The sequence below is a fragment of the Neopelma chrysocephalum genome, unplaced genomic scaffold (assembly GCF_003984885.1).
Source record: "Neopelma chrysocephalum unplaced genomic scaffold, ASM398488v2 Primary Assembly neopelma1_286, whole genome shotgun sequence".
Lineage (NCBI taxonomy): Eukaryota > Metazoa > Chordata > Aves > Passeriformes > Pipridae > Neopelma > Neopelma chrysocephalum.
The window spans coordinates 721,849-784,613 of record NW_020897948.1 but is presented as its reverse complement, the minus strand read 5'-3'; the positions used below and the strand labels follow the sequence as shown (position 1 = coordinate 784,613).

The following is a 62,765-nucleotide window of genomic DNA, read 5'->3' as shown; positions in this document are numbered from 1 at the left end:
AAGTGGGAATTTCTATGTGGATAACTTAGGTGTGTTTGAGGCTTGTTCTGGAGTTATTGTCTTGCTTTTGAGAGAAGTCCTGAGGATCTCAGCAGTCAAATTCTTTTGGAAGAAAAACTAATATCTCAGCTGAGACATGTCCATTACAGCTGGGCTTGAGTCGTGGGCTTTCAACAAACCTCATGAAACTTTAACAAACAGATGTTTCATTAAACCTGCTGTCAGAGTACATCAGGATATCACTGCAAAAGGTAATACATGTTATAACAAGCTGTAATTTTCTCCTTGTGGAAAACATTTGGCTTTAGATGTTTTATGCTTGAGGGCTACAGGAGTGCAGTACTGTGTCAGCATGAGTGAATGAAACCTGCCTTCCTGGAGACTAACATGTTTTGTTTTCTTGGTGTTTGGGAAATCATTAACGCTGCACAAGTCTTTCTGTAACAGGGCTGTTTTTATGGATCCCTTGGGATCTGCTAAGGTGTGTGCTCAGTCTCCAGGTCTCTTACTGTAAGTCAGGTAACTTACTGTAATGAAAGTTGGAGTTAATGAACCAGTATTGATTGGGTGCTTTCCTTTAGCAAATTTGGTCTCATCCCAAGTGTGCAGTGGGAATGGAGACAGCAGCAGTTAATTGTTTTTCTTCCCATAGCCCAGGCTGACCATCCTCAGTTTCTTACTGGATCTTGCTCAGGCAGCTGGTCCCTCCCAGTCCCTCTTCTCTGGAGCAGTTGGGTGTCCACAGAGCATCTCACGCCCTCCTCCTGTAACGAGGGCCAGTCAGAAGGGAGAACTGGAGGAACAAAAGCCCCTCTGTTCCTTGCACCAAGGAGTTCAGATGATTTTTCTTCCCTCCATTTCCCCACCCATCAGCCAAATGGCCCCCTCACCCTGCTGTGCTAAGGTGTGGGTGCTCTGCGTGGGGACTGGCTGCTGCACCTCAGAGGCCTCCTTAAAAACAGCTTTTACAAGGCCTGGCCTTTCCTATCTTGGCATGGCTTTGGAACTAACCAGCCAGTTTGTTATGTGACTCAGTTTTAGGCCATCTAAAATAATCTGTGGAACATTGTTTCATAAAAAGGGTGAAAAAATGGAACTAATGGAGTATCTGCTGTAGAATGTGAAAAGCTTTTTTAGTTTTGGATTACACAATGAATTATATTAAAATTTCCTGTTTCAGATTTTGGTTTTGCTCATCAACTTGATGTCGGGTCACGGTGTTTGGACAGGTGCATATAGCTGGAAACAGGTCACTGCTTGTGATTTAGCCACTCAGGTCTTCAACTTGGTGCTATGCTTCTTGAATTACAGTGATTATTTAGAAATACAAGAAGATACTAGAGGTTGAAAGGTGTTAGATGACTATTAAAAGTGCAAAGCATATATGATCTCATTTAATGTAAATCCTCTTTCCTTCCCTCCAAGTTGCTGGGTTGGCAGAAGTGCAAAGGCTATGGCACAATAGGACTTTTAAAGCAATTTTGCTGTGTTGTCTGGATAGAAGATGGCAAATTTCTGCTTTGTCTTTCTGAGTCGTCCCTCTTCTGCTTCCCCTGTTTGTTTTTGGGCAGTCCTCTTCCCCACTGATGAGCAGGCAGGCACGTAAGCAGAAAATGTGCTTGCACACCAGCCCTGGGCTGTCCCTATAGATCCCGTTGATTTGAGGGGCGGGGCTTTGTCGCTGGAGCCATTGGCTTTACTGCTGCGTTTTTATTACCCGGGGAGGCTTGAGTGCATCTTGAGGAGCCCGTGAACAGGAGCAGGTTCCGGGGATGGGTTCCCCTGCACTAACAGTGTCTGTCTGAGGTGGTCGTGTGGGCTCGGAACGTGCTTTTGGAATGAGCTTAACCTGAGCCGGTTTAGGCGCCTGCTTAGGATGAGCTGAGGGGCATTCTGGTTGTGCTGCCTTCTCTTTTCTGAAGATTAATTTAATCTAGATGTGTTTGTCTTAAGAAAAAAATACATTATTCTAGATAAAACTTGCCCTGTTTCATATAATAAAATGTTATTTCCAGGCAAAGGGAGTATTCCATTTTCTGTCTATAACGAAAGGCTGATTTTTTGAGATCCTCAGTTTTGCTGTTAAAATCCAAACATAGTAACATGTGCTTTTTACATTACTAAGGAGAGAGTTTGATTTGGTACAAAACTGCATATTAAAAACGGAGGTATTCACCATTATATTTGGTATTTTTGTTGTTTTGCATCATTGTCTGATGAAATGTGGTGGTTTTCTTTCAGGATTGCATTTTTGGGAGTTGCTGTTTAACCATGTTTGCCAGTCTGGAATTACCTGAAGACCTGTTTCACACCACAAAATACTAAAGTTGTGGAATTTGTTTTGGTAGGTAAAGTAAGCATATGATGCATCTAAATACTTCTTGTCCTTATACATTCTCCCTTACCTGTGCCACTGGTGGGCCCTTGTCTTCACTGCAGGGCTGAGCTGGGGTTAGGGACATTTGCCATCAGGTTTGTGGCTGTTTCCAGACCTTCCTCCCAAAGAGAACAATTGAGGTGCATTTGTGGTGCTATCCCTCTTTATTACCAAAGTTTGAAATTCCAAATTACTGGAACTACCCCTGGTTAAGTTGTTTCAGAGGAAATTTTACTGCATGTTTAATTATTTTTATTAGTTTATTTTTAGGTATTCTTTCATGTTACACCAGTGATTCTTAGCCTTATTTAATCTCCTTGTGTGACAAAATGACATTTGCCTAGAATTTGTTTAAAAGTCTTTTTTTTTTGTTTAGAAGTCTATCTTTGCCAGAAATGATGTCATTTTAATCTTTGTGTCGTGGAAGGGTTGTGGGTATCTAGGTTTATTACTTGTTCAGATTTAACAATTTAACAGATCACTATGCTGGCAACAAATGAAACAATTGTAGGAGGATAATGTGAACAAATCTCCAATAGAAACAGTGTTATGATCAGTGTTTCTGGGTCTTATAGGTACTTTAAATGTAGCCTGTGTGACTGTGTGTAAGTACATGTTATGGGTTGAAAGCCATCCTCTCAGCAGTATTCTGGCAATGCTGAACCTCCTCTGCCTCCATCATGAAAACCTCTACATATTTTCCCACTGGCACCTAAAACAGAGGAACCAGAAAACATCCAAGTGTATTATCCAAGTCATGCTGTTTTCCTGATTTTTTTTTTCTAATAAGTTCCTTGAAAACCCTTTTCCAGGGAAGGCAGAAGTAAGGAAGGTTCTGTATCCTTCAGAGATTTTGTTGCTACTGCTGTCCAAGACTTTTTCTTCTCACTGTCAGTTCTGGGTTCCCCAAGGGATTTAACTGTAACCTCATTTCTTCCTCTTCCTTGTTGCAGCTTTAAATAATGGTCATTGTGGGGATGAGGACTCTGTTCAGTGCTAACTTGTGCCATCTGCTATTGAAGGGCTTTAGTCCACCCTTCTTTCTGCTCTCACCCTTCCCAATATCTTGTGTAATTTGGAAGAGTACTGTAGAGTAGGATTTTAGTACTTTTTATTTAATTGGGCTCCCTGCATATTTTTTTTGAGAGAGTGCATGTTCTGATATGATATCAGTTGTGAAAGTGTTTATTTTGAATACATATAAACAGCTTGTAAATCAATAGACTGTGGGACAGGTGATCTAAGAAAGCATTAGTTTGGTTTGTGTGCTTTGTGTCATGTAATATGTAGGAGAAATCAAGGCAAGAGATTTCAAGTTCTGTTTAAGAGACAAATTGACATAAGTTTGGGTCATTTGAGTGAATCTTGGGATGAGAATACCAATATATCAGTTGGGTTTTTTTTTCCTTTGTGTTTTTTTCACCCTAGAGACCAGCACTTCCATCTGGTGGTGCTGGCACTCCAGAGCCTCCTGGCTTTCCAGTGCTCAGCTGCTCCCCAGTTAGTGACAACTGCCTGTTTCAGATTTTGCTCTAATCCCATCTCTCCCGGGGACTGGATGGGATTTTCCGAGCCTTGCCCAGCCGTGTGGTGCTGGGATTGTTGTGCAGGTGGCCTGTTGATGTCAGGCTGGTGGTGGGGGACAAACTGCCTTCGGGGCTTCCCGTGGTGAGCGTGGGACCCAGCTGTCCATCAGCCCAGGATTTGACTGTGACATCTTTCTATCCTACAGGAATTCTTCCTCTAGAGAGTCTCCGTTTTGCAGGTTTTAGTGGGTCAATTGTTTTATCTATATGCTGAGTGTACCTGGGAGCTCCAGGCTCTAGCAGCCCAAGCTGTGCTCTGCACCCTCAGGTGGGGCACTCTGGTCTTCATGGGCCACCCCCTACCCCCAAACGATACTACAGGTGGACTTTGGCCATTTGTCTGTTATTTGGCTACTTATCCCCACCTCTCTTACTTCAGTTAGGTATTTTTAATAGTTAGGCTGTACTGAATAAGACCAACTTCATAATAAATGTCATAACACTTGTTATGCTGCAGTAGCTGGTCCCAGACCAGGTTCCTGAGTAGATGGTTGCCGTGTGGTAGCACTGGACTTGCTCTGAGTTTCTAGAAACAATTGTATAATGAGAAATGCTGATTTGGAAACTCTGAGGGGCCAGGTGCAAGGACAGGAAGGAGGCCATGTGTGCTCTTTGAAGGGAGGATGATGGTCAGAGACTTTTTTGTGCTGCCATGTAAGCATGAATGCATGAGTTCCTGAAGTGTGCCGTGGTTCTGCAGATCAGTTCAGGTGTGATTCTTACTCATCAGAATGACCAGAGTTTTACCTGGGTGTGCTCATGCTGAAAGCTTTTTGTATTTATGTGGAAAAGTGTTGAGGGAAGGTACACGCTAATTATGATCACGTACAGGCTCAGGATTTATGGAGGTCAACCCTATAACCAGGAGATTACAGAATTTGTTAGGACAAGGGATGCAGCTGGAATTTATTTGCCCCGAGATGGATGACGTGCCGTGTGCTGCCTGAAGACGTTGAAAATCATTGCTTTCTCCTGTCATACTTGAGATAAATGATACCTCAATATAGGAACGGACTAAATTGCATGTGTTTGAGAGGAAGAGAGGGCAGATGGATGTAGCAGAGATCCTGAGGAGCATAATGTGAAGAAAAAATGCAAAAGGAGCTATAGCTACTTGTTCTGATCCAGAAGGTAAAATTTAAAGCTCAGTCTTCGTCTGTTTCCTTAACTCACGATATCCTTGCAGTCCTGTGATTCTCTGAGTCAATGAAACAAAGCCTGTGGTCCTTTGGGATTTAGCAAACTCTATTCTAATAGTGTTTATGAAGGGCCATAATTTCAATAAGTTGTGTCAGATTTTGGTACGTTGAGATGAGGTTGATGAAATCTGGTCTAAGCTGCAGCATTTTCATGGATTCTGTAAAACCATGATTTAAACAGTCTGGGAGTCTTCTGCTCTTTCACAGAGAAGATGGAGGCTTCAGGCACTTCCATTCAAAAAAAGATTGGAAATGTTTATGCTCTTGTAGATAAACTCTTATTTCTTTGGTGTTAGGGATTGTCAGATGTACTCATGTTTCTTGCTGCAGGTGCAACACCCCATCACCTCCAAGTAGGTGTGCTTTTTCAACACATAAGAGCCTGTATATTGAGCTTAGATTTCTCTTCCTGAAAAACTTACTCAAGATTTTCAGATAAGTAATGTTCTATGCACTTTTCTTAAAAACACAGTGCTTGTATTTCACAGGATGCATTCCTTGCACAGAATGGCTGTGCTTGATCATTAAAAGTCTGCTTGTGTAGGATTCCCAGCTCCTCTCTCCCTGGAGTCAGTGGATGTGGAATGAAAGATGTAGAAGTGCTCTTCTGCTTGGTGCAAAGCCTACTTGGATAAGGAAGTTTCCTGTTCAAGAAATTATGTGTGAAAATCAATTGAAACAGCTTTTCACAGATTCCTATTAATTGTGATTCTCATTTTCTGAGCACCTGACATGAAACTGAGGGTTTGACTTAATGGAGGTGGCAGACACTCAGAGCTGTAATTTAGATACAGAGCTGACAGCAAGGAGTCTGAGAGAAAAAAAAAACATTTGCCTGATAATGAATTTTTTTAAATTTATGTCTCTCTTGCCTATCTTTAAAATTTCCATAAGAATAATTGTGTATGAAAGCAGTATGAAAATAGATCAGTGACTGTGAAACATTTTAGCTTAATTTCTGTTACAAGATTGCAAAAGAACTTGTGAGACAAAATTAGCTGTATTTTTAATCTGAGGTTTGAGTCCTGTGAGGATGAGGGCTGGTGCTGCAGGATGAGAGGGTAACTCTGTGTGAAATAGGGGATTATTCCTTAGTCCTGTTGGCCCGTCTGGTGTGAGGGAGGGTTGCAAGGGAGAAAAAAACACATGTTTTGTAAAATCACAGTGAGTGTGTGCATAGAAACCTGACCAAAAGATGAGGGGATTTTGTAACTTCCAAGTCCTTGATTTTTCCTTTGTAATATTTTCCCTTCAGCCATATTATGTGTGTGTGCCAACAGAACAGTGCTGAATCTGAGCTTGTCTAACATTGTTAGATTTTTTTTATTAGAAAAGGCTGTCAGTAGTATCTACATCTCACCTTTAATCTCCAAGTTGTGGTTTTAATTTGCTTTGGGAACTTGAACCTCTGCCAAAACCCCAGTCTGTATCCTATTCAAGGGTATGTTGTTCCAGACTAAACCTCGTGGGTGGGTTGTGCTGAATACCCACAGCTTTGGAATGATGAGGTCTTGACAGTCCTGGCTGGTGAATGAGTTCGGTTTTGGCAGTGGTGGTCAGGAACAGGTCTGTTTTTTGGGTTTGGCATCAGCTTTGACTGTTGGTGTAGATGGTTTGAATCTCTTAGCAGTACCTGCAGAGTGTTGAGTGTTAGAGCAGATGTCTCACCTGGGAAAGGAAGTGCCATAGCCATTAGAATGGCCTGTGATGGAATGAGAGAATGTGTATCTTAACTAAACATTAGTGGTGTCCACTGTAGGTTTAGGGATAACTTACCATAATTGTACTTCTGTACACGTAACAGCTTAGGTTACTGTCATAATGTCAAAACTTATTGCCAAGTCTAGACATTTTATAAAGTAAAAACCATCAGGTGTGGGACTTGACTTACTGAATTCATTCTTATCCAAGCCTGATATGGTGGCATGGGGAGAGTTGTATGCTGCCACAGGGGGAGCAGATTTCAGGTTGTAATGTGCAAAAGCAGCTGAAAATACCTAAATCTTTACAAACTTTTAGAAAGTAGGCATAGTATGCCTGAGATTTCTCTGAGTGTGAGTGAAGTGTTTGTCAAATGCTACATTTCTCCTGGTAAAATGTGCTGGGACTGTCCTGCAAACTTCACACTTATTGCACCTTCAATCTCTAAAACTAAATTCGGTGGTTCTTCCTATCTTTTTGTAATTAAACTATTGCTGTGAGTCTTACCATTCCCTGGAAGTTGGGCACTGCAGCATTGGTACTGGGTGCTTGCTTGTCCCCTCTATGAAATGGGGAGGAATGTAATTCATTTTCCTCTGATTTTTTTTCCTTTACCCTCCTTTCTACCTGACTGTCATTTAGATCAACTGGAATACTTCTCAAGTCACGTGCAGCAGGATTCTGTCAGGAAACACTTCCCTTTGTTCTTGTGGAGGAACAGTTTGGATGCTGCCATGGCCACCATTTTCAACCTCGCTCAGTTTGTCTCAGAGAGCCCAGCATGGGGTCACCCGGTAGGTTTTTCTCTCAGTGATTGTGTGTGCCATTGAAAGCAGTTGTTAATGTCTTTACATGATTATTATTATACTTATTATAATTCTTTTTTTCCCTTCCAAGCATCATGTTGACAACTGACAGGCTCCCATTGTTGGAACAATGGTTTTGGATGATCTGCCTAACTTAAAAGATACATATGCCTCCTTGTACTCCTCAGCTATGGAAGACTTAGAGGTGGATTTTGATTCAGGACTGGAGGAAGATGAACTGAAACAGGAGGCTGCTCCTGGGGATTCCACGATCTTTGTAGCTTTTAAAGGAAATATAGGTGACAGAGACTTTGAGCAGAAACTGGATACCATACTGGAGAATGTGCCCGGCCTTTTACACATGGGTAATGTACCTTCTTATCATTTTTTAGCTGTCCCCAAAATACTTATTTATGTCGTCATGGTGCTTGCACAAATAAATAGATTATATTGGGTTTGAGTTACTTAGTTTGTAATGAGATTTGTTGGGATTATTCTTGGTGAATTTGGGAGTTTTCTTCTCAGAAACGCAGACTACAAGTGTCTGCAGCTGTTTTGTTCAAAACTCGTCTGGTTAGCGAGTTCATTCATTCCTCTTCAGTTCCTGTGTTTTACTTGGGTTTTTTCTCTTTCATTTCCCTCCATTACACATGGCTGTGTTATATGAAAGGGAAACCAGACTTGTCCACACAGGAGATGTGTTTTGCTGCCCAAACCACCCAATTTAAACCCCTGCAGTTCATCTGAGAATGAGTTCACTCTCAGGTACTGTTGGTTGAGGACATAAGTGCCCTTTTGCTGCTACCCTGACCTACCCTGCGTGATTGATTTTTTCCTGATGGGGGACATGCAATGCTCTCACATACCCCTGTGTGCCCCCCAGCTCTGCAATCAGCTACTTAGCAAGTTAGTGATAACAGGCTTTTTGGGACATCTTTTACCAGCACATCTAGATCTGGCAAAAGACATTCGTCCACTGTCGAACATCTTTGCAAAGGGCCGTAAGCTGATTACTGATAGCTGCTCATTTAGGTAGTCTTGTGTTGTTTTCAACAATACCAAATACCTTTTCAGAAAAATAACCCATTACTTCTGAATAACCAAACTCCATTTCTTTGTCACTTTGTTCTTTCCTTTCCATTTTGTCCATGTAGTCAGCTGGCGTCAGTTGTTGGGTCCTTGCTGTTGTTGCTCAGGAAGATAGAAAAGCTGGGATAACACAAAAATACTATGAAGAAATACCACTGGTTTGAGCTGTATCTTTCAAGCAGTTGAAGTAGATATAAGCTAACAGATAGCTACTGGTGTGAAGGGATGTGTGTTAATACTGTAGATGAATTGTGTAGTTTCTGAATGGAAATGACTTTAATCGGGAGCTGTGCGGAGTCCTGTTGTTATATAGACCATCTTGCGCTGAGTTTGTTATGAATATTAGTGCCAGGATTAATAAACATGAGTCAGACCTCAGCTGAGAAAGCAAATTTTTAAAATCAATGTCAAATTAATTTGAAAATTACCCATGTGACAAGTTATTTAAACTGATTCAGAGCAAAATAGGATATTCTGAATGTGGAGTTAGTAAATAACGTGGGGATAGTCTAGGCAGATGCAGTGTTTCAAAACTGAGAAACTAGGGTGCAAATACAAAGAAATACCAAAACTGATAATGCAATTTTTGTGTGTAAAATATTGGAACATTAATAACAGTAAATATAGGATTGTTCAAACCTCCACAAAAGGGGATTTTAAAACTCCTCCTGTCATGTTTCCAGCAAAAACCACGTTTATAGGTAGAACAAGGATGAATTTAATAATTCCATTACTGTAGCAGCAGGAAGGCTTGGTGAATTAGTGAAGATCAAGAGATTTCTAAATAGGAATGAGGTATTGGCATTCTTAACTGACATGTTCTTTAGAATCTAAAGGTTAGCAAACTTTTAGTAAATCTGGTGTGGAAAATCTGATTTTACAAACTTTTAGTAAATCTGATGTTACAGTGGAAGAACTGGCTGATGAAAATTTGGCCAATGCTTTTGGTTTTCAGAAAGCTTGAAGCTGGAAGTTTATAATCCTTTATTAGGAGTATGTTTTAATTTTCCTTAAATGCATTTTGTAGCAATCATTTAGGTAGGTATCACTTTGGATAATACATCCAACATGACTGCCCAACCTTTTTGCTGTTACTTTGAAAACTACTGATCTATGTAGAAACACTCATATGTAGAACAGGTTTTCAGAAAACCTGCAACTACATATTTTGCATGACTTTAATATGCTTTTTGGCAGTGAATTTAACATACTCAGAAAACTGAATAATATAGTAGAAAATAATGAAATATTGCTAGGACTCTGTTGGCACTGGTCTTGTAAAAAATAAAAAAGATGGTTGCACAAGCATTTGTAGAGCAAATATTTCAAGGATTTCATTCCTGTAGTCAGTTTTTTCCCGCATCCATTTGGTTCACGAACAGATTTTCTGTATCACTGGGCTGGAGCCTCTCTGCTCTGGAGCCAGGCTGGGAGAGCTGGGGGGGTTCACCAGGGGAAAGGAAGGCTCCAGGAGACCTTAGAGCCCCTTCCAGTGACTAAAGGGACTCCAGGAGAGCTGGAGAGGGACTTGGGACAAGGGCCTGGAGGGACAGGACAAGGGGGAATGGCTTCCCACTGCCAGAGGGCAGGGATAGATGGGATATTGGTAAGGAATTCTTGGCTGTGAGGGTGGCGAGGCCCTGGCACAGGTTGCCCAGAGAAGCTGTGGCTGCCCCTGGATCCCTGGAAGTGTCCAAGGCCAGGTTGGATGGGGCTTGGAGCAACCTGGGATAGTGGAAGGTGTCCCTGCCCGTGGCAGGTGATGGGACAAGATGAGCTTTAAGGTCCCTTCCAACCCAAACCTAATACATGTAATTATATGAAATCTGTTTTAGTGGATATTTTCTTATCTTTCCAAACTAGTTTATCCACAAAATATTTCAATTTTTGAGTAATACTACCAAGTGATTATGTTGGCTATTGCATTATTTGGTTAGTTTTTTTATTGCTAATATTTGGAAAATCCCTGAAGTGGTTTGTCAGCATTGGTCGTGTTTTTCTGTGCAGGAGAAATCTCCTCTACCTGAGACTAACCACTAGCAATTTTCAAAGCCAGTGTTTCAGTTTTTTCATCTCTTTTAGCCAAGTTATTTCATCATACATATTTGAAAACTGCCTTTGCACTGACTCTGACTGTTTTTCTGTTAAGAATCCAACAAGTTAAAAGTGCAAAAAATAGAACCTTGGAACAGCGTCCGTGTCACCTTCAATATTCCCCGGGAAGCTGCCGAGCGGCTGCGGATCCTGGCTCAGAATAACAACCAACAGCTTCGAGACCTGGGCATTCTCTCAGTTCAGATTGAAGGTATTTCACACGAATTTGCTTCCAAAGATAAAATTTAAGTAGACTCAACAAGCTATTTTGCATACTTGGTTAATGTTGCAAAACTTCCAAGTTCCCACTTTAGTGTCAGTGAAAAGATAGCTCAAGACTTCTATTTTTTCAAGAAAAAAATTTAATAATAATAAAAATGGAAGCTGAGAATCCTCTGGGCATCAGGAAACCGCCTGAAAAATGGTTTTTTGAGTGTTGGGTAGCAAAATGTGCACTGATTTTCTTTCCCTGTCGTTTCATATGAGGTTTTCTTTAAAACGAGTTTTCAGTGGATTTCACAGTTAAAATATCCATTCTGGACAATTGTCCAAGAGCACCCTCAGAATGAAACCAAGGACAGGTGGTGCTTGTCATGGCATTTGTTCTTCTTAAAACTGAAATCCAGAAGGGTAGTGTGATGTGTGTCCTAACATATAGGTGAAGTCTGTTCTTCCTTCCTTGGCATTTTTTAAATGTCCTTCTGCAAATGTCTGTTATTCTGCTTTTCTGTCTCCTTCTGCTCACCCAACCTGCGTGTTACTTTTAGGGGAAGGTGCCATCAACTTGGCTCTGGCCCAGAGCAGAAGCCAGGATGTCCGGATCAACGGGCCGCTGGGAGCAAGCAACGCCGTGCGGATGGAAACCGGCTTTCCCATGCAAGGGGGGCAAGGTAAAACCCCTCAGGGTTTATCTGTGGAGCTTTAGACACTTAGGAATTTGTTACTGAGCTAATCATGACATTTCCCTGGCTATAGCAACTGTTGTTTGCGGAATTCTACTTGCCATTTTAATTAATGTGTGTTCGTGCTTTGTGCTGTCGAACCATGTCCTGCATTATGTAAACTAAATTGTTGGCTGCATTTTGTCCCACAAATATTGGAGTGATTTTGGTGGGGGAAACTGGTTTGTTTTGGGGTTGGTTTTTGGGTTTTTTTATGGTTTGGTGGTTTGGAGTTTTCTTGGTTTGGTTGGTTGGTCGTTTTGTTTGTTACATAAGACCTGTTAAAGCAGACGAGTCTAGTGTAGAGAATTCACTTGGAAATGGGCACAAAGTCTCACTGTTCTGTTTGGCTCCCTTCATGGAAACGAGCACAAGCATTTATTCAATGTACAATAATAAATCCATTAGAATTATGGGAAGGCCAGGACACTGTCATTGCTACTCTCTCTTTATTTTCTGATAAACTTTCAAGATCTAGTCATAGAGAAGGAATTTTTGTGAAGAGATGTAGTTTCATTAAACTCTACATTTTATAGCATTGTATATGCATAAGGAATTTTTAACTACAAAATTCAGATTTTACGAAGAGTTTTTACAAAGAAGCTACTGTATAATTTATTTTAGTAGCTGAATCATAAAGCTAATTAGTTAATATTTTAGTTAATAGGATTTAAAGCAATTTAAAAAAAAACAGGAGCATTTTTGGTCAGTTTATGTAAAATGCATTTGTGGCTGTTGATGAGAAGGCATGGAAGGACATTGCAACTCTGTAGAAACCTGATTAAATGGTAATGAAATTATTGTGCTTAACAAAGAATGTAAAACATTTAAAGAAGGGCTCTACTCTCTACTGTGTCAATCATGACCTTCATTTACTGTCTGCAGGCCAAACAGTGTAAATATAACAGCAATAACAGGGCAACAGTATCAATAATTTTATAAAATAACAGTCTGTGGAAGTGAAACATTGAATTTTTTTCTCTCTTGCAACATCTCAGTTACTTTCTAGTTTCAGATTTTGCAAAAATCTGAGTTACATCTATAACTTTGATACGGTCTTGTGACTTGATGACTTCAGTGGCAAGTCAAGCTCAGGTTATTTCAGTAGTGTTTCCTTTTATATCTTTTTTAAAGGTTTGGTGTTAAAGCTTCAGTATGACCTGAACTTGTTTGTTTGATATCAAGGAATCTGAGCTTTTAGACAGAGGTGTGTCCTCAGGTTATTTCAGGCAAACAATTCTTGAAGTCTAAATGTTTTATTGATGAATATATTTTTTTTTTTTGGTTAAAAGAAAAAATCTAAAATTCTCTTCTATGTAAAAACTGCAAGACTTGATAATTTCTATGTTTATTTTTTAAGGTTTAATAAGAATGAGCAATGCTACAGCTGTCATGATGTCCCAGGCTGGAAATGTGCCCTCCTCTATGGTGGCAAGTGGTGCTAGTGCTGAGCTGCAGCCACGAACACCTCGGCCTTCCTCACAGCCAGGTGGTAAAACTTAGTTACAGTACTGACCTGAAAATGTTCTTGTATTTTTATTCTTCAGCACACAGACTTGAGCATGTACCCATGTGAGCACTCCAGAATTGTCCTGGGGCATTTTCCCTGCCCTTCTGGGAGCTACTTTCTGAGGAACCCTCTCTGCCCCTATTAATTTGTTAAAACTTTTCAAATAATTTGGATGCCTAGTAAGTCACCAGCTTGCTTGGTATTTTGTGTTGAGCAGTGGCAGTGGTATTTTTCCAGTTGAACTGTTGTGACTGAGCTTTATCTTTAGCTAAAGGTAAGAGAAGGATTGGTTCAATGAGGCAGGAATGTTTCTGGTAAGAAGCAAATGCCCCAGACTGAGCACAAATGCTTTTCAGGAGGGGTAGGTAGACTAGAAGTTTTAGGATTGGGGATCTGGAGGGTGTGAATATTTAGGGTTTGTTCTTCACAATTCTGATAGTTCAGCTTATTTGTATTTTAGGACTACAGAAAAAAGGTGCGGGTTATTACTTGTCCCTCCATAAAATGGTGGCAGTCCTTGTCAAGTTCTGTAGAGTTTTTTGTTATTTATTCTTACAGATAGCATAAATGTTTTAAGTATTCTGTGAATATTAGTGTATGATAGTACTTATTTTTTTAACTGTTAGGAATAGCCCTAACAAGTGAATTATACGTACAAACTGGAGGATGAGAGGCTGGAGAGCTGCCCTGGGGAAGGGGATCAGGTGGTTTGGGCTGAGGGCAACTGGAACAGGAGCCAGCAGTGCCCTGGCAGCCCCAAGGGCCAGCCCTGTCCTGGGGAGCATCAGGCCCAGCATCGCTGGCTGGATGAGGGGGGTCTGTCCCACTCTACTCTGCTCTGGGGCAGCCTCCCCTCAAGTCCTGAGGGCAGTTTGGGCACCTCAGCACATGAAGAACATCAGAGGGCTCGAGTGTGTCCAGAGGAGGGGGACCAGGATAGGGAAAGGGTTTGAGGGCAGGACTTAGGAGGAGCAGCTGAGGCCACTCGGCCCACTGAGCTCAGAGAAGCCAAGGGGTGACCCCATCACAGTCTGCACCTTCCTCACAGGGGGCAGCGCAGGCAGGGGCTGATCTCCTCTCTCTGGGGGACCAGTGATGGGACACAAGGAGGTGGAACGCAGGTGCATCACAGGAAGTTCAGATGGGATATTAGGAAAAGGTTCCTCACCCAGAGAGTGGTTGGTCCCTGGAACAGGCTCACCAGGGAAGTGGTCACGGCAGCAGGGTTGCCAGAGCTCAGGGAGTGTCTGGACAATGCTCTTAGTCCTGTGGTTAATTCTAGGTGGTCCTACCAGGAGTGGGGAGTTGGACTCGGTGTCCTTATGAGTCCTTTCCAGCCTGAGATATTCTGTGATTCTATAGTTCTAAGTGTGTAGAAGGCTCACGTAAAACTGTAGCAACAAGCACCGTGGAACTGTCGAGCTGTATTTTAGACAGTATAAGTTGATAAGACTTGGCTTCCCAGGACTCCCAGACATTTTAAAAACTTCTAAAGCATTGTCTGTTGGAGAAATTGGAAACTGGAGTGTGACATTTTATGCGGAGTAAGCAAATGGAAGCAAGCAATTTATCCTTTCTTGTTTTGGGATGGGTTTTGTCTACAGTAGGTTATTTTTTTTTTGCTTTTCTTTGCTATTTTAATAGATGCAATGGACCCACTCTTATCTGGGCTAAATATCCAGCAGCAAAATCATCCATCGGGATCTTTAGCTCCCCAGCTCCATTCAATGCAGTCAGTTCCTGTAAACAGGCAGATGAACTCAGCCAACTTTCAGCAGCTACAGCAGCAGCAGTTGCAGAATCGTCCTCCCCAGCCACATCAGCAGCCTCAGCAGGGTATTCGACCTTCATTCACTTCACCAGCACAGGTTCCAGTTCCCCCTGGCTGGAACCAGCTTCCTTCTGGAGCACTTCAGCCTCCTCCAACCCAGGGAGCATTGGGTACATTGACAGTAAACCAGGGTTGGAAAAAGGCCCCATTGCCTGGACAAATGCAGCAGCAACTTCAAGCAAGACCATCTCTAGCAACAGTACAAACTCCTACTCATCCTCCACCTCCATATCCTTTTGGAAGCCAGCAAGCTTCCCAGGCTCACTCAAACTTTCCCCAGATGAGCAATCCTGGCCAGTTTACTGCTCCTCAAATGAAAAGCCTTCAGGGAGGGCCCTCACGGGTTCCTACGCCACTACAACAACCCCACCTGACCAACAAGTCTCCTGCTTCCTCTCCCTCCTCCTTCCAGCAGGGATCTCCTGCCTCATCTCCAACCGTTAACCAGACGCAGCAGCAGCTGGGACCAAGGCCTCCCCAGAGTAGCACACTTCCCCAGGGATTCCAGCAGCCTGTCAGTTCTCCTAGTCGTAATGCTATGGTGCAACAGGGGAATGTACCCCCCAACTTCATGGTGATGCAGCAGCAAAACCAAGGTCCACAAGGTTTACACCCTGGTTTAGGAGGTAAGAAGTACTCAGACTTGTATTTTACAAAGAAAAGAAAAGAAAAATAAAATGTCTAGCACAAAGGTTGCTGTTAGTTCTGAAAAGGTCCTGTACAAGACAGAATATAGGCACAGATGGAGTATGAAGTGGGTATGGGTGAATTAGCATCAGTATCACTTGGGTTCTCCTCCCTGTCTGTGTCCTGCAGTGTCACAGTGCTGACCTAGGGATAGGCTCTGGGCCTCTGCAGAGTGGAGTTGCTGTGTACAGTTGTTACTGGTCATTACTGACAGTCATCCTCTTGACAGTTCTTCTGTTGCCTTTAAGCAAGCTTAGGATGTTTCAGAGATGGTGGAGGGGTTTTGTTTTGTTTTGGGGTTGTTCTTTTTTGGGGCAAGGGGAAGGATTTTTTTGAGAGAGAGTGTAATGGAATCAAACAAACGTTTTCTTTCTCTCTTCAGCTTCCTCTGTCACCATTTACATTTTCTACTACAGAAATGAGGTGTTGTTTTGCATCTTCCTTTCTAAGCTGTGGATGTCTCTTCTTGACCCTGTCTTTATTTGTCAACAGTTTCTTCCCATTTAAAGAGGAAAGAGCTATTACTGCCATACTGTTATACTCTCTGCTCTGAAATTAAGAGGTTAAAGGATGTTTTAACTTCTCCTTTGGCTGCGTTGTCTTTAGTTTTCTCTTCAAACCAACACACTCGCATCTTTTCCTTACTAATTCTAAAGTTCTTCTCTAACAGTGAAGGAATTTCTTTGGTCAGTCCCAAGATCTCTTTTGTGGTTTTTTCCCCTTCAACCTCTTGTAGTTCTGTGCAGACTTGTCGTGCTTCTCTCTGCTCACTCATTTGTTCACCTTTCTCTTGGATGTCTGCTCCCCAGCCCCACACACAAGCTCTTGCTTAAGCCATTGAAATAATTTCTTTGTGTACTTATTCTTTGTCCACCTACGCATACATAAATATATTCTAGTGTCTTGCATTCTCATGCTGTATGTCTGAAATCTGCCCCAAACCTGTAAGGAACACTTGTTTCTTGGTGTGCTGATCAGGACAAGCTTCTTATTTGCACTCTTTGTACCATGGGTCTCGTTTGAGTTCAGGTGAATTGTCTCAGTTTCAAGGTTCTTCTTTTAGGATCTGCCAGTGCCCTGTACTTTGTGTTTCTTATCTTGTCTCCATCTGGAAGAAGTTATTAATTGTTTATTATTGTCATATTTCCCTACAGTTTTGCCTCACCAGCCATATATCCCCATCAGGAATCACAGCCGTGACCTCTAGGCAATAAAATCTTTGCATTCTCCTTCCTTCCTAAGTAAACCTACTACAAACACAACCCTACTTTTTTGAGTTAAAAATGACACTGCAAATAAACTATTAAAATACGTTATATGGCCTCACTGTAGATCTTATTGCTTAAATTAGCAATCCTGCTGTGAGCTGTACCCTCAGCTGATATAAAAAGACAGGATTCTTTGGTTTCAACAAAGCTGTGTTGCTCCCACTTGCTGAGATTTTTGCCTCACTTCTGTGCATGCTCATTCTCTGCTGCAAGTTATATGTTAATTAAGTTGTAATTATGGATCTATCTGTTTTTAAGCCATCTTGCATTATGTTAACTAAGTTGTAATTACAGATTTTTTCCTGCTTGCATTTAAAGGTTTGGTGTAGGTGAATGCATTCAAACACTTTCCATTTCACACAGTTAATTTAGCAAATCAGACTTTATATCAGATTTTGAATAGACCAGGCTAACACTTTCTTTTTTTCTCAGTTCAAGTGTTCCTATGTGCAAAACTTCCCTAAAAGTTGAGCAGAACTAAAACTAGAGTCCAGTGATGTGGTGTTTCAAGAAGTCTATGTTCCATATTTGCACATATATCTTGTTGTTTGACCTGTAGACTTGATCACCTTGAAATATTAATTACAAACCTAAGACCAGATTAATTAACACAAGCAGCACAATTAAGTGTGCGAGAAAGCTGTGACTGTGGAAGGAACCAAAGTCACATTCTGGCCCTGGGTCGGAAGAATAAGGAGAGGGGCAGGGCTGGTTCTAAGCCTCAGGTGTTGTCTGTTTGACAGTGAGGTAAAAAGAACTGGTTCTGTGAAATCTATCCATGCTGCTGCTGATGCTGGCAGGTAGAGGGAAGGTTTTCTCTCTGTCCGAGAGCAGCAGTGATGTTTTGCTGTGCCAGAGACGGGCCTGACAGAACTCCTTGCTCTTGCAGCAGGAATAGCAGGGTTACTTGAATGAGCAGCACGTCTGGACGTGCTGAACCTGGAGGTTCCTCAGCCACTCTGGGATGAGAAGATCTTTTGAGTGTGTGTGCACACAGCAGCACTGATAAGGAATGTGTGCCTGGAGTGCTGCTGTCAGAGCTGTTGAGAGGAGCACACCACTGTAACAAAAATGCTGGTTGTTTGTGTATATGGAGTAAGTTAAAAGCCTACTAAGAGTTGAGATGAAGTGCAGCAGAAACCAGTACAACTACATTACTTTAATTTCTAGTTTCTAAAAGTCAAACATGGACTTTTCACCTCCTCTATGTGGTAAGTTTTGTACTTAAATTACAGATTGAAATGAGTCATAGTAATTTGTTAGGCAGGATTATTGCACAGATAATAACTATAAATGTCTTCAGTGGGTTTTGTATATTGGCAAAAAACGCTTTCTGCCTAAACCTGTAACGTGACAGCACAGACTCAAAGGTATTCTCCAATTATAGATTTTCTCTTTTTTTATTTCTTCCTGTTTTCCACATTTACTAATAAGAAAATTCTCCTGTTCAGGAATGCCCAAGCGCCTCCCGCCAGGGTTCCCTGCAGGCCAGGCTAACCAGAACTTCCTGCAAGGGCAGGTGCCTTCCACAGCTCCAGGAACACCAGGGAACAGTGGAGCACCACAGCTGCAAACCAGCCAGAACGTGCAGCACACAGGTCTGACTGCAATGGGTGTTCCTCAGCTTTTTCCTTCCAGAGCACGGGATGCCTTTACCTGTGTTACACAGACCCCAGACCATAACTCTTGCCATTAACAGGGAGTTGCTGACTGGGGCTGCAGCAGCATTCTGTGGGTATTGCTGGATGAGGAAAAGCAAAGCATGAGGCTGCTGTATTTTCTCAAACAACCCAACTATTACTGATGAGGACTGTGGTCCTGGGCTCCAGAAGTAGCTGTTAAGAAATTGAATGAAAGGAGCAGATTTGAAGGCAAGGGGTAATAAAGATTCAACACAAAAGGAATTTCTTGTCCAGAAAAAAAAAAGGAAAATTATCTTAGGAGCACAATAACAAAATAATCTTGTTCTGCTTTGAAAAAGTTATTTATTAGTTCCTTAGTAAGCTTTGGAAGTCTGCCTACAGTGTGAAAATGAAATGTTTAGTTCACAAGTGTCTCTATTTAACAATTCAGTTATTAGTCTTTTGTCTGGATTATGGAAACCCTGATAATGTAATTTCATCAGTATTCCATGTGCATTTATTCTTTAACCCATTATAAAGTAACCTCAAGGTTTGAAGCTTATTTTGGTTAGGAATTACTCTACTGACATTATGGAAGATTTTCAAACTTAGGTACAGATAACAACTGAAATTAAGTTTCTATTCTGCCTCCTGCAGTGGGGTACAGGGGAAGTACTAGTCCAAGTTCTTATTTTGAGATGTATGATCTTCTGTTTTGGCAACTAACATGTATCTATAGCATCAAATATCACATTCCAGAACTGCAAATATGTGAGATATTTCAGTTCCTTGGAAAATGGAGGAAAACAATTCTGGAGTAATTACTCAACATCAAAAGGTGTGAAACCTCTTACGCCAGTTAGTCTCTTACTCGTGTTTTGTTTTTATTTTCCTAAGGTGGCCAAGGATCTGGACCTCCTCAAACTCAGATGCAAGCAGCACATGGCCCACCAAATATGATGCAGACCAATCTAATGGGACTTCATGGAAATATGAACAACCAGCAGGCTGGTGCTACTGGGGTGCCACAGGTTAACATGGGCAACATGCAGGGACAGCCTCAGCAAGGACCACAGTCCCAGCTTATGGGGATGCATCAGCAAATTGTGTCCTCTCAAGGACAGATGGTGAACATTCAGGCTCAGGGATCACTGAACCCTCAAAACCAGATGATACTTTCGCGAACTCAGCTCATGCCACAAGGCCAAATGATGGTGACACCACAAAACCAAAATCTTGGTCCCTCTCCCCAAAGGATGACCCCACCTAAACAGATGATTCCCCAGCAGGGACAGCAGATGATGTCCACGCACAGTCAGATGATGGGACCTCAGGGCCAGGTCTTGCTACAGCAAAACTCGATGATGGAACAGATGATGACCACTCAGATGCAAGGAAATAAACAGCCTTTTAGTACTCAGAACCAGTCCAATGTTATGACGGGGCCAGCTCAACTGATGAGAGGACCAACGCCAAACATGCAAGGAAACATGGTGCAGTTCACTGGGCAGATGATGGCACAGCAAGGCCCCGTGAATGGGAATCCTTCTCAGGTGATGGGAATTCAAGGACAAGTTTTAAGACCCACTGGACCTGGTCCTCACATATCTCAGCAGCTTGGGGACACTACTCCTACAACAAACAACGATGTGAACTTGACACAGATGTTACCTGAGGTTCCTGTGCAGCAGCCAAACATGGTGCCTTCTCATATGCAAGGAATGCAAGGAAACAATGCTTCAGGGAGTCATTTCTCTGGCCATGGGCTGCCTTTCAATCCAGGGTTTAGTGGAACGCCAAATGGGAATCAGGTTTCCTGTGGGCAGAATCCTGTGTTTCCTGTCAATAAAGATGTGACACTCACAAGTCCACTCTTGGTTAACCTTCTCCAAAGCGATATATCAGCAGGACACTTTGGTGTGAACAACAAACAAAATAATCAGAATCCCAACAAGCCAAAGAAGAAAAAGCCTCCAAGGAAGAAGAAAAATAATCAACAGCTAGAACAAACAACGTAGGTTTAACATTACAGTGTTTTTTATAAGGGGCGTGGGGAAGCTCCACAGGCACCTTATCAATATTTTATCAGCAAGTTACGGGTGAGAAAGGACCTGTATTAATTCATGTTGTAGCAGTTCCTTGCAACAGTTACTCTCAAGAGTCTGTCATTGGAATGTTTGTTCAAGATTAAAAATAACATGCAAATATCCAAACTCATTTATAAACCCAATTATACCAGCATTGTTCCTTACCTTTACTAGGTGAAGGAAGTTTAGCATGTGGCCCATGGTGCCACAGCCCTTGGAAGAGGAGGCTGCCTTTTTTGAGCAGTCTGACAGCCACAATCAAAGAAGTACTTTCAGAAGAATTAGAAGCCTCCATAAACGTGTAGTAGAGATTTTTGGGGGTTATTTCCTGAATTATATACATATCCTGACACATTTCCACCTGGAATTGAGCTGGACTTCTCTCTTAGTTGAAGCTGCAGCTAGAATTTAGAGGGAGGAACTTGGTACTTTCTGGGTATGAGGTTAACGAGTCCAAGCACTGCTGGTCTTCCTGGCCTAGGAGAGATTAGGAAGGAAAAAAACCCCACAACTCTTGAGTGGGAGGAGGCAAATGGATAATATTGGAAGATAATGAATGAATGTGCCTGTTTAGTGGACATACAAGATTGCAGAATCTCTTCTTTCCCTTTTGGCCATTACATTCTTCCTTGGCCAGCTGTCCTGTAACCGTTTGCCATTGACAGTCTGCTAACACCAGCACAGGGTAATTCCTGTTGCTGTCCCATTATTCATCTTAAATGGTGAAGGCAGATACACTATATCTAATTATCCTGATGCTGCAGATGAGCCCCAGGGGCACTGACAGGAATCCACCTGATGGAACTTCTGGGGATTGTTTTCGGTTTGCTTTAGGAAAAATGGAAAAATTTAGCACATAAAATTATAACTCAGGAATATCCAAATATCAAAATTAAATTCTTAAAACCAAACAAAAAGGTAGCAGTGGCACATTAAGCTCCTAATGTGGCTCTGGTTCCACCAGTCCCACTCCTTTGAGTGATTGTTATGTCTCTAGGCTGAAGTTTGTGCTGCCTTTCCCAGGGACGTGTACAGTTCAGTGCAAAGAGAAGATGGCATCAAGTACTGAGCAACTGCTTAATATTTTAATTTTTCCCTTAGTTATTCAGTGCGTAGCCCCAACCTGCATTTTCTGCACAGTGTCAAGATTCCTTCATGAAGATGGAATTAATAATCTCATGAACATTTTAATTCTGGACTGAAACAACTCACATCATCTATAGCAAGTGATCTTTTGTGGCAATCATTAATTGGCTTAACTAGTACAAAAATAAAACGCAGAAATGCTGTAAGGTAAAGCAAAGCATGCTAATTTAATAGGCTGTGAAAAAAGCTTTCCAGGTACCTGCCGTGTAGTTGTTTACAGGCATGGTATGAGGAGGACACAGTCTGTGGCCAGCTGTGGAAACCTGGGTAAATTAACTTGGCCAGAACCAAGGGGCCAGCGTGTGGCTGGTCTGCAGCTTCAGGGTGACTTGGAAACCATATCACAGACACGAGCTCCTCCAGCCCAAAGAGATTCCAATAAAATAATAGTAACCACTGCTTAGCAAGCACCTTGCCATGGAAGTGACAGAGGAAGCAAAGGAGTTGGCATTGTCTTCTGAAAAGAAAATCCATTAATCATTAAAAAAACCCTTGTTAGGATTTTGTTTTCATTGGCCTTACTGATGACCACCCAGCCTCAGTGTGGCCTGGGAATATCAGTAAATGGATCTATAAAATTCTCTCCTCTGAGCTTACACAGCCCCACAAGACTATTTGCTTATTAAAAAGTTTTCTCAGTAGGAGAAGCCTAAATTGCAGCTTTTCTATTGAACTATGACAACTCAATTCTAGCTCTTAAATAAGGCTCTGAATCAGATTTCAGTGTAATTAACAAAGGAAATACCACTTGGTACCTACTCTATTACCTAAATTTTCATTTTATGTTCTCTGCCATTGCAGAATGTTGTTCTGATATGGATTAGCATTTTGGTTCTAAATGGACTATATCCTTGCAGAAGCATTAAGAAGGGAGCTGTTCTCACACATGTTTCTGAGATTAATCTCCAGCAAAAGGAGTGTGACTGCAGTGGAAGCTGGCTGCAATACCTTCCTGCTTCCCTTGCTCTTGGCTTCCCTTGCATTGTTAGGCAAGCTCAGCATTTTCCTGCCTTGGAATTGCTGATTCTTTTAAATCTGATTTGGATCACCTTCTTTGTCATCAGAAGCAAATATGATGCTTTTCAGCATCCTCTCTGTCATTCTTCCTCAGAAATTTTATAATTCAGAGCAGCAAACCCTGTGTGGAAATGCAGCTAATTTGATAAACACATTAAAAAGAAATAATTTCGGAGAAGTAATAAAAGTACCATTAGTAATATGGATTGCAGACTGAGCATATTGGAATGTAAATAGGGTAAGTGATAAGCTATTGAAAGAGTTTATTCAGCTGAGTCTAAAATAGTTTTAAGGGCTTGCTTAATTGAGCAGCTTGGCATTGGAATGGAACCCAGGACATTTTGGAGAAGTAGGTTGTTTAAAAGTGTTTGCCATGTTTGTTCTGAGCCTGAAGACCGTAGGTAATGGGATGTAAACTGAGGACCAAGATGCTGGATGAAATGGGATTGCAGATCAAACGCCTTGGTTAATTCTATTAAATCCATGCACAAACAAGCAGTTGTTTAATGTTCCCCTGTGCACAGGCCACGAACATCCTGTGTGCCACTAGAACAGAACTAACCCACTGGGGAAGGGCACTGCTGGCGTTTGGGTTTGCAGGGCCCAGAGCAGGTGGTGACAGCCCTGCAGGACAAAGAGGCTTTTCTCAACCAGACTCGGAGCATTTCACCGCAGGTCTGAGGGTGACAGACCCCAGTGCTCTGGGAAGTGTCCCTCCCTCAGCAGCAGAGGACGAGCCTTTCTGTACCACAGGAGCTGTTGCAGAGCACTGGACTGAGCCAGCAAGGTTGGCTCTGCCACATCTGTACCGTCATTTTATGTTTGCTCACTTTGTTACAGCAGCTGCTGCCTTTTGTGGTTTGGTTGATTTTGTTTGGGTTTTCTTGGGGTTCTCTCTCTACTCTGACAAGGGATTTTGTATCTGAAGGTTGTACTTGAGAATGCAGCTGGTGAGCAGAGGGTTTGCTGATGACAATCCAGACTGTACCTGATGTGCAGTTACCTTTTTATATTTTTTTACATTCAGAGCAATAGAAAAGAAGAATAAATGTAGAATATTTTGTCCCTCTCACACAAACCTCATCTTGTTATTAATATTCATAATTGGGGGGGGTGTTGATGAGTGGTGGTTGCTAAACATGCCCCGTGAATTTCAGATACGTTCAAATGATGTTTAAATTTTCCAGCAGTGACAGCAGCAGTCTCTCCTACCATAACTGCTCTTCTTTGTGAGCAAACCAACCTCGGGTCTGTTTTGCCGGGTTTGCACAGCTGCCTGATCAGATCCATCTGGCAGGAGGTGTTTGCTAAGGATCCATCTTGCACCAGTATTGTTTTCAAGGTTAAACTTGCCTGTGCTGTGGTGCTCTGTATCAGCTTTTAGCTGGTCTTTAACTGTTGCATTTTTAATCTCCCACCATTATAAATAAATCATAAATAGCAAAATTGCAAATTTGAGATTGTATTCACAATTTTAGGCAGTTCTTTCGGTTCACATGGCTGGTACCTGCTCCAAAGGCTGCGGCTCCTCTGGGTAATTTTCTTGCCAGAATTTTTGTTCATTTGTGGCTGCTAATATAATGCTCTGGGGCATACCTATCCATTTTGCCAGTTTTCATCAAATTCATTGGTGGAGGCAGGTAAGTCTACACCACCTGCCTCACAAAAATTGGTGGTGTGCTGGATTAGACACAGGGTTTCACTCCAAATGCTTCCTTGGCAGTCCTTGCCCTCAGCAGCAGTGCTTGGAACAGCTCTGTGTTTGCCCCATTCCTCACCTTTTGTCCCTCTTGGTTTATGTTCTTCCCAGTTGTGACCCACGAAACCCAGGGATTTCCAGTCACACACTGCTTTGTGAATATTGATTCGGTAGCTGATAGAACATTAGGACTGGCCTGGGTCTCTCCCTGTCAGCTCTACAGGTGCCAGAAACTGTTACTCTCAAGTAAAATTAAATAGGATAGATCTCTCCACCCTTATGTAATTCACATTCTTATTTTGCTGAAGTGTCTTTTTCTGTGGCATTTCTGCATGATTTTGCCTCTCTTAGTTGGGAGTGGACTGACTTTGATGTCTTTAATTTTGCTTAGAGCTTTTCTTATGTAGATCTCCCCACTGCCCAGGTCAGTGGGGCATTCTGCCCCTCTGCTCTGCTCAGGTGAGACCCCACCTGCAGTGCTGCCTCCAGCTCTGGGGCACAAGAAGGGTGTGGGGCTGTTGGAGCAAGTCTGGAGGAGGCCATGGAGATGCTCTGAGGGCTGGAGCCCCTCTGCTCTGGAGCCAGGCTGAGAGAGCTGGGGGTGTTCACCTGGAGAAGGCTCCAGGGAGACGTGAGAGCCCCTTCCAGGGCCTAAAGGGGCTCCAGGAGAGCTGGAGAGGGACTGGGGACAAGGGATGGAGGGACAAGACAGGGGGGAATGGCTTCCCACTGCCAGAGGGCAGGGTTAGATGGGATACTGGGACGAATCTTCCCTGTGAGGGTGGGGAGACCCTGGTTGCCCAGAGCAGCTGTGGCTGCCCCATCCCTGGAAGTGTCCAAGGCCAGGCTGGATGGGCTTGGAGCAACCTGGGCTAGTGGAAGGTGTCCCTGCCTGTGGCAGGGGTTGAAAAAAGATGAGTTTTAAGGTCCCTTCCAAGCCAGACCAGTCTGGAGTCACAGAGGCCTGTGCTCTGGAGGGTCACTGGCATATCTGACATGTCAGTGCAGTTTTGCAGTGATGGGATTGGAGGTCTCTGATACCTGAGCAAGTCACTTCTGGAAGAAATGGTGCTACCTTTAAAATTAATGAAAAATACATCTACCCATAGCACTTGCTTATCTATACAGATGTCATTCTAGCCTGTTTGGCTGGAATAAATATATAGCTATATTATTCAGAATATCCATTGGTATTTTCTTAGTTATAAAACTAAGATTCAAGGTAGAAATAAACATTTTAAGATCAGTAGAGCACCAGGCAACTTGTTTCCTTTTCTGTAATATTTTAGGCAGAGGAGGGGCTATACACAGACCTGGGATCTGTGTTCCAGTTTGGCATTTTGCATCAGAGGCATTTTAGTGGGTTATTCCAGGTCTGTGGAAAGTGCTACGAATTAATTGAGTACTTAGTTATAGAAGCAGAAATCAAACACTGATTTAACTGGATCTTAATTGCAGTTATGTTTCTTTCAGTTCTTCAGAACCACGTCCAGCTGGCCTGGAGGAGAGTGATCAGTCGTCGATGTCTGGAGACCAAGGAATGAATTTAGATAAGTCAGGCCCTAAACTCTCAGATTTTGCAAGTAGGCCACCAGGTAGTAGGATTCTTCTGTGGATTATCTAAATGTAATAAGGAGAGCTTTTAATTGATCTTTTAACTGTTCTATTTTATTTGTGCTATCACACATTCAAATTTAAACCTTTTTTCCTCTTAGTAAGCAATTGGTACCATTGTTTAAGTGTTCTCTTTGAATTAGCTCAAAATGAAGAGGTGGCCAGGTTCTCATGTATCATCTTGCAGGTACCATACTGAATACTGCAGAGTTATTCAGCAATAACATAATTGATTAAAAAATTTTGTATTTCTAGCTCTAGCACAGACTGATGTCTTAAAAATTTAGCATTAACCAATAACTGATTTTTCAGAATAAATAGGGGTTGTAGTTGAAATTATCCTTTGCACATAGAGAGGATTAAATCTAACATCTGCAACGGGATTTCTGTTATAAACCACACAAGTGATTCTTAACACTGTTTTTGGCCAAGTAATACATGTCAGGTTCTACTTTGTACACCAGAAAATGTCAGGTCTGTAGCAAATATACTGGTCCATGACCCTCGGGGGCTGTCAAACTCTGGAGTTTGCTTTAAGGAATATTAATTAGAGAAAGTCCAACTCTGCATTTGTCAGTGAAATCAAGCCCATGGGCTGTTGCAGAGACTTTTCAGGTGGCATGAATCTGAGTTAATAGCTGATACACCACACTAAGAGATCTCCAGTTAAATCCCACACGTCATACATTAAGTAAAAATATTTTTATGAACTAAGTCAAATCTTTGGCCGTGTTTGCATAGCACGTTCTGTTAATGTGGCTCTCACACAAGATAAACAGGCTCCAGGCTGTACTTTCTATCCAGTCCTGTTTGTTACTGAAATTCTGCTTCTCCTGATATTTGGTTGGTTTTAATGAATGTGTCATCCTGTTGTCTTAGGTTATCCATCTCAGGCAGTGGAGCAAAGGCCACTTCAGCAGATGCCACCTCAGCTCATGCCACACACGCAGCAGCCCCAGCCCCAGCCCCAGCAGCAGCAGCAGCAGCCCCAGCCAACACCACAGCCAGCCCAGGCACCCACACAGACACCGCAGCAGCAACAGCAGCAGCAGCAGATGATGATGATGCTGATGATGCAGCAGGATCCCAAATCGGTCCGGCTGCCTGTGCCACAGGGAGTTCACCCACCCCGAGGGCCTCTGAACCCAGATGCTCAGCGAATGCCAATGCAGCAGAGTGGGAACATGCCAGTAATGGTGAACCTCCAAGGGCCTGGATCGGTGCCTCCATCTCCTGATAAGCAAAGAATTGCCTTGACGGGCAATCCTCCTTTGGGAAATAATGCAAGAAAAATGGTTTATCCAGATAATGTACAGAATCCTTCCAGCTCACCCCTCAGAGAGGTTTCATCAGTATCCTCGCTTCCGGAAGGAGGTGGAGCTGAGGGCCCCCCAACATCAGGAGCTCAGAATAATTTGACATCTCATTTAGTAGTTTCACAGAACCAATTAATGATGACAGGACCCAAGCCTGGACCATCCCCACTTTCAGCTGCCCAAGGTGCAAGTCCCCAGCAGCAGTCTAGTTCTCTGCCTAGTGCTCTTACACACCATTTTCCAAATGTTGCTGCCCCATCACAAACTTCAAGGCCTAAAACCCCGAACAGAGCGAGCCCAAGGCCATACTATCCTCAGACTCCTAATAACCGTCCACCGAGCACAGAACCCTCAGAAATAAGCTTGTCTCCAGAGAGGCTCAATGCTTCTATAGCTGGTCTGTTCCCTCCCCAGATCAATATTCCTTTACCTCCCAGGCCTAATCTCAATAGAGGATTTGATCAGCAGGGTCTGAATCCCACTACTTTAAAGGCCATTGGACAAGCCCCATCAAATCTCACAATTAACAATCAGTCTGCTTTTACAGCCTCACAGTCACACAAACTGGAAGGTGTGGTCATTAATTCAGGCAAACAAACCAACGCTGGAGGAACAAAGAGAGCAAGTCCGAGCAATAGTCGAAGGTCCAGTCCTGGATCCAGTAGGAAAACTACACCAAGCCCTGGCAGACAGAATTCAAAAGCAGCTAAATTATCATTGACAACTCAACAGAACCCATCTCTCTTGCAGAACATGGAATTACAGAGAAATATGATGGCCGGTCCCTCTTCTTTGCCAACACCTGTGACTACAAGTTTTCAAAATAATCCCATGCAAAGTAACCAGAGTCCTGCAATTTCTGTACCTGCTGTGACTGGCATTCCTGAAGACAATAAGGAGACCCTAAGTGTGCCTCAAGATACTGAGAGCCAAAGTGCACAAGGTGTCCAAGGTAACAAAGACCAGCCCAGTATTGAACTCAAAGGTATCCCTACTCCAGAAATGAAAGTGTTGATTCCAGAAGAACAGTCAAAAAAAGATGGGCAAGGCTTAGACACTAGCAAGCTTCCAGTCATGGAGGAAAGTAAAACCATGGTATCTCCAGCTATGAGGGAGGCCCCAACTTCTTTAAGTCAACTTCTTGACAATTCTGGAGCTCCTAATGTAACCATTAAGCCCCCTGGGCTGACTGGTCTTGAAATGGCACCGATAGTCACCACTGGTGAGGAGCTAAAGAAGATAGCTGTCATTCCACCACTGCAGGATTCATCCTTGAGCAAGGAGCCCTCCAGTTCACTTAGCTTGCCTCAAAACAATGAGCCCTGTCCAAATCCAGGGCACCAAGAACTGGGAGAAGTAAACTCAACTATGGCACAGAGTGTTCCACCAGTAATGCAGAGGCCTGTCAGCTCTTCTTCTGTTTCAGGTCCTTTAGCCCCCAACCAGATAACAGTTTTTGTGACTTCCAACCCTATTACATCTGCTGCTAATACATCAGCTCCGTTGCCATCTCACTTGCAACCTGCATTAGTGTCCACTGTTGTCACAATGCCCAACGTGGGGAGCAAAGTGATGGTTTCAGAGGGACAGTCAGCGGTTCAGTCCAATGCCCGGCCACAGTTCATTACACCTGTTTTTATAAACTCATCCTCAATAATTCAGGTTATGAAGGGCTCTCAGTCCAGCACGATTCCAGCAGCCCCCATGACTTCTAACTCCAGCCTGATGCCTCAGTCGGTCGCGGTTGTTGGTCCTTTGCATATCCCACAGAGTATCAAGTTCTCCTCGGGGCCCACTCCTCCCAGCACATCATCCAGCAGTCCTGTGTCCAGTATTCCCACCAGCAGGTCACTAGTTCTGAATCCCTTGGCATCTCCTGTTCAGCTGCCACCTTCTGCTACAGCTTCTTCCAGTGTTGCTTCACACCTTCCTGCTCAGCAAGTCAAGGACTTCAGTCCAGAGGAGACTTCCCAAGGTGGTGGGTCGGGTGACCAGAGCTCTCTGCCCGCAGTGCAGTCAGGACCTGTTGTTTCACCTCTGCTTACGAGCAGCCCGGGATCTGGGAACAGACGCAGCCCTGTTTCATCGAGCAAGGGAAAGGGAAAAGTAGACAAGATTGGCCAACTCTTGCTGACTAAAGCATGCAAGAAAGTCACTGGCTCCCTGGAGAAAGGCGAAGAGCAGTATGCTTTGGATGGAGAAGCAGAAGGTCAGGGACTGGAAACATCAGTTCCAAATAGTTTGGGAACAGAGCAACCACCAGCAGACCTAGATAACAAAACTGTGACCCCTCCAGCACCCAGTCTTACAAAACAGAGCACTTCTGGGCCTGGCAGCTCGAGCCTCAGCCCCACGGCTCCTGCTCCTGCCTCCACGTCCCCGAGCACACCCACGAGCACTCCTGCCCCCGCCGCGCTCCCGGCTGGAGCCCCCCCGGCAGCCGCGGAGCCCCCCGGGCCCAGCGGGAACAGCGGGAGCAGCGGTGCCCCCGGAGGGGCCCCGGCAGAGCTCCCCGGGGCCGCGAGGGCGGAGGAGAAGGCGGGAGCACCGCAGGAGCTGCTGCCGAGCGCAGGTAAGTGCGGTGCTGCCCGGGGAGGGGAAGAAATGGGATTGCTGCTGTAAATCCCCACATGCTGCTTTCCATGAACGTCATAAAATGTAGGCACTGCAGCCAAGGCTGACACTTTTTTGTTTCTAATCTCTGAGCGATACACAGGCTGGTATTCACCAAGATTCAAGTTCCAGAAGTTTTATTTCAGTTTCGATGTGCTGCTTAAGTGGGGTATTTGTCATTAACATATAGTGCAAGAACAGAGGAGTAATTTCATATAAATGTTGGAAGCAGGGAGAAAATGTGGATGCATCAGTAATGACAAATGTTTAAGGTGCCTTTTATACTGGTAGATACACTGGTACTCTGCTTTGGTCTTGCCAGAGACTTTTTTTAATTATTTCAATTTATTGATTTAAATATTATATTTTTAATTAATCCCAATAATACTACTTCCCTCTTTGAATAACCCTAATCCTCTAGGGAAATAACTGAATAACCTCCAGAAGAGAAAAAAAAACAAACCCATACCAAGTCCCCATTTGTCTAGGGAATAACTTAAATAACATTTCAGACAAATTCCTGAAAAAGTGATTAGAATTGCATCTAATATAAAAACATAAAATACCTTCACATTTGAGCTCTTTTCTCCTATGTTATTTTAATTTGAACATCTAGCAGACTTTATATATGACATTTTTAATTTATTGAATATGGTGTGAAAATAAACCCATCACTCCTGAAGTGAGCTGAGTGTCTGTTCTGCTTTACAACATGAATTAGACACAGAAGATAAAAGCATGGAAAATAAAATCCACAGAAGTCAAGGGAACTGAGAGATTCAGCCTCAATGTGACTTTCCCTGTGGCTATTGGATGTTTTACCTGTATGCCACTGGAAAATGAAGCCTTGGAGCTTCAGAGAAGGAATTCTGTTTTTTTAGGAGAAAAATGGAAGTGTATATTGTTTATTTAAACAGGAATGTTTAACTTTTTGTCTTCCTGTTCTCCATAAGTTTATTAGCACATATAAGAGAAAACTAGAAAGCATTAGTGCAGCAAAAATTATTTTTCTATCTTACTTTTTTTACTTGGCAATCTAAGAAATGTGAAGTTGCATCATCTTTTTGCCAAAGGACTTCAAGGGCGACTCTGGAGCATATTTTGCACTTTATTTGAAAGAATGAGGGCATTGATTCGTTAACAAAGATGCCATTTTCCCCCAGAACTTCTGTTGGAATGACCATTAAAATGAGAAACTGCTGAATTTCTGGGACTTCTTTTAATTTCTCAGTCTGCTGAAAAATCGTTACCTTTAAAAATGTGGTTTATATACTCAATTGCATCACTTATTCTACTTTGAGAAAACTTGCTGGGGAAAGTTTTGCCAAAGTTTATTTTAAAATGGGGAGGTGTGTGTGGTGGGGGGGGGAAGTGGAGGGTAGGTTAAAAATATTGCATTTCTAAATGCCAAAACACAGTCAGCTGGGAGATAGAGAATTTTGTACCAGTGGCCCAGTCACACCACAAGAATTCCTTTGACTCCCTTTGACAATAATACTTTTTCCCTCCACTTTTATTCTAGCATCCTCTCAACATTTAACACAGAAAAAAAGTTCAGTTGCAACATCAGAAAATACTGTTCAAAGAACAGGTAAATCTTCCTTCGGAAAACCAGAATAGAGGTGAACTAAACCCTTTATGTTTGGAACCGAAAATGCATTTATTTGAATGCATATTCAGTGGTCACTAACATGCTGGGTAGTTTGGGGTTTTGGGGGGGGGTTTATTATTATTTGTGCTTTTGGGATTGTTTTTCTTTGCTAGATACATTGTGCTTTAGAAGTCTCCAAATCTTTGTGGGAGATTCAGCATGGGATCAAGTAAAACAAGAAAAAATCACTAAGGAAGTTTTTAGATATTCAGTGATAGACTGGAGGGAATGGATTTGTAACAACATGCTGTGTTTGAGTTTTGAAGTCCCGTTCAGTGCTAATAGGAGTTTTTCTTTTATATTATACCGTTCTGAACATATTTCCAAAAGCCATGCTGGGAGTGTGTTTTAGAGTTGTAACCTTTTTTTTTCTGTTCATCTTTTAATGCCCCCTCAGCAGTGTTTGTTTCAAGATGGAGCCCTGGCAGATGACTTTTTGGTGTTGCCATCTATTATCATGGTGTTTCACCATCAATTTCTAGGAGTTTTTTTAAAAAAGTAATTCCTAAGATGAGTAGGGAAGATGGATAGATGTGGGCTTGCTTATGGGAAGTGCCGCTCTCCATCCATTTGCCATCTCTAATCTGATTAGAGTTTTCAGAAAGTAAAAATTGTGCTAAATTGTTTTCTTTGACCTTCCACTAAAACAAAGATGGTCATACACCCCGTTGATTCACATCTGACTCATTGCCCAGTGCTGCTCTGGCTGTATTGTAGAGTTCCTGCTGGGGCTAAGCACTGATTCCATCCATTTTTTGCTATTGGATATTCTTCCTGTTCAAATTTTGGTTAGGAAGAAAGGTAATTCTTTCCTTATGTTGCTTAGTCTCTTCTTCCTTTGTTCCCAAGACATCTGTTTTTCCCAGACGGTGCTGTATCCATTTATACTGAAGAGGCTGATGTGCCAACACTGCAAGTTTACCCTAAGAGGACAGATATTATCCATTTTCGGACTTTTTTACACCTTCATTCCTTATGCACGCTCTAGGAAACTTTGGGTGCTAAATTGATCTCAAAGGCAAAGCCCCAGTTTGTGCCCCACTGTCCCCAAGGTTTGACTGGGGGGGATTGAGCTGGAGCTCCCTGTGGGCAGCTGACAAACCACAGGGAGTTAAGCCCTGACATTGCAGTGTAATCCCTAAATCTGTGGCAGTTTCTCACCAGAAGGGCTCTGTTTAGGTGTAGATCCTCCCTTTCAACAAAGAATCTGGTGGATACGAGGAGAATTAAAATATGGACAGTAAAAAGACTTGATATGTTATGCTGAAAAGGAGAGCTGTTTATTGAGGCGAAGACTCCAAAGGAAACCTGACCTGTATGTATGAAATCACTGAGAGAGACAGAGAAGGCAGGTCGGACTTCTCTTTATAACATCTCCCCTGAGAATTTCTCCCATTCTATACAAATATAATTGGACTTCATAAATTTGTCTTCCTCTGCATTAGAAGATACTGCTGAGAGACAACTGGGTTAAGGCAAAATTTTACATGCATAATAGAGCCATATGGGTATCTTTTGATTAGTTTAAAACTAATAAAACCTAGAAGTTTCGGAAGAAATGAACTGTCTAAAATGGAAGTTTAAAAAGGGAGAAAAGTATAGCCCTTGTCAGGGAGTTTCTCTACAGTTTTTTTTCTCAGGGTTTTAACTTTTCCCTGTCTTAGCTGCTGCTGGCTGTAATCAGACCTGGCCAACATGGTATTTGATATATTGACTTGCTTTGCTTTGAGAGAAGTTTATTCTTCAGACCTAATACCTTGTAGAAAAATGTGAGCTAGTCATGCCTTGTCAGCGGTTATGTACTGCTACAGCAGACTTTAAAATTATCTTTTTCTCTTGTAGAACTTGAGACAAATGCTGCAGTAGTTGCTGGTCAAAGGTAAGGAGATAGTTTGTGTAGATTCAGAGTAGATATAGTTTTTGTGGGAGGAAGTCCCTTTCTCTTTGCTCCAGTTGCTCAACTTCATTTTCTTGGCCATACCCTTTCTTTCCTGCTAAGAAATCAGGCCAGTTGAGTGTTCCACACCATTGCTGAAATGTAGAACATAAAGTAACTTTTTCCCAAGTCTATGTTCTTGGCAATGTTTCCTTTTATCCCTTCAGGCCTGAATGTTTCATGTCCTGCAATGGTCTTGGTGGTTCCACAACAAATCAAAACTAAACCCTCCAAAGCCTGTGGTTTAGCATGTGAATTTTTGTTTTCTGAAAGGAAGTCTTTCAAAAGTTTGTTCTTCTCCTGCCTTCATGATTGTTTTCAACAGTTTTTCTCTATTTGCTTGTTGACATTTTACCAAAACCTGATAAGGTCAGGTAGAAACTTCATGTTGTCCTGGTTAAGACATTCAGTAATTAAAAGATCATATTTCAAATGGTTGTGTTCTGTCAGAAGAAAATGACAGTTTTGAAGATCTACTTCTGTAAGATTCTAAACACACTGGGCTCTTACTCTTAGTCTGTAATGACAGACCTTGGTAAGGTTTTTGGCTAAACTGTGTTTTTTGGCTAAGCTGGCACAGCTGACGGGTTTTGGATGCTGCCCTCATCAGTGGAACGACCCCTAAGCCAGGGCAGGAGGTGCAGCCACCCCGCTGGGCTCCTCGGGAGATGAGGCAGTGTCTTCCTTTGTAAGAGAGGGAATGCAGTAGGCTTCCTCAGATCAGGAATGACTCTGGATGGAATATTTAACTGTATTTACCTTCATCTGGTAAATACAGAATTGGCATCTTTCAAGTTGTATCAAAGATGAACTGAAATTTCACAGCAAGTTTTCTTCAGGGTAGAATTTTTCTGAAAAGCTGAAGGTGGAACACTTGGCAGTTGAGCAGATTCTCCAAATAAAATGTCCTTATGTGACCATCTCTAAACTCAGCACATCAAATTACCACAAAGGCATTTTTCTGGGTTTTTCTGATTGATGTTTTTCTGAGCAAGACTAGAAAAGAAGGAAAGTTTGCAGGCAAACTGAGTCTAGTGATGGGTGATACGGTGGGCCCCTGTGGGCTCCTGGAGTTAAATACCACATGGGACAAACCTTGATAGAGTCACAGATGGTTTGGGTTGGAAGGGTCCTTAAAGCTCATCTCCTTCCAGCCCCCTGCTGTGGGCAGGGGCACCTTCCACTAGCCCAGGTTGCTCCAAGCCCCGTCCAACCTGGCCTTGGACACTCCCAGGGATGGGGCAGCCACAGCTGCTCTGGGCAACCCGTGCGCCTATTTCTCCCTAATATCTAATCTAAACCTACTCTCAGTTTAAAACTATTAAAAAGCTTTAAAACCTTAGAGGAACCTTGCAACCCACAAAGCACTAGAAATATTTTCACTTGGACTAACTTGATTTCCTCCTGTAAAACGAGGGAAGTGATATGTTGGTTCCTGTGAGACAATCCCAGCTGTGGATTCAGTCACTAGAATCTGTAAAAATTACCTGTACTAACTGAACTTCAGCTGCTGATGCCTGTTTGCTTCCCTCCTGTGTGGTAGGTGACTGCTGGTTCAGCTGCCCCCATTCCGTAGGAGAAGACCAGTTTTAGACCTGGTTAAGGGATCCAGTTTATAGATGGCACATAGTTCTGCCTTATGGGGAAATAGATTTCAGTCTTTATTTTGTATCTGAGACAATCCATGTGCCTCCATAGTCTCCTCTGCTGTGTGTGTCCTTGCTTGAGAATGTTTGTCTTTCCTTCCATTGACAAACTGTTTTATTTCAGATACCTGTTACTTAACCCTGCCAGTATGTGTCATAGTCTCTCCCCTCAAAGCAGGACTTCCCTGAAGGGTGACACTGCAGTGGGGCCTCTGTCACACACAGGTCACCCTGCACTGTGTGTTCACTCCAGTCTCTGATTCAGGCAGCTTTTCTTGAAATCCTGCAAGTATCACCCAAAGGGCCTGAAATGAGCTTTCTTTTGCCTTTTCCATTAGCAGAGTAATTTATTTGGTTAATTAATTACCTTTGAATTCACAGGAGATAAGTTTAGCTTAATCTTCTGAAACTGCTTAGTCATCAGAAATTGTCTGGCATTAAGGAGAAAACATCCAAAGTTCAGAATAAGTTTACAGGTTAAAGAGTGATAAAATAAAAGAGGAGTTTAATAAAAAATGGTAGCACTCCATTTATTGTCTCAGTGGCAAGAAACACAGATTTCCACAGTACCTAAAATTATTTTTTTATAGCAGAAAAAGCTTTCTCTTGCAAAAAAAAAAGGTATTTTAACTTCAAGCTCTGAGGCTTGCAGAAAGTTTTAAATAAAGACTTTTTAATATGTGAAGAAATCACTTGGATCAATGAAGTGAGTCCTTTTAGCAAACACAAAAGCTGGCATACTCCCTGAAGAGTTCCTAATTCCTCCTGATGTTCATCTGCAATTTCAACTCTGTATCCCCATACTGCAGCAGTCTCTAATGTAACCTGTTTGCTTTTCCTAGACTTCAGTAATGGTGGCACCTGTGGAAAACAGAGCAGACAATTTATAATGCATCTAATTTCTTGGTCTTCTAATGTTGAAAATATTCTCTTTGAGGACTTCTCAATTCTGTATCCTCTGATAATTTTTGATAGAAATGGACTATACTCTGGCTTACTCAGGTCATTCTTCATCTGATAGAACTTCTGATATCTCTAGCGTTTCATATCTCCAGTGCTAATAGTCCGGAACTGGCACCTGTGTCGGGCCATCCTCCAGCTTGTCTGACTTGCATAGAAAAACATTATTCTTCTTACACTTCATCAGAAATATTTTGTCCCACTTTATTAGTAATGAGACAAAAGAGAATTGTGAAAAGTCTAAAACTCCAAATAGAAGAAATTCAAGAACAGAGGATTCTGCCGCTTCACAGGAAACTGTAGAGAACGGGCAGCGCAAGAGATCCTCCCGACCTGCCTCTGCGTCCGGCACGGCAAAAGGTAACGTGCACAGCATCCTCTCTGTGGAGAGGGCAGGACCTGGCCTGCTCCCCCAGATAATGCCCTTGCAGTAGCTGCCTCCTAATGCTGGTTTGCAGCTTGTACACGTTGGGTTCTTTAACTCTAGTTTCAAGGATTTAGCCACAAGTTGGTGTTGAAGCATTTACTGACATCTGCACTGGCAGTAAATCCTGTATGAATTCCCCTCTGTTGCATTTGTGGAACTTGCTCTGCAACACTTACCACCATAGTGCTCAGCACCTTGCCTAGTTGAAGTTGAATTCTCTTGGCAGAAATGTGTGGCCGTTGAAAGGACTGTACTCAGATCAAAAAGTGACATTTTCTTTTTCCTGAAGTCCGAAAGACACAAGATTTAAGTCTTCCCAAGTGCACGGTCAGCTCTTGCCAAATTAAATGCTGAGGTTCAGGCATGGTCTGAAAGCTGCCAGGATGGCAGCCTGGAGCATCAGGGAGTGCTGTGTATTAGCACAGAGCCTCAGCTCCTCTTTCCAAGAACACCTGAAATCCTGAAGTTAACCCATGGCATTAGCAGGTGCTGACATACCATATTCCTACCCAGGTTACAGTCTTTCACAATTATGCAGCATTTGTGTGATACGCACAGCCCAGTGCCAGGCTGAAGCTAATTCTGTCAGAATCTTATGTTTAAAGGGTCAGAAAAATGCTGATGGACCAAAGTTATGCAAGAAGGTAGAGAGAGACCATCAGGAGGCAACACTCTACCAATATTTTAAAGATAATATACAGAACAAAGAGGTATTAATATAAAATGATTATAAAAGGAAGTCAAGTTGAATTCATCAACCATTTCCATAATGGAGATACTAAAGTGTGATGGTAAGAATATTGTCCTTTAAGAGTTTCAGAGAAGCCTTCCAGCTATACGTCATTGTGCAATGACTCCCAAAGAGTACACAGGGGACCTATATGTTCTGCACTTTTGTGGCTGTTGAATTTAAGTACATTTACTTCTTGTGGCAGGATTGTGCAGAAAAATCTAAGTCTGTTGTAAAAATAAATTCTCTTTCATGATTGTGAAGAAAAGTTTGAAAAATGTGAAGCCAATGTAAAATCCCTTTGGTGATACCTGCCTGAGTTTGAGGGGATCTGAAGCGTGTGACCTGCCCCACACACTGACTGGATAAACCTAAAGATGACAACCAGTGACACGTCAGAGTCTGAAAATGTGGGAACATGAAAGTGCATCAAATTTAAATAATACCAGAACTCTCCTAGGGGTTGGTGCTGACTGTGTAATTCATTTACCTCTGTGAGTAAAATCCTTGCTTTTAAAACATGCATCTGAATCTGCTGCAGTGTCTCAGGGGTTTGCTGGACACGTGGGTGCAGCTCTCCATGGAGTACCTGGGCTGTGGCTGCCTTATCTCCAGGCTGTAGAGAACAGGAGCCAAACCAGGTGCTTGGTGGCAGAGGGTAGTGAGGTGGCTGCGGAAGTGTGACCTGCCTACAAGTTTGCCACTTGTGCCTACTCTGTTGTACATTTTGGCTAGTGAATCAGAGCTTAATGATTCTGGTTTGGGTGCCCCAGGCCTCAGTGCATTACCTGTATCCTGAGAAACCCCCTAATGCATGGTAACAGGAATGTGGGAGGAGTTACCTCTTGAGACAGAGGCTGTTTAAGGTCATTATAAAAGCAGCAATTAAGAAAAAAACTGAAATACAGTAGGGAGAAAGAGAGCAGACTTTGACTGGTGGGAGTAGGAACTCCATTGGTAAGCATTGGGAGGCAGGAGGCAGAAGGGTCACTGTGAGAGAAGAGAACACATGGAGAGTCAGCCCTGGTCCATGGGTTTGGGGAGATGGTGGTGGTGCTCCCAAGGGACTGGGACAGGGACCCATTCCTTCTCCCAAACACGGAGCTTGGAGCAGCAGCAAGGGTGGCAACAGCTGGTGCTGAAGCTACTTCAAAGCCAGCCTTGCTGCTTGGAGGGGTTCCAGGCTGCAGTCGTGCCTGTGGAGGTCTTTCACTCCTGAAATTGGTACTGTACTGGTATTTTTTCCCTTTCTGGAGTACTTTTCCAGCAAGGGCTGTTTCAGCATTTACTGTAGCTTCAAGTTTGTTAAATTTTGAAATTTTGATTGTTTATTCAAATACTATATGTAACAGCCATGTACTGCTACTGTTCTGGTTTTAGGTGGACTTGGAAATTTTTTCCCTTTTGACTCTTAAAATATACACAGCTGCAATAGCTTTTGGAAAACATTGTAAAGAGCCAAAGAGACATTGCCAACATTTTAAATCACGTTTTTTAAAAAAATCTAAAGATGCAAATGCCTTGGTCCTTACTCTTTTTTTGTTTTGAAATGGAATTATAGTGCCTTGGTAAGTGCACTGGCCACGTCACCTGCTGTCTCCATGGCTCTGCAGGTGTTAATATTTGTGTCTCTCTGCATAAGCAGTGTTCCTGTGACTCAGTGTACACTGAAGAGACTTGTTTTCCAATGACTTTCCAAGAACTCAGACAACTAGGTTCTTAACTTGCATGGCAGGCTCCAAAACACCTTCCCTGGCTGTTGTGTGGCACCATCTCCGTGGTGCCTGGGGCTGACGGACGCAGGTGGTGCCCAAGGCTGTGCTTCCTTCTGGGAAAAGGCCCAGCAGGCTGTGGCACGTGGGGAACTGAACTTAAAGAACAGTTAAAAATATCTGGCTCTTCTTTTGAAAGCTGTTATATTAGGGCTTCATAAATGTCAGACTCCCAGCACTGGTGCCTGGAGCAGCGCGGGGACCGTGGTGTGTGTGGCTGCCGACGCTGTCGGGGCGATGGGTCCAGTTGTGTGACAGCGGCTGAGGAGTCAGTCCCAGTGCTGGGAAATCCTGGTCTCCAGAGGTTTCCACTCTGGTGTGAGTTTGGAAGAATAACAGGGCAAACCTCTGGGGAATGGCTTACCGACTCCGTATCCATGCTTTTTTTCTTCTCTTGATTTCAGAAACGAGTGCCAGTGCAATGCAGTCAAAAAGAAGAAAATCCAAGTAAATTACTGCATGGAAACATGAGACTTGTAAATGAGTGTGAATTTACCAATAGCAATTTTGAGCTGTGATTTTTCTTTTTTAAATAAAATTCTGTACAGTAAGTCATTTTAATATTATACTGTTCCCAATAAATGACTTTTTTTTCTAAAAAACAGATAAATAGTTATAAAAACTGGGTTCTTCTAAAACCCCCTGGATTTGCAAAGTGAAGTCCAGGGTTAGCACATTAGGGTTATGTGTTTGTATGAAATGGACGGGGAGGGGAAGATAATTGTAAAGTTATTTGTTTCCACTTTTCATAAACAATTTAGAATACAGGGTTGTCATTTTTAGGTATTAAAATAATGTATTGTGCTGTTGTTTAAGTACTGTATGTGAATAGCAGTCTGAGGGTTTATAAACAAACCCCATCTTGTTTGGAAATGTAAATAATTTTATTATATAGTAGATCTGATGTATTTGTTGTAGAAATGGACCAGTGAAACAAAAAATAAATTTAAGGGTTTGTATAATGTGGAATCCCTCATGCTCTAAATAAATGTTATTGTCCTATAAATTGGGTTGAATTATTATTAGCAACAGCAGCAACATCATTCCAAACAGGAGGATTGAAGGGATTATTTAGAGCTCCGGGCCTGCAAGCTCCTTATATGGAGCTTTAGAAAGGAATTTGTTTAACCACAAACAAATTAACTGATGCAGCTGTTCCTGCGAAGCAAGGAAATACGGGAGGGCCACCCTGCCCCGGGATCTGTGCAGGGAGCAGCGGCTGAGGCTCCCACAAACAGCCGCTCAGCAGGGAGCGGGCAGGGGAAGGGCCTCGTTCCGTGGGGTGAGGGCTGCGTTTATCTGGTAACGCTGCTGCCATCAGTGGTGCTGGGTGGGGTTGTGCCGCCGCGGAAAGTAGGTCAGGCTTGGTGTTCCCAGGAGAACCGGGAGCCGGGCTGTGCAGATTGCTCGGGGCTTTGTGCACAAACACTTTCACCTTTTCTCTTTCTTACTGAATTTTAAAAATACGTATCTCAAAAGGCCGATTAAATATAAATTGTCATTAAATATAAGTTGTCAGCTTTCATAATGACAAATTGCCTATTGGTGTACAAGGTAATAGTCACTGAGGCCGATGTCACAGAATCGCGGAATCATTTGGGTTGGAAAAACCATCTAAGACCATTTGTTACCCCAGCACTGCCAAGGCCACCCCTAAACCATGTCTCCAGGTGCCCGCATGTTTTTTAAACCCCTCCAGGGATGGTGACTCCCACCACTGCCCTGGGCAGCCTGTTCCAGTGCCTGACCACCATTTCCATGCCTGAGTGGGGAGCAGCTCTGCAGTGGGAGCCCTGGAGGAGAGCTGAGCCTGGCTGTGTGCAGGGAGGGCTGTGCTGTGCAGGCAGGATGGCAGCCCGTGGGTAAGGGAAGTGATTGTTCCCCTTTTCTTGGCACTTGTTAGACCCCAGCTGGAATATTATCACCTGGTTTCCACCACCACACATCCACATACACAAGAAAGATATTGCTAAGGTAGAGGGGACACACAAGAGGGCCACAAGGATGGCCAGGGGCTTCATCACTCTTTCATGTCTTGGAGAAGATGCAGCTGGGCTCTTACAGAGGTGGGTGCTGGGAGGAAAGGACACCACTAGAATAAACAGAAGGAGAGGATGTTCTGACTGGATAGAACAAAATATTCCCCCTGGGATGTGGTGGTGGATCTCTCTCGGGTGAATTTCAAGCTTTGGCCGAACAAAGCCCTGTACAACATGGTATGAATTCTGTATTTACCCTGCTGTGTGCAGGATGTTGGACTGGACCTCCCAAGGTCCATCCATCCCAAATAACCCCGTGCGTTGTCTCCCACTGGTGAATTTGGTTTTCCAGTGAGAAAGCTTGTCAAAGCTCACTCCTGCCTATTTTTCATTCCCAATTCCTAACAATTCCTTGAAGTGCTTCTCCAAGCTACTGGGATATCAAGTGTGTGACATCTGGAGCACCCCTTGCCTTGGCTCTGCTGCAGGAGCTGGAGCAGCTGTTGGGCTGGGCAAGCCCCATCCCACCCCTGCCCCAAGCTGCTCAAGGCTGTGTCTGCTCCCATCTTGGGTATCTCCAAGGATGGAGACTCCTCAACCTCTCAACCTGCTTCTGTGGCCAAACACTCTAGAAGTTTCTAGAAGGAAAAAAACATTTTCTTGTGTTTAAATGACATTTCTCTTTCTTTTTTTTTACTTCAATTTACTCCTCTCACCCTGCCCCGGGCTGAGAATGTTCTGGCTGTCTTCTGTACTTCCCGCATCAGGAATCTGCACACATGGGCAGGATGGTCCCTGAACCTTCTCCAGGCTGGGCAGTTCCAGCTCTCAGCCTCTCATCTGCTGGATGTTCCAAGCCCTTAATCACCTTGGAGGCATCTCTGCCTCTCAGTGGGTGGTGAAAACGTCTCACACTGCAGGGTATGTGCTTGGAGAAACAGATGATGCTGCAGGGATCAGCTCAGCTGGGATTCCGTGCTTTTCCAGGGCAAACTGCATCTGCTTTAGCTCTGTCCATCTCCTACTGAGTTGTAGGGTTTGGGAATGTGGAGGGGAAAAAAATCCCCTCCAACACCTCAGCCTGTGCCATCCCCTCTCCTGCGCATCCCTATCTTCAAAGGGGACGTTCTTCTGTTACCTGTCTCTTACAGAATTGACTTTTAAAAGCTTTTTTAAAAAAACAGAGCTTTTTGGAGACAGATTAACTTGCAGGCTTTAAAAGGAATACACATAAAATAGAGTTTAAATAGTTTTTTTTATTATTTCTTGTGATTTTTCTTTATATTAGATTTCTTTTCTCAGTCAAGAGACAGCATTACAACCTAACAACCAAAACCAGGTTACATACACACAGGCACACTACACAACGTATCCCAGGCAGTCGTGTCCTTCACTCTGTTGACACACAGCAAATGTTTACACAGTGTCCTACGAGGAGGAGACGCCCTTTCCCTACTAACCTCGCTCACACCGACTGAACACATAACACACGAAAAGGACGGATTTTTTTAGCTTTGAGTTTCGGACAAGGTTTCAGTCCTACAGCATAGGTGATGTAGAAAAACGTGGGCCTTGTTTTTGCCTCTTCTCCAAGGTCCAGAGTGGCAGCTGGGCCCCAGTTAAGGCATTCAGCAGAGCCCGGTGATGGAGAGCTGCTTGACGGCCACGTGCCCGCTCTGCCCCAGGCTGGCAGAGGGCCCAGGGCGGCTGGGGATGGGAACATTCTCCGATGCATTTTAGGGAAGGCTTAAGGCAACCTTTTCCAACCTTTCTCTTGAGAGGAAACACCGGCTGTGGAACACGCCGGCTGTTCTGGAGCTCGTCCTTCCTGCTGCTACTGCTCTTGCTCTCCAAGCATGGCCCAGTGAGGAACTGGGGTTTAGGCTGAGCTTTTCAAAGCTGCTAAAAGATTCAGCATCCAAAATGCTAATTGCTTTTTAGCTAAAAAAAAAAATTAATAATCTGAATGTTTTTTGGGGTAATCATTCTGTTGAGCTTCTTTGAAAAGTCTTCATGGCGACTTTAAAAACAACACAGAAACACAGAAATATCAAAAACTGACTCCCCAGTCACCTCTTGCATAGGACTTGTAACTGCAGTTCAGTGATTTATTCAAGTTCTGTAATTGTGTTAAAAAAAGATGACAAACCATGAAAAAGGGTGAAGGCACATGTACAGTCAGTCCAGAATGGGGATGGATAATGTGCAGGGATGAGTTTTACAAGCAGAATACTTGGGGTTGATACATACAGACAGAATATTGCAGTGCTCAGTGGCTCTGTACAAGAACAGTTCTGATACAAGAGAAAATTTTACTAGTTTACTGTTACACCTTGTGCTGTTCCCTCATCCCTCGACTTCCTGAAGCATAAGGCTGAGGATAAGATTTTGGTGAGATTTGGGCACAGCTGCTCCCAACTTCCCCAACAAGGAAACATGAGGTGAATGTGAAAGAGCAGAGGAACTTTGGGCTCCCTGTGCAACCCATTTTTATGTTACACTTAGAACTTACTGTGCCGTTTCCCCCTCCATTTGTAAGGAATAAAATCTTCCCCACATACAGGTAATGAAATAGGATCAGAGTGGAAGGCAGAAGGATTTTCAGGTTTAGTTGTAACAGAACCAAAGCTTTGCAGCAGCTTTCGTGCTCTGGGACATGGGGTCTCATACCTGTATCTCTGGGGCTGGGAAAGCAACCCCCTTGCAGCCCAGGAGGCTCTGCAGGACTGTACAGGGGACACACCTGGGTGTCACCGCTCTGCACAGAAGAATTGAGAAGAGAATCACATGTAAGAGCCATCTTTGCTATTAAATGGAGCTGCTCATCCTCATCATCCTCATCCCTTTAAGGAAAGTTGTGGGTTTAGTTAATGACACAGACTCTTTAAGGAAGCAAAAAGAAAAGCTGGTGGAAGACACATCGATGGACGGCAGGGAAGGGGGAGACCTCCTGCCCAAGCTATGTCCGGCTGTCCAGAGCCCACGGCTGCTAAGTGCTCCCACCACTGGGGTCCTGGAGACAACAGGAGAAGGTGGCATCTCTGACAGGTTTGAGGACACCTCTCACCAAAGGAGGGACCTGCCAGCCAGGCAGAGCCTCTCCCACCGCTGCATCCAGCTTCTTCCTACAGCCACATTCAGGTGACCTGTGGCAGCCACTCCAATCATGAGAATGGGATGAGGATGGAGCCTGTGAGGATGATGGGAAATTACTGACTTTGTATTGAGCATATCTGAGAGAAATGGGCAGAGATGGAAAGCTCCACCCTAAAGAAGACAAGCCCTAAGGAGATCAGCCCCAACTAAGGCCCGTTAATGTCCCCAGAAGGTCTGACAGGTGGGTCTGACCATGGCAGATCCACGGGATGGAGAGGCTGCCAGTGCCGTGGGTGTCTGTCTTCAGGTTCCAGTCCCTGTGAGCAGCTGTGCTGAGGAGGTCACCAGACAGTCCTGTGGTGGAGAAGGACTTGGTGGGAAGCTCTGAGAACTTGGGGACACTTGTGGGGTGCTGGCACATCCCTCCTGCCACCAGCATTTCTGAGTGCAGACAGCAAAGGAGCAGCAAACTTGAGGCACATCCAAGTCACTTGTGGGAATGGTGGTGGCTGACAATCTCTGGTGGCTCGAGAGTCCCCGTGGCACCAGCTGGACACAGATGGCCTCTCATTTTTACCTGGACACTCAGGGAAGACTCAGGGACTGTCACCACCCATCCCCAGGCCAGCGGGGCTCAGCGCTGCCTTCTGGTAGATGCTGAGAACCATTTCGCTTGACTTGAGGTGACCTATCACTTCTTACTGTCCATTTCCTGATTATTAGATGTTTAATCTCTGGGGAATCACTTGTTTTTCAATAAATTCACATGACATTTACTTTCCACTTTATGCAGGGCACTGGAATTTATACTGGTCCTCCAGAGGAGTGACTGCAAAGCTGTGGGAGTCAAGCCTATAACCTCACTGTAGTTTTTTTTCATATTTTTTTTTGTTCTGACTGGTATGATAAGACATCTAAGAGGGTATTTTTCTCCCCACTGGGGTTGGATGGAAGAGGAAAAGGTATCGGTATGATGTAAATGTAAAATTATTGATTAGAAACATGCCTGAAGAGAGAAAATTCCCACAGCGGTCTTTGGGATGAGCCACGCATTTATGTTATCCAGGATGAGAAAGAAACGCCGACTCCCATGAAAAGAATTGTTTTCCTCCCAGATGAAGCTTTTGCAGCAGAGGTTTTTGGAAAGCAGATTTGTGAGTGCAGATTGCAGAGCACTCACACAGGTGAGGAAGGCTTTTGCCGCTACTCCCTTGACAGCCCCCCCAGCCTTGCAGCACAAGCAACAGCCAAAATCCGGGGTGAGGACTTTGTCGTGCTGCCAGTGAGTGTTCTGCATGAGCCTTGGTGTGCCATGGCCTCCAGCCTGGCCTTGACCGGTGCAGGAAGCACAGCCATGGGAAGGTGGGGGGCACGGGAGCATCCTGACGCATCCCAAGAGCGGCACTTCTGCAGGAGGGCCACCCCTCCTGCTCCCGTCCTGCTGGCTGGGGGAGCCTCGCCACACATCGGGTTCATCCATCGCACGAGTACCAGGGCAGCTGGACCAAAACAACTCAACTGAGATGCAAATCTTTCTTGGAGAAGATTCCTACACCATAGGGGCTTCAATGGTGGTGGAAAGATCCTTCCCATTGTAGGGTGTGCTGCCTCCACAAGCTCCAGCCAGCACTGACAGCACAGCCCTCCCAGCTGTCCATCCGTGCCCATTCCTCACTGCAATTCCAGAACAGGGCTGCAAAGCTGCTGCTGTGGCTGGACCCATCTCACCTGTCTGAACCCCAGCACTGCCATGCTGCCCAGAAGACCTGGCATTTACTGAACAGGGATTTGCCCAGGCCTCTCCACCAGGAATTCTTCCTTTTTTATGCTTTCAATGCAAGAAATACAAAAATTTCTTCCCTCAAATCCACCTGTCACCTACATCACCATTTCTCCAGGTGATTGTTCCAATGGCTTCCCCCATCCTGGCTGTCTCCTGATCCCAGTGATGTCGTAGGAGTCAGGCCAGAACACCCAGCTCTGCTGCACTTCCCAAATCCTCGGAGGCTCAGTGCTGAAAATCTGTACCTGGTTGTTCACAGAAAAGTCCAAAAAGAGACAAGCCGCATTCTAGCAATTGTAAGGTGAATTCTCAGGACATGAACAAACAAAGAGGGGCTGCTGCCCAGGAATGCCCCCACCATGAGGGGCCACAGCTTCTTTTCCACACCAGAATGTCCAAGCACCAAACCCTGCAGCTCCTCCAACGCAGCCTGGGCAGCCTCTCACCACCATGTTCTGCCACAGGCCCCGTCCCTGCAGCATCCCTCACAGACCAAACCAAACCCCACATCCTAGCAGAGAAGCCTGGAAAAAAGACATTTTTAAAGACCCCAGCAGATTGGTTTGTCCCTGAGTCTATGCTGTAGTTTCCCCCTACAAAAGTAAAGAAAAGAAAGCAAAATCATCCCAGTTGTCCCAGCAGGACCAGCCCAAGGGCTCCCTGTGAGCACCTTCCCACCAGGAGCACCACACAACTCATCACAAACACTGGGTGTAAAAACAACCCCAACCGACAAACCCCTAAAAAACTCAATCCCACCTACTGAACACCCACACCAGGCTGTGAAGTATCTACACATGCACACAGGTGCACACACCAAAGTTCTCAGTTTTTAAGCACCTTTCATTTGTTTTAAGATTCGAGGAGACAAATAACCTCAATGAAAAGGAATTTTGTTGTTCTGGCAACAATGGACAGGAGGTCTTGCTGCTGAGCAGGAGCACAGGTTGAACACCCTTTTGCCACAGTACAGGGAGGGTGGGTCACACTAGGGGGTGACAGTCGCCTTGCAGGGGGTTGGCAGGTGAGTGTTAGGTGTTAATACACAACAAGTGTGCAAACAACAGATGGGGGTCACAGGAGCAGAGGTTTGCTCTGGTACATGCACTCTGCTAACCTGCTTGGACTCTGGTTTAACCTCTTCATGAAAACATTATTAATAATTTATTAATCCTTTATAAACATACTCTGGATATAAAGTGTGATAATAGTTCTGCTTCATGTCCTGTGCTTGCTGGGCACAGCATGAGGAAAGACACCTCAGACTGGCATGGAAAGAAGAAAGGAAAAGAACAGTTTGCATTTGCTTCTGCAAACCAGCATCACCTGTTGGAAATGGGCACCTGGGGGCTGGGAGCTGGGTGTCAGTGTCAGTGCCATGGCTGCCCCAAGCTCCCCAGGAACATGGCCAAGAGGATCTGGTTCACAACAGATGAGCAGGACACAGAGGAGGATTTCGATGAGGGATTTCTCCTGGGGCACCATTTCCATGCAGACCAGTGGGCACAGGAAAGCCTGGTAGGTGAGACAAGGAGGATCTGCCCTGAGCTCACTGCTGCCTGTTCCTCTGGGAGCTGTGGAGGGTAATGGGGTCGCAACCAGCCTCTGATTTCTGGAGTGCTCTGGAGGGACTGGCGGCGACTTGGACGTGCAGGAGGAGAATTTGCAGTGGAGAACAGGCTGGGGAGCAGGACGTTGTGTGGCTTCTCTAATTCTTGATGTGTATTTGGGCTGGAGAGAAAATGATTCCTCTAATGGTTCTGCCTGGTGGCCACAGAGCAGATCATCCAGCAACACGGGCAGAGCGGGATAGGGAAGGCAGCACCTCATCGGACATCTGGGAGCTCGGGCTCAGCCCCTGCTTGTCATCACAAGAACCTGTGCCAGAGTCCCTACACATGCCATGCTCCTGGTTCACACCAGCATCACTTCAGGGGGAAGAAAAGGCATTTAGTGTGAAGCCCAGGAAGCCAAAGGGGGTAAACATTCCCCTCCAGTCAGTGTCTTCACCAAGAAGACACTAGAGGCGGGACAGGGTGATCTCCAGTGTGGTCTCAGGCTCAGCGAGGGACGGAGGTTGCCAGGAGGCCCAAGGAGTGTGGGACAATGCCAAGGGTGGGGGGTAACGTCGACTTCCCCAGCTCTGTGCTTTTGGGAACGCCACGTCATTGGAGTGGAGGAGAAACGCTGCAGGTGAGCAGCAGCATCCGGCTCCTGTGGGCCAGGCTCCCCAGCCCAGAGCCTGGACCAGTTTGTTTTTAATCTCTTTAAAAGAATTAATAACTACCAGCTGTCTGAGGTTGGGCTCACCACAATTCCTTCAGCCAAGGTCCCTGGCTAATATTAAGGGATGTAACATGGTGAATGGAAGAAACTCCTGTGAAATTAGAATTTTTGGGGGGGTTGTAAGGGTTTTTCTTTTTTCAGAGGGTAGGAATTCAGGCTGTGAGCTGGCCATGAGCCAGATGCTTTCCCAGGGCACAGGGTGCAAAACCTGTCCCTAAAGGGAGGGAGCTGGGGGTGATCAGCAAATTTCTGCTGGGTTTAGAGCCATCTCAGCTGGTGCTGGAGCCAGTGAAAAGTCTAGACCATGTTCCTCCAAAGGCAGAATGAGTCTGTCACAGGGAGGGGAGGGATCTGCATTAAAAATCAACGTTTTCTACAATGGGATTTGGCCCTTCATAGGAAAGGATGCAATTTTTAGTGGGGATGGGGAAAGAAGATGCACCTGTTTCAGCTCCTGTTACAGCAATCCTCTCACTCAGGCCTGCCCCATCCTGACCCTTTGCAGCCACTCCCAGACCCATCTTTGTCCTTACTTCGGCCTCTTCCCTCCGGCCTCTTCTTCAGCATCTCTTCACCACCACCATCGACATGCTTTTGCCACCTCAGGGAAGCTGTGCAGATCCCTGCCTCCACTCCCCTCCCAGGGATTGACACCAGGCAGCCGATGCTCCTTGGCTTGACAGTGCCTCTTCCAAGTACAAAGGTATGGAGGGAAATATATACACACACATATATAGGCATATCTGTAGGGACAGAGGTGTGGCTGGGGCAGGCGAGTGGCTCCAGGAGGAAGGGGCTCGCTCAGGTGGGGCCACCAGCCACGGTGATGCCACCACTGCCCTGGGCTGGCCACCCCTCCCGGCACAGTGGCCAAGGGCTCCGGCACGGCGCTGGGATGGTGCTTTGATTCCTGAGACTGCTTTTAAGGTTAATTTAAAAAAACCACCGTGACGCATCAGAAGCCACCTGGCTGACCCGGCCACAAAGGTTCCACCAGTGCTTCCCACCACAAGCCCCTTCAGGACCCGCAGTGGGGGTTTGTCTTATCATGGTAAAAACGTAACTAAGAAATCAAGGAGGGAGGGGAGTATTTGCTGGTTGTGCAGGGAGGAAACATTACTTAGTGTCATTGACAAGATTTTCCTAAAAATCCCAAATCTCGTGGCTTTGTTTCTCTTTTCACCTTTGCTTGGTGTCTCTGTGACATCCCAGCCTGGCTGTACGTGGAGTCATGATGTGGTGAGGAAAGGCACTGTTGTCACAGGCTTGTCAGGACAAACAGGCTTCGCCATGGATTTTGGGAACAGGTGACTTCCCAGGGAATACCGATTTCCTGTGTGAAGGCTGGCGAGGCTGTGAGGGTGGGGGGGTCAGCACGGCCCTCCATGCCGGCAGCTCCAGAGGTTGCTGGCCCAGCTGGCATCGAGGGCGAGGGGTGAGGGGAGCAGTGAGGGCGGGCGGAGGAAGATGAGGAGTGTGGGCCAGGAGTGCGGGATCGGGGGGCGTGGAGTGGAACCGCAGCCGGTGTCACCGGTGTCCGTGGGGGCCGGCACTCCCGGGGGCTGGTGTCAGGGGGTGAGGGCCCCCTCGGCGGGGCAGCGGCAGCGCGGCCGTCCCAGCGAGGTCAGTAGTTGCAGTGGCGCTGGCAGGGCTGGTGCACGAAGGCCCCGGGGAGCTGCTTGGCGCGGCGGGGCGGGCGCTGCCGGGCGCGGTTCTGCCGCTGCAGCGCCTTCTGGCCCAGCCGGTGCCGCTCCGCCAGCTGCTTGGCCCGCTGCACCCGCTGCGCCTGCCCCACCTTGTCCAGGATGGCCGCCTTCACCGCCAGGGACCGGCCGTGGTGCGCCACGTGCCGCTCCAGCCGCGGCTCCGGCACCTCCCTGCGGAGAGAGGGGCCGTCAGCGGCGCTGGCATCGCCCTCACCCTCCCCACCAAGAAGGGCACCGAGGACGCCAACCCCCTCCCCACACACTGTGCCCTGGGATGGGCCGGGCACCTCCTGCCCCAACAGCCTCCCGAGGGCAGGGATGCTCCAGCACAGGCAGGCTCTGGGACACCTGGACAAATCCAGACACCACCAGGAACGGGGTGTTCCCACAGCCCCCTACTGTGGCTAAGTCCCTTGAGACTGGTCTGTCTCCATTCCACTGTGACTCCTTTTGTCCACTGGCTAGTCTTGAGTCCCCTTTGGCCATTCTCTGTCCCCTCCATCACTGAGGAGCCCCTAAAGCTCTGGAGATCAAGCTGTGGCCCTCAGGGAGACTTTGGAAAGAGAAGTCCTGGAGGAATGGTGTCACTTAGCCAGGAGTAGTGTCCCCTAATCAGGAATGGTGTTCCCTAGCCAAGAATGGTATCCCCTAACTATGAATGATGTCCCCTAGCCAGGAACAGTGTCCCCTAGCCCAGGGTGAAGTTTACCCTGAATTCTCACTCCTCCCTTGTCCCAGTGAGGGGCTCTTGGGGGAGATGCTGGAGGGCTGGGACTGGGGGGCAGCAGGGACCCCACAGCACGGTGGGAGCCGGGGCTCAGCCAGCAGTGGCAGGTGCATGGTTCAGGTTTTCCCTGCGCACTGGAGGCAGCCCTGGGGAAGGACAGAGCTCCAGGCTGTGGTCCCAGGAATGTGTGGGGAGGACTCCAGCCCACAGGCCTTGGGGAGCAGCAGGCAGCAGGGCCATTTGGGGCATTTCTGTTTATTTTCCTCCTGTGCTAAGCTGTAGTTTGGGGCAAGAAGCTGGTGGTGTCCCACTCCCACACAGCTGTGGGATACCCCTGTGCTGGGCCAGCATGGGGTCAGAAGCAGGATCGGGGGAGGCTTCAGCACCTTCCTGCCTGGGGGAGCCAGGGGTCTTCAGGGGACCACTGTGCCCAAAGGCCACCCTGTCCTATTGGGTTTGCTTTGCTTGGGCCATACCTATGGAAAACAACGGCGTAAGCCCAGCCTGGCAACCCCCCAGACTGGTGATGTGGTGACAGGCGGTATTAGCACAGGTGGCATCAGCACAAGTGCCATCAGCCACACCAGGAGACCCTGCTTGGGCAGGGGACACACCCCTCTCCTGCCACAGCCCAGTGCCAAGCTCACCCATGGCCATCCATGACCTCAGCAGAGGATTCTGGGACACAGGGGCTGCCAGCCTTGCACGGATTCTGGCCAGATGTGCAGAGTACTCCCTTGAGATGGGGCATGGGGACACTGATGTCCCCCACTGCTCCACTCTGTCCACGGGACACGCTCTCAGGTGTACGAGGGGATTTGGGATGCCAGGGCTGACCACAGTCCCTCAGTGGGTGCTGGGGCTGCCAGCCCCTCACAAACACCCTCAAAGTGCACTCACCCGGCAGCATCGTCCTCGGGGCCCTCCCCATCCACCTCGAGGGTGCTGGTGACGTAGACGGACATGCTGGGGTGCTCGATGAGCAGGTCCTCCATGGGGCTGCTCCCCACGCCGTCAGGGCCGGGCTCCTCTGCAGTAAAACAGGGGGGAGGGGTGACAAACCAACTCTCGTCCATCAAGCAGGGACCGGCCGGAGCCGGGGAAGCGGCCGGTGGCGGTGGCGGACCGGGGGGCGTCGGGCGGGGCCGCGCCGAGCGCCCGGTACCGCCAGCACCCCCTCGCCGGGCTGGGCCGGGGCGGGCACGGCTGCCTGGGGGCGGGGGTGCAGAGCCATGCGGGGCGAGCGGGGACACACACACATACCATGTACAGTGGGGAGGGGAGGGGGGAGAGAAAGGGGCATCGTTAGTGCAAGAGACACCCCACCGCCACCGCCAGAGACGGGCGCGGCCCCGCGGGGAGGGACACGCCGGCCGTGCCCCCGCCCCAACCAGCACCCACCGCTGCCGAGGGACCCGGCTTCAGCATGGAAAAGAGCCTGGTTAGGCAAGTTGAACCAAAAAGTGGGGGAACCAGCAGGGTTACTGCAGCAGTGGGGTTTTTTCCTTCTCAAAAGAAAGAAAGTTCAGGCAGCAAGAAACGCTGCTTTTGCCTTTTTGGCTGGCACCTGAGCCGTGCCGTGCCGTGCCGCTCCAGAGGAACGCCGGCATGCCTGCACCCACAAACACCACCCAGCACTTTGCAAACATGGAAACCAAGCACACACAGAGGGGAAAAACAGTCCACACCTTTTCTCTGGAAGAAATCACAGGAATAAATTCTTCAGCAAAGGTTTTCGCTGTGCCTTCAACTTCAGTCCCTTAGAGGCCGAATTTTGGGTGCCTGATACGGGAGCTGACCCCCCCACCCCTCCAATGGCCAGCCTTCCTCATCTCTAACTGGCAAAAGCACTTGGGCTGCTGCTTTTCTGGGCTGCTTGTGCTTGGAATTACTGGTGGTGTAATGGGAGGGGAGCCTGCACCTAAGGTTTGGCTCATCAGGGTGCCCACACCCATTCCCAGACTCACCAGGTGGATTCGAGGGAACTGGTGTCAGTGAGGGGGAGGCAGTGCAATATCTATATGGATGCATGTGACCCTGTGACTGGGTGAGGGAGCAGGAGGAATCACAGGTGAATGTGTTCTTGAGTGGAGAAATGCAGTGCATGAGCATGAGCATGGTATTCCCAGCTCTGTGCATCTCCAGCTCCTCCCTTAGCTGATGCCCCAGCCCAGGGCTCAGGACAGGTCACAACTGGCCTTGCAAACACAAGAGTGTCTTTCTCCAGGTCAGTGGATATCAGGCTATTAATAGTTGTTGACATGATGGGCTGTAGATTATTTGTCTGCCTGGAGACAGCCATCGAGCCCGGCTGGAGTGTCCCCGGTCCAGCAGGATTCCCACAACAGGGGTCTGTGGGCACAGGGGCAGGGGGCTCAGTGCAGCCTCTCCAGGGCTCCCTGTTCCCATCCTTTGCCAACCTGGGTTTTAATGTCACAAGCAATTTTTCAAGACCCTCAAATCCCTGGGGATATACTCCCAGCCATATCCTGGGAAATGCTCTTGGCTTCTTCCCTGGGTCCTGAGCAGAGCCAGGCTGGGCAAGGGGGTGAGAGGAGCATCAGAAATGCTCCTGGGAGATCTGGGTAATTTGGGTGCATTTTGGGGTAATGACCAGGCTGAGAGGGACCAAATCTGGAGGCTCCCTAAACTGCTGGGAGGGAGCCAGGCTGGGAGCTGCTGCTGGCCACTACGGCTCCAAAGGGAAGGATGGGGCTGGAGCTTTTAAAGTGCTTCACATAACTCCAGCCTCAGAAATAGGGCTGAAAGAATCTGGTCCCTCACTGCTCAGGGATTGCTGTGGGAACAGAAGGCAATGGAATTAGCAGTGGGATCATCACAAGCAGACGCTGCTGGAAGCCAGCGCTGCACCAAGAGCCCAGCCACATCACTGGGAAAGAAATGGGACTGTTTTGTACCAGAGTCAACCCTTGGTCCCCTCGGAGCCAGCTGCAGTCTCAGACCCAGGGATCAGGGCACAGGCCAGTGTTTCTCTGGCTGGGGAAACTCCTGGCTCCTTCTGGCACGCTTTAGGCACGTGCAGCCGCTGCCAGCTGGATCAGACTCCTGGCAGCTGCACACCCGCTGCTCCAGGGACATCCTTCCAACCAGCCCCCTCCCATGCCACTGCTGTGACCCACTCCAGACAGTCACCTGAGAGCCCAGAGGACAGGGAACCCTGCACAGTTGCCCATGCCCACACCACCCATCACCTCCACCAGCTCTCCATAGTGCTCCCTCCCACGAGGCACAGAGATCCCTGTCCCCCATCCCAGGCTTGTTCCTGCTCTGGTCCTCTCTCCAGGGGATATGGGGGAGAACTCTAATGAACAACTCCCATCACAAAAACAAGCATGGTGGGGACAGGCAGGGAACATCTGCTCAGAGAACTACTGCCTGCAAGAGGGAGGGAGGACAAAACCCTCCTCCTAAACCTGCAGGATACATCTAGTCCCCTGGGCTGGGGCCCCACAGCTAACAGAACACAGGCACCAGGAGCTCCTGCACAGGCAGGCGGGTTTGACTATGGTCACTGCTGGATTTGGAAGGAAAAGGTCATAAAAATATCATTGTAATTGGCTGAGTCATCAATGCCACAACAGAAAGTCCAAGGTCTGTGTGGAGCTGGAGAAGCTCCACACAGAAGGAATTCAATCCATCTGGTTGGTGTCAAACAGGGCTCTGGATGGTTGTCACCATCCCTGGGAAGGAGGAGCCCTGTGGGTTCTCTAGGTACAGGGACCTGGTGCCAAACATCCCTTGTGCTTGGCATGGGCACTGGGAATGAGTTGGGAAGATAACCCCTTTGGAACTGAGATTTGCTCCCCTCAGATGACCCAAACATGGCCAGATCACTGGTGGCACATCCCCAGGTGGGACAGCCCTGACACCTATCCTCTCATGGGGGACAACCCTGGTGTCCCACCAGCTCCTGCTTTGCTTTCAGCAGAGGCAGAGCAGGGAGCAGCTGAGCCTGGCTCCTCCTGGAAAAGTGCTGGCCAGGGCACAGCTCAGCTGCAGCCGGTGGGCAGAGCCTGCAAGGGCTGGGTTTTCCGCCCCACTGAGCCCTGGCGGGCAGGATCACATCAAAACTCTGGATAATCTCCCTGGCTGGTGCCATGCCAGGGTCCCATCCTGGCACAGAGACACCTGGAGGATCCTGAGCAGCTGCAGCCTCGGCCAGGGATGCTGACACTGCTCCCACACTGGTGGAAAGTCAGGAACCACCACTGGGAAAAAGGAGGAGCAGGTCAGGGGGTGGTGCGGTGACCACACAGCTGGGCACCATGGACAGGGCAAGGGGACCAGGGGAGAAAGGATGAAGGGCAGAGCTGATCCCATGTGGTATGAGCTCATCTGCTGACATCTCAAGAGGTTTGCCCTGCTCCGGAAAGACAAAGTTCAACAGAGGCTGTGGGAAGCCAGTCCTGCTGCTTTCCTCACCTGCAAGATCAATTACGAGCCAGCCATCCTCCTCCTCCTCCTCCTCGACAAAGGGCTTGGGCTCCTCTAGGCCCTCTGGTGCATTGCTGTCGCTGAAGAAGAGGCTGGTGAGACGCTGAAACATGGTGGGGAGTGGTCCAGTGGGATGGACAGTGAATTAGAGCTTCTGCTGGGCACCAGCTTCCAGGCACAGAGATGGGAGTGGTGTGCAGGGAGGGGAGAAACAGCCCTCGAGGTCTTGTTGGTGGCGGAGCCGCTTTGCTGCCAGAGGAATCAAAGTTAAGTGGTGTGTAGTGCAATTGTGAGATTCTTCACTTGGCTTCAGTGCAAAGGCCTGTAAAAGGAGAGAAAAAGGAATAATGCATTAGAACTGGCTGGCAACATGGCAAAATATCCCAGGAGCTTGGACAGGCCTGAGGGGACAGCAAAAAGGTAGCTCTGGCACTGATCTGTGCCATGGGCTGTCCCAGATGGTGGCACCTCCAAGGGCATCAGGCACGATGTCTGAAAGCAGCAGTGAAGGGCTGGGTGCCTGTGCTCTGGAGCCTCCACCGGCATTGAGTCCCATATCGTGTCCCCTTCCTCACAGGCGGGGTCTCCCAGGGGACCCATCCACCAGAGCTGGCAGGGACAGAGCCAAACACTGTCCCCAAGTCAGGTGAACATGCCTCACAGCAGGAAGGGTGAGGAGAGCATTATCAGAGAATCACAGAATGGTTTGGGTTGGAAGAGACCTTAAAGACCATCCTGTTCTACCACCCTTGCCATGGGCAAGGACACCTTCCACCAGCCCAGGTTGCTCCAAGCCCTGTCCAACCTGGCCTTGGACACTTCCAGGGATCCAGGGGCAGCCACAGATTCTCTGGGCAACCTGTGCCAGGGCCTCCCCACCCTCACAGGGAAGAATTTCTTCCCAATATCCCACCTAACACTGTCCCTTTCAGTTGGAAACCATTCCCCCTTGTCCAAAGTCCTTCTCCAACTCTCTTTGAGCCCCTTCAGGCACTGGAAGGGGCTCTCACGTCTCCCCGGAGCCTTCTCTTCTCTGGGTGAACACCCACAGCTCTGTCAGCCTGGCTCCAGAGCAGAGGGGCTCCAGCCCTCAGAGCATCCCCATGGCCTCCTCCAGACTTGCTCCAACAGCCCCACACCCTTCTAGTGCCCCAGAGCTGGAGGCAGCACTGCAGGTGGGGTCTCACCTGAGCAGAGCAGAGCAGAGGGGCAGAATCCCCCTCTCACCTGCTGCCCACGCTGTGGGATGAGCCCAGGATGCTGTTGGCACTCTGGGCTGCCAGCACACACTGTTGGCTCATGTCCAGCCTGTCATCCCAGCCCCTGGTGAGTCTCTGCCCCATCTATGCTCATCGTTGTTTTACCCCTGGGGAAGCACATCTCCCTTGGTGTGGGCAGAGGTCAGCACTCACTAACTTCATTAATGACTGCCAAGCTTCTGGCAAGGCACAGGGACAGCAGCCACAAGGTGCAGACTGTTATTTGTGTGGACAAAATACCTTTTGGTCCAGAGACATTAAAGGGCATTAAAATGCCATCAGGAGCTCCATGAAGGGAGAGGAGTGAATGGGGTGCTGCCATGCTTGGCACACTGACATGGGTGCATTCAGAGGGTAAATCCCCAGTTCATGGCTCTGTCGACCAAGGGGCCATGGAGCCTGTGAGTGTTCCTCCACCCTGGTGAAGCCCTACCTGCTCTAGGCAGTGTGGAAAAGGAAGGGTGCAGGGAGGCACAATGTGCCCATACACGTCCCAGTCCTCCAGCAGCTCAAGTTTTAACTGAGACCTGCCTCCCAGTGAAGTGGCTTCTCCAGCCCCAGCATCCTGGGAAGGTGGCTGGCCTGGACACTCTCTGAAGTTCTGGGGATCAGGCATCATTCATCCCTGTGGGATGGCTGTGCCTTTTGCTGTCTCTCAGGTGGCTTGGTAGGTACAACATCTGCTCCACAAGGCAGAAAATGAGAAATCAAGGGAGCCTTACCCCTGGATGGGATCCCCTGGGCATCATGGGCTCTGCTCTCTGCCACCCCCAGGTGCAGAAGAGAGTGATGGAGCAGCCCTGAAGCACACAGCTCTCCCTCCCCGGCATGGCCAGGGCAGCAGTATGACACTACCTGTCCCCTTGAGCAGTTTGCAAGCCCCAGGTGACTCAGTTGCCCCAGAGGCACAGGGCAGACCATGGGCTACAGCTGTACCCAGCTCCAGATCCCAGTGCTCAGGGGTCCGGCCCAGCTTCCCAGTCCCTCTGGGATGGCTTGGCTGAGGCTCATGGAGCATCTCACCAGGATGAATCAGAGGTCAGGGAGGACTCCCTACTCTGTGTCCTTAGAGGGTCCCTGGCTTCCCCTGAAGCCACTGAGCAGGGAGGTTTTGGGCACTGAGACATGACAGAGTTGTTTCTCTGACTGCAGCCTGAGCCCTCACCTCCCAGCCCCCATCACAGCCACGACTGTGGCAAGGCCTCAGCTATTCTGTTATCCTCCAGTGCTCACGATTGAGTTATCCAGACACCCCCTTTACCACATCATTAAAGCATAACAGTATAAGTTAGGGAAACAACGGGAAGAGGGGCTGACACCCAGCTGGGCACTGAGCAGAACCCAGCCCATTGGGCTCCCTCGTGTGCTCCACATTGAGGGAATGGGATTCCCCTCCCACGGGATGTCCATGTGCACCCATCCTCCTCTGGGCCAGGCTGGCAAAGGGCACCAGGGTTGGCCCTGAGGGCTGTGGCACACAGCCACAGCTTCATCTCATGTCAGCTCTACCTAGAAACCTGGCATCTGCCTGAGCACTTGCCTATTCAGTAAATAGCTTTTAATATTATATTAATGTTATTTATTTAAGAAGTTTATTAAATATCGAAGAGTGGCAGAAACCCCACATCTCCCAGGTACCTGCTGGTGATGTCTCGGGGCCTCCTGCTGTTTTCTCCTGCCCAGGTCCCCAGGCAGGAGGGAACAGGGCAGCTCGTGGCAGGCACAGAGGTCATGGGGGCTCCAGTCCCCCAAGGCTCTGGCCCAGTGTGAGGCCAGGAGGGGGTTCCTGTGCTTATTGAGCTGGAGCATTCCCAGGCTGGCAGAACTGCAGAGCCAAAGCTGACCCAGTGTCATGAGGCAGGTCCTCAGGGTGACACACTGGGGCTGGGGACAGCAGGGTCCCCTGTGCTGTACCCCAAGCCCTCCATGCTGGGAGGACACTGTCAATGCTCTTGGCCTGCTTCATGCAATTTTCAGTCTTTCCCCCTGCCTAGATGTGGATGTCACCCAACAGCAGAGCTGGGGACAAGAGCTGGCACATGGGGACAGGGGAGGGCAGCAGCCCCAGTTTGGCTTCCAGGGAAAGGTCACCCAGAAAAGCACCCAAGCAGCTACCACAGGCCAGGGGCTGAGCCAGGCAAGGATTCTCCCTGTTGCCTCAGCAAAGCCAGTCTGGCATGTCTTGCTGCCAGGCTTGGCACCACCAGAGTGCTCCCTTCGCTCTGTGGGCTTGGCTTTGGGAGCCCTCAGCAAGGAGCTCATCCTCCAGCAAGCTCAAAGCCAAATGACCAATAACACAGTCAAAACTTTTTAGTTTTCTTTCGTTAAAACATGACAACAGCTTTAACTGGACAGTAGAAAGGTTGCTCCCTCTCTGCCCCTTCGGGAATTTGCTGCTTAAAGACTGGTCCCCAAAAAATCACAGGGTGCAGGCAATGGGCCAGTCAGGAGCTAAGGTGTTTGGACTTCCCGTACCCACCCCAACCCAGAGGTAACCTGCCTTTTCTGAAGACACAGCAGACACTATTATTTTCAATTGTCCTCTCCCCCAAATTTAACTTCATTTTCCTTCTCTCAATAATTAAAGAGCCTGAGACCACACTCCCATCACTCACAGTCAGCGCTGTGATAAGGGGTCAGCAGGGGCTGTCCTGGGTCAGCAGGGGCTGTCCTGCTCCAGAGGAATCCCACGGCACTACAGAGGGTTAGGCAAAGGGCAGGGGGCTGCAGGCAGAGCACAGGGGCTCATGGGCAGCTGTGACAGCTCTGGGGGAAGCAGGAGAGAGTTAAAAACTGCCCCAAGAGCAAAACTTGATAATTTTAAAGGATCATTCCCCAAAGAATTCAAGTAAGCCACCAGCTATCACCCTACCTGAGCCAGGGAGCGTGGGGTGGCCTTGAACCCCTCACTGGTGCAAGGGGGTCCATGCTGTACCATGGAGCATGGGTGGGCTACAGTGGCAGAGTCAGCCCGATGGTGGTGCCCAGGGAGCTGTGGAGGGCTCCTGACACAGCCCTCAAGATCAAACCTGCAGGGTGGAGGCAGGAGTGAGATCCTGGCGAGCAAGGGCCAAAATGAGAGTTAATCCTCCCCCTCACTTTATCCTGTCTGCTCTGAAAAACTTGGATTAAAGAGGCAGGATGAGGTTCTGATCTCCAAAACTCAGCAAGTTTGTGGATGACACCAAACTGTGTGGTGCAGTTGATTGAGCAGAGGGAAGGGATGTGGCATCCTGAGGGACCTGGGCAGGCAGGAGGAGCGAGCTCATGTGAACCTCAAGCAGTTCAACCAGGCCAAGTGCAAGGTCCTGTATCTGGGTCAGGGCAACCCCCAGCATCAGCACAGGCTGGGGGCTGGGTGGGTTGAGAGCAGCCCTGGGGAGAGGGACTTGGGGGTCCTGGTGGGTGACAAATCAGATGTGACTTGGCCATATGTGCTGGTACCCAGAAACCAGCCCTGGGCTCATCCCACACTGTGGGCAGCAGGTGAGGGTGGGATTCTGCCCCTCTGCTCTGCTCAGGTGAGACCCCACCTGCAGTGCTGCCTCCAGCTCTGGGGGCTCAGCACAGGAACGACATGGAGCTGCTGGAGAGAGTCCAGGGAGATGCTCTGAGGGCTGGAGCCCCTCTGCTCTGGAGCCAGGCTGAGAGAGCTGGGGGTGTTCACCTGGAGAAAAAAACGCTCCAGGGAGACCTTAGAGCCCCTTCCAGTACCTAAAAGGGTTCCAAGAGAGCTGGAGAGGGACTTGGGACAAGGGATGGAGGGACAGAACACAGGGGGAATGGCTTTCAACTGACAGGGGACAGGGTTAGATGGGATATTGGGAAGAAATTCTTCCCTGTGATGGTGGTGAGGCTCAGGCTCAGGTTGCCCAGAGAAGCTGTGGCTGCCCCATCCCTGGAAGTGTTCAAGGCCAGGTTGGACGGGGCTTAGAGCAACCTGGTCTAGTGGAAGATGTCCCTGCCCACTGGCAGGGAGATAGGAACAGGATGGTCTTTAAGGTCCCTTCCAACCGAAACCATTCTGTGAGTCTGCGATCTCCCAGCCACCCGAGAAGGGAGCAGCTTCTGGCCAATGTGATCAGGGCTTCAGCTGCTCCAGACCCTCTCTGCAAGCCACCAAGAACATCAGCTCCTCCATCAGCTCATCATGGAGAGCTGGGGGTGACCTCTTCAGCCTTTCACAAAGTAAAAGACTTCTTGGCCAGCTGCTACCCAGACAACGAGATAGCCATATGCCATCTCAGTCTCAGCAGGTTCCACTAGGCACTTCTCTGGCTGGGACAGCCCACAGCCATCAGCAGATCAAGCTCTGAAGTTTCTCCAGGTATTTGGAAAGCCTCTGCTTTCCCTGTGGGAAGTGCTTGCCCCATTTACACCAGGGGAACTGGGGCTGGCAGCCTCACAGGAACTGCAGCACGGGAGGGACCCGAATGTGTCCCTGCCAGGGGATTTAAGTCACTGCTGTGCCTTGTCACCAGGCACAGGTGGTGTCCACATAAGCAGTTTGGATCAGGAGGTGGCTTTTCTGCCTGGAGAAGGTGTGTCCCAGGTGTCCTCCCCCTTGGGACACAAGGGGACTGCCCATGCACCACATCCTTGGGGCTGAGCTGCTACAGAAACCACACACTCACCTCCTGTCCCCTGCCAGAGCCAGAGCCACCACCACAGGACAGCTGCCATCCTTCCTAGGCTTCCACAAACCTCCTTACTTGGCATGACAACTCCATCCCAGCCACTGCCAGCATGAGGGGACAGCCCACAGGTGACACTCACTTGGGGACAGAGGAGTTTCTAAATGAACGTTTATCAGAATCCTTCCACAAAGTCCAACGAGCCAGAAGGTATTAAACATTAAAAGTTAAAGTAGGAGTAAGGAAACCACAATGCATCAAGTTATTTTTTCCCCTTCAGAAACCTCAACACGGTAATTAGTTTTCTGAGTCACCATTGCTGCAAATAACCCCAGGAGCTAAGAATAGGCAACAGGAGCGGCAGTAAAGCCCCGGGATGCACCCGGAGCTCGCCAGGGTGGGAGCTGCAGCGTCGCAGGACTGGCAGCTCTTAAAAGTCACAGTCTGCAAGAACAACAGCAACTCCCCTTGGAAATGGCAACAGGCTCCCTGAAACTTTCCATAAATACTCGGCGGCGGGAGGGATGCTGCTGCCAGGCGGCAGGAGCGGTCCTTCCTTGGCAGAGCTAAGAATACCCCACGCAGTCATCCCGGCAGGCGGCGGAGGTATAAATCAGGTGCCTTCCTCCAACCCACTTGGGAAATGGGATTTTCAACTCATTTTACCTAAATTAGGCAAGCGTTTCACAGGCTCTCTGTGCTGGATGTATCAAAGTCCTAAACCTGGCACAGAAACACAGAACAAAGAAGGGGGTCCAGCACCTGCACAGCTTAGGGGGGCTCTGCTCATCACCCCCAAAAATGACTAGTGCATCATCCCTGTACTGTCCTCTATCCATCCCTATCAAGAGAGGGACCAGAGTGGACAAGGGCCTGCCTGGGACAGTTTGGCAGGGCTGGATTAATTGTGGGACACTGGTCCCCCTTGCTTTGCCAGCAGCCTCATTGAGGGGGTTCCCCCAGGGGGAGCCCTGGGCACAGGGGCAGAGCTGCACCCCAAGGCTGCTGCCAGCATGGACAAACCAGAGGCTGATTCACAGCTAGAGCCTCTTCTGCAGCAGATCAGGGGAGTGGAGAGGTGAGAAAGCAGGGAGCAGTTAGAAAAATCCCAAAAAAACTTCTTAATCATGAGACTCTTCTTAATAATGGCAGACCAAGCCAGCACCTAAAAGGGCTTTCCTAAGCCAGTCCAGGAGCTCAGTGGGGACTGCAGTCCCCACATGCTCCTCCAGATCACACTTGAAGGAGGGGGACCCTGCACAACTGGGAGAATATGTTTTTCCTGGAGCTGGTGTCCCCATTCGCAGCAGCTCTAGTGTCACTGCTGCAGGAAGCTGCTTACCCCAAGAACAAAAGTGACCTTGTGCTGTTTGATGTCATCACACACAGTCCTGGAAAATCTGTCAGTGTTCAGCAGGATCTGAGCAACCAGGAAATTTTAGATTTGCCATGAGCTGTCCTATGAAACTTTAGAAGTTTCCTCTCTAGGATGCACGAGGTGAAGCATCCCGAGGA

The 62,765-nt window shown here is 46.9% G+C and overlaps 2 protein-coding genes across 12 annotated transcripts in view; one reads left to right on the top strand and one right to left on the bottom strand.

Annotated features, from left to right (window-relative positions):
* Nucleotides 1–2,238: 2,238 nt before the first annotated feature.
* On the top strand, nt 2,239–40,331 carry NCOA6 (nuclear receptor coactivator 6). 8 transcript variants are annotated; one of them, XR_003537483.1, is made up of 15 exons: nt 2,239–2,344; nt 7,506–7,657; nt 7,761–8,034; nt 10,908–11,063; nt 11,620–11,742; nt 13,154–13,282; nt 14,948–15,760; nt 18,541–18,687; nt 19,609–20,725; nt 26,134–26,255; nt 27,154–30,162; nt 31,726–31,794; nt 33,697–33,733; nt 36,608–39,643; nt 39,730–39,876. XR_003537483.1 is itself a non-coding variant. In XM_027704753.1 (15 exons), exons 3-15 carry the CDS (start codon nt 7,800–7,802, stop codon nt 39,774–39,776), a joined length of 6,153 nt encoding a protein of 2,050 aa, XP_027560554.1. In that variant the 5' UTR covers nt 2,239–2,344; nt 7,506–7,657; nt 7,761–7,799; the 3' UTR covers nt 39,777–40,331. The 8 variants fall into 8 exon arrangements, 7 of the variants coding, with proteins under 7 accessions (XP_027560554.1, XP_027560553.1, XP_027560558.1 ...); XM_027704753.1 differs by having other exon boundaries at nt 36,608–36,756; nt 39,730–40,331; XM_027704752.1 differs by adding an exon at nt 5,493–5,601 and having other exon boundaries at nt 36,608–40,331.
* Nucleotides 40,332–42,540: 2,209 nt separating this feature from the next.
* Nucleotides 42,541–62,765, bottom strand: part of TP53INP2 (tumor protein p53 inducible nuclear protein 2) — a 22,373-nt gene continuing 2,148 nt past the window's right edge. Inside the window, exons 2-5 of one of the 4 annotated variants that reach the window (XM_027704698.1) lie at nt 59,489–59,645; nt 55,346–55,679; nt 51,803–52,112; nt 42,541–50,346 (exon numbers count right to left, since the gene is read on the bottom strand). In XM_027704698.1, the coding sequence (XP_027560499.1) occupies nt 50,094–50,346; nt 51,803–52,112; nt 55,346–55,469 (687 nt within the window). In that variant the 5' untranslated portion in view covers nt 55,470–55,679; nt 59,489–59,645 and the 3' untranslated portion in view covers nt 42,541–50,093. Of the gene's footprint in view, nt 50,347–51,571; nt 52,113–55,345; nt 55,680–59,488; nt 59,646–62,765 lie in introns of those variants that run through there. The other 3 variants (XM_027704697.1, XM_027704699.1, XM_027704700.1) reach the window with 3 other exon arrangements.

What these genes read in the sequence shown, in the direction of transcription:
- NCOA6 (XM_027704751.1), top strand. Translation starts at nt 7,800, where the DNA reads ATGGTTTTGGATGATCTGCCTAACTTAAAAGATACATATGCCTCCTTG. An exon ending in TCCCATGCAAGGGGGGCAAG is followed by an intron (nt 11,743 to 13,153) that starts GTAAAACCCCTC and finishes TTATTTTTTAAG; the next exon opens with GTTTAATAAGAATGAGCAAT. An exon ending in TTTACACCCTGGTTTAGGAG is followed by an intron (nt 15,761 to 18,540) that starts GTAAGAAGTACT and finishes TCTCCTGTTCAG; the next exon opens with GAATGCCCAAGCGCCTCCCG.